Here is a 72089-nt window from a genome sequence, read left to right as displayed (position 1 = left end):
CAGGTTCTTTAATTCAGATTCTTTCTGATAATACAACACCGAAACTTCTATTTTGTGTATGGACTTTTGCAACTTTGATTTACTTCACACAACTAAAATAAGCAGCAAATTTCTTCAGCATCCCTCTTAAATAACGTGATTTCAGGCCGAGAGCTTGCAAACAGACCCAAGAAATGTAGAAGAGAGGTTAATTGTCTTGTACTGAAATGACATCTGTAAAATCCATAACATTTTAAAATTAAAGGAAAACTTACTGTAACAAATTGAACTGGTTTTACCTGCAAACTTGAAGAAAAAGATTCCCTACTCACACTGGGACTGGAGCAGGAAGCCGGTAAGCTCCCCCGGGGCTGACTCTTCCAGATGCCTGCTGAGTGAGCCCCTAGCTTGGCCGTTTAGGCCGTTTGACCCTCATCGCCTCACGAGGAAGTGCAAGTGCTCCAAATAACTGTGACGAAAGTCCTTCTCTAAGTATAGGACGAAGTGTTGTATTACTAAGAAGAGTCCATAGCCTAAAATTTAGAAAGTTTTTGTGAAAAGCTACTGTGGATAAAAAAAATTATAAGAAAGCATGATGATTTTAATTCAGAATCATTCTAGAAAAAGCATTAGTCTTCCCCCCCACCATAAATTCTTTCTAAATTACTTCTTGCCTAAAATCACCTTGTTCTGTAGTCAGTGGTTTAAAAATAATCATTCCTCTTTACAGGGCCTCTAAACATATGTTCTTTGTACCTGTGGGAGAGTCTGTAAAGAGAAGTTACATGATAATGACTCATTATTTTCCAAAGCCCCAATATATAATTTGTAATGTGTGTACACCAAACGATGAAAATGACAAGTTAGATTTCTTTTTGCTACTGATAAATTATTAAAAAGTTAAAGTTGTTCAAACAAATGTTTTATTACTGTTTTTATAATTTTCCTCCTAATGGAAAAATGGTCAAATATTAGACACATATTCAACTGGGTCAAATAGAGTTGAACTTTTTCTTTTAACCAACTGTACAGCTGGTACAGGTTGTCATTGTTGGATCCATTTTTAGATGCCCAGAAATAGATTCTTACTATGAGGGAAATCACACGGTTGGACTGGAAGTTTCCTGTTACATCTCCCAAGGAGATGCAGCGGTGGCTTTACGTGAGATACTGGGGAGGAGGAATAGAATTGACTGTGCTTGATGGTAATCTGGGCTCTTCCTCGACAGAAAAGGCACGGACGTGTGTGGTCGTGTGTAAGAAGCATATAGGCCTTCTGTGTCCGAATAAACCTGTGGGATTTCGGCTTGAGGCTTCTGTGAGGAGAAGGAGGAGTAAGTGCCTTCAAAAGTCTGAGCCCTTCCTGTGCCTTTTACATTTTTCCAGCGAAGAACTCAAACTTGGTTCTTCTCCAAGTGCATGTTTGTTGGCTCCTTCTTGTGACACATGTCCTGAGTTGAACTAAGGAAAGGATCCCTCCCTTCCATCATGGCAAGACTCCCGCCCTTTTCCACAGCATTTACCACCCACTGTAACACTCGGTCTCAACAGAGTCCGTGAATTTGGGGGATGTTTTCTGCCCTAGATGAGCCCGGCTGACGATGGTTGTCGGTTCGCACGACCCGCACGGACGCTGTGAGGCCTGCGGAGCCCCCGGCCGTGACCTCCTCGGAACGGCCCTTCGGCTTCCCTCGAGCAACAGGGACAGAGAAGCTTTTCCCTGAGTCCGAGGAACAGGTGAACCTCACGAATCCACGAAACCCGGGCACCGGGAAAGGTTTGCTCCTTATCCCGCGGCCCGTGCCCCCGCTCCCCGTCACCCCGTCCCCCCCGACAGCAGAGTCCATCGGGGCCGAAGCGCGGCCGCAGTGTGGACCTTCGGCCCCGGAGAGCAGCGACTGTCGCCGCTTGGAAGCCGACACACCCGCGCTCTGAACGAGCCTCGTAGGTCAGTGACCCGCGGTCCACGCAACACACACTGTTGTCGCCGCCGGGCAGTGCGGCGCGAGGGGCTCGCGGACACGGCCCAGGCGTTTGTCTTCCGTCCGTCGCGGATGTCGGGGACCTGGCCCGGCGGGGCTCGTGGCGGCCGGTGCCGGGGCCGCGCGGGGGATGCGGACCGGAGGCCGCGGAGCAGGTCAGATGGGGTCGGGTCCGTCCGGGGTCGGGTCCGTCCGGGGTCGGGTCCGTCCGGGGTCGGGTCCGTCCGGGGTCGGCGTCATCCGGGGTCGGGGTCCGTCCAGGGTCGGGTCCGTCCGGGGTCGGGTCCGTCCGGGGTCGGGTCCGTCCGGGGTCAGGGTCGGGGTCGTCCGGGGTCGGGTCCGTCCAGGTCGCTCCTACCGACGCGCCAGGCACGGGCGGGCGGAGCCGCTCGGAAGTCGTGACCCTCGCAGCGACCCGGGCCGAGCCGCAGTGGGCGAGGCCGGACGCAGGGACCGCGCGCCCCGCTCAGCGCGTGCAGGAACCTTCGCTCCCGTGTCCCCCTGGACTTACCCCAGACTCTTCCACTCCCCCCGGCGGATTCTAGTTTTCTTCTTCCTTCTGCTGCGCCAATGCGACCCGGACCCCGCGGCGCTTGTCCCCAGACGGAAGGCGATTGGGGACGCCGCGCTGCGAGGCCGAACTCGCCGTCCAGCCGCTTCTGCTGCGGGACTGAGTCCGTCCGGCCTAACCCACGCGCTTCAGTCCTGCCGTTGGTCTCAGCAGCCTGAGATCCGCTTTTCAGAATGAGAAACGTCCGCGGCCGTGCAACAGGAGGGCCCTTGAGGACGCGCTTCGAACACCGGCCGTGCACGCGGAGCCCAAGGCCCAGCAACCTTTCTTGACGCCACAGCTCTGCTCATGCTTCCTACTGAAGTTAGGAGAAAAAAATTTTTTAAGATTTTATTTATTTATTTGACAGACAGAGATCACAAGTAGGCAGAGAGGCAGGCAGAGAGAGAGGAGGAAGCAGGCTCCCTGCTGAGCAGAGAGCCCGATGCGGGACTCGATCCCACGACCCTGGGATCATGACCTGAGCCTAAGGCAGAGGCTTTAACCCACTGAGCCACCCAGGCGTCCCTGCAACAAAAACTTTTACTTGAATATTCATAGCAGCTTTAATTCATAATAACCCAAACCAGGAATGACTCAAACATTCATCAGCTGATGAACAGAGAAGATACATTTTGATACATTATATAGTATTTTACTATGTATAGGAATCAGATGAGTGGTTGTCAGATACTGCGGATTAGGGGACTTGCTTGGGAAAGGGCACAAGGATGGTTTTAGGATGTCGCAAATGTGTTAAGAGAAATTTCTGTTGTTGATGTACCACATCAGGACCATATCCCAATTTTCCAATGCATGGTTATTCAGTGAAATGAAGGTATAATTGAAAAAAGACAACAGCATCGTGGTCCATGTAAATTGTAGATTAAAACGTATTGGTGGGGGTGGGGGGAACCTGGGTGGCTCAGTTGGTTATGTGTCCAACTCTTGGTTTCAGCTCAGGTCATGATCTCAGGGTCCCAGGATGGAGCCCCGCATGGGGCCCTGTACTCAGCGGAGAGTCAGCTCTTCCCTTCTGCCTCCTCCCTGCTCACGTGCTCTTTCTCTCTCTTTCTCAAATACCCCCCCCCCCAAAAAAAAAAGGTTTTGGTGGTTTGGCATGGAAGCCTAACCATCATTTTCTAATCTGACAAGAACACATTTTCCTGTTGAAAAAGTCAGTTTAATACTCAACCTAATGCTTTGAAGTGAGAAACAAACAGTAACACATGTGTGTGGCAGAGAAGCTAGAGAAGGTCAGAAGAAACCCAATAGACAGAATCTGTACTGTGTGTCTGTGTTTATCCTCACAAGGATCAGGAGTGAGGACATGTATTTATGGATTAGCAGAGTTGAGCAGGATATCGTGATCCCAGACATACTTATGGGGAAAATAATAATGAGTATATTCCAAGAGAAGGTAACTGAGCAGTAATTCAGAAAAGCTGGACAAACTAATACAGGAAAGATCATTATCTAATGCTACAACGTCCAAAGGTTTGGGTTCAAATTTGAGGGGGAAAAAATCATTTTACCACCGTTAAACGATTAGCCAAAATGCCACAGGGGACTTGATATAATTCCCTGTGAGGAACCATGAACCTTGATGATCGTTTAAGGTCTCTTTCAGTTCTGCAAACTGAATCTTCTTGAAAAGATATTCTAGTTATACATCTAAGAAGATTTAATAATTACCTCTTGCTTGTCTAGAGAAAAACTACTTCAGGAAGTGAAGTCACAATGGTTAAACTATTCACCGTGGTCCTTCATTGGTGCAAAACCCAGTCCAGGCGACTGTATTCCCAGTCCAGGCTGCGGGAGCCAAGCTGGGACTGGGCCACAGCGCCCTCTGGGAACCCATCAGCCTTTGTTACAAACAGGCAATACATTCATTCTCTTAATAGGCCTTTGTTAATAGGCAATACAATACATTCTCTTACTTGTTTATGTAATTTATAGACTTCAAAAGTGCCACTCCCTCTTCAAGTTAAAGGACACTGTTCTTCATTTTAGGGAAATAAGTAACACCACACCCGAGACCTTCTCTACTACACTTAACTAACATTCCCTGGAGTTTTAATTTTTAAAACCTGACTTTCAGATATTCTGTTTTCATGTAGGAAAGAAGTTTATAGCAGAACATCTTCATATAGACAACAAAATCACTGAGTATTTTAAGATCATATATTTGGAAAAGTGAATGGATGACTATAATATTAGATGGAATCATATTGCATTTCTCTAAACCTCGTTTGACCTACAAAAATGGTTGTTTCGCATGATTTACCCTTATTTAAAAGGATAAATAAGAAACGATGAGGAGAACTCAGATCTGGGAGACGTATGAGAAGCGGAATTATTGTTTAACATATGTGATTTTAAATCCAAGGATCTTTTTACCACACTTGAAAAACTAATAAAAACAACTTCAGAGGAGAAAAGAGAAAAAAATGTGGTCATAAATTCTCCTAGACTGACTGACTTTCTCCTCTTCCCAGACTTCTCGCCATACACTTTGCCCTTCTTTGCCAGAGTTGTTTTTAAAACTATCTTTTAAGCTATTATTTTCAAACTTCTGACCACTTTTAGAAATATAATCTAAGATTATTTGCTCCAGCTCTTTGAAGAATGCCGGTGGAATTTTGATCGGAATGGCATTAAAAGTATAGATTGCTCTAGGCAGTATAGACATTTTAACAATGTTTACTCTTCCGATCCAAGAGCATGGAATGGTCTTCCATCTTTTTGTGTCTTCTTCAATTTCTTTCATGAGTGTTCTATAGTTCCTCAAGTATAGATCCTTTACCTCTTTAGTTAGGTTTATTCCCAGGTATCTTATGGTTCTTGGTGCTATAGTAAATGGAATCGATTCTCTAATTTCCCTTTCTGTATTTTCATTGTTAGTGTATAAGAAAGCCACTGATTTCTGTACATTGACTTTGTATCCTGCCATGCTGCTGAATTGCTGTATGAGTTCTAGTAGTTTGGGGGTGGAGTCTTTTGGGTTTTCCATATAAAGAATCATGTCATCTGCAAAGAGAGAGAGTTTGACTTCTTCATTACCAATTTGGATACCTTTTATTTCTCTCTGTTGTCTGATTGCTGTTGCTAGGACTTCTAATACTATGTTGAACAAGAGTGGTGAAAGTGGTGAAAGTCTTGTTCCTGATCTCAATGGGAAGGCTGCAAGCTTTTTCCCATTGAGGATGATATTTGCTGTGGGTCTTTCATAGATTTGATGAGGTTCAGGAATGTTCCCTCTATCCCTATACTTTGAAGCGTTTTAATCAGGAACGGATGTTGGATTTTGTCAAATGCTTTTTCTGCATCAATTGAGAGGACCATGTGGTTCTTCTCTCTTCTCATATTAATTTGTTGTATCACATTGATTGATTTACGAATGTTGAACCATCCTTGTAGCCCAGGGATGAATCCCACCTGATCATGGTGGATAATCTTTTTAATGTGTTGTTGGATCCTGTTGGCTAGGATCTTGTTGAGAATCTTAGCATCCATATTCATCAGTGATATTGGTCTGAAATTCTCCTTTTTGGTATGGTCCTTGCCTGGTTTGGGGATCAGGGTAATGCTGGCTTCATAGAAAGAGTCTGGAAGTTTTCCTTCTGCTTCAATTTTTTGAAACAGCTTCAGGAGAATAGGTGTTATTTCTTCTTGGAAGGTTTGGTAGAATTCCCCAGGGAATCCATCAGGTCCTGGGCTCTTGTTTTTTGGGAGACTTTTGATCACTGCTTCAATCTCGTTATTAGATATCAGTCTATTCAGGTTGTCGATTTCTTCCTGGTTCAATTTTGGTAGTTTATATTTTTCCAGGAATGCATCCATTTCATCTAGGTTGCTAAGCTTATTGGCATATAACTGTTCGTAATAACTTCTGATGATTGTTTCTACTTCCTTGGCGTTAGTTGTGATCTCTCCCTTTTCATTCATAATTTTATGAATTTGGGATTTCTCTCCTTTCTTTTGGATTAGTGTAGCCAGTGGCTTATCGATCTTATTGATTCTTTCAAAAAACCAGCTTCTAGTTTCATTGATACGTTCTACTGTATCTCTGGTTTCTCCCTCATTGATCTCAGCTCTAAGCTTGATGATTTCCCTTCTTATGTGTGGAGTTGGTTTGATTTGTTGTTGACCCTCCAGTTCTTTAAGGTGTAGAGACAGCTGGTGTGTTCTGGATTTTTCAATTTTTTTGAGCAAGGCTTGGATGGCTATATATTTTCCCCTTAGGACCGCCTTTGCTGTATCCCATAGGTTTTGGACCGAAGTGTCTTCATTCTCATTGGTTTCCATGAATTGTTTCAGTTCTTCTTTGATCTCCTGGTTGATCCAAGCATTCTTAAGCAAGGTGGTCTTTAGCTTCCAGGTGTTTGAGACCTCAACGTGAGACAGGAATCTATCAGAATCTTAGAGGAGAACATAGGCAGTAATCTCTTTGATATCAGCCACAGCAACTTCTTTCAAGATACGTCTCCAAAGGCAAAGGAAACAAAAGCGAAAATAAACTTCTGGGACTTCATCAAAATCAAAAGCTTCTGCACAGCAAAGGAAACAGTCAAAAAAACAAAGAGGCAACCCACGGAATGGGAGAAGATATTTGCAAATGACAGTACAGACAAAAGGTTGATATCCAGGATCTATAATGAACTCCTCAAACTCAACCCACACGAAACAGACAAACACATCAAAAAATGGGCAGAAGATATGAACAGACACTTCTCCAATCAAGAAATACAAATGGCTATCAGACACATGAAAAAATGCTCATCATCATTATCCCTCAGGGAGATTCAAATTAAAACCACATTGAGATATCACCTTAGACCAGTTAGAATGGCCAAAATTAACAAAACAGGAAACAACATGTGTTGGAGAGGATGTGGAGAAAGAGGAACCCTCTTCCAGTGTTGGTGGGAATGCAAGTTGGTGCAGCCTCTTTGGAGAACAGTGTGGAGATTCCTCAAGAAATTAAAAATAGAGCTTCCCTACGACCCTGCAATTGCACTCCTGGGTATTTACCCCAAAGATACAGATGTCGTGAAAAGAAGGGCCATCTGTACCCCAATGTTTATAGCAGCAATGGCCACAGTCGCCAAACTATGGAAAGAACCAAGATGCCCTTCAACGGATGAATGGATAAGGAAGATGTGGTCCATATACACTATGGAGTATTATGCCTCCATCAGAAAGGACGAATATCCAACTTTTGTAGCAACATGGATGGGACTGGAAGAGATTATGCTGAGTGGAATCAGTCAAGCAGAGAGAGTCAATTATCATATGGTTTCACTCATTTGTGGAGCATAACAAATAGCATGGAGGACAAGGGGCGTTAGAGAGGAGTAGGGAATTTGGGTAAATTGGAAGGGGAGGTGAACCATGAGAGACTATGGACTCTGAAAAACAATCTGAGGGGTTTGAAGTGGCGGGGGGGTGGGAGGTTGGGGTACCAGGTGGTGGGTATTATAGAGGGCACGGCTTGCATGGAGCACTGGGTGTGGTGAAAAAATAATGAATAATGTTTTTCTGAAAATAAATAAATTGGAAAAAAAAAGAAATATAGTCTAAGGAAATGTATCATCCGATTACATAAATATATACATGTAAGGGTTTTATTGTTTTAGGATGGTGGAAAATTTAAACAACATAGATGGGAGATCATATAAAATATCATATCATATAAAAATACCATATCATATAAAATATGATGCTGGCATCTATTAGAACACTATGTAGATACTGTTTTTAAATGTACTTTTAGTATGTTCTATAACTTTTTTTTTTCTTTCCTTGGATGGCTGGACTTGTCCTGGTACAAGGCATTGCTGTAAACAGGCCTCCAGTAATAAGGCATGTGTATGGGGGAAGCAGTTTACTGTTCTGTGATCGGGTCTGTCTTTCAGTGAGCCTGAGCTTCCAGACTGTTAATGTCACAGTGTTTCTTGGTCTTTCCCCCCCTTTGGGTGGGACAGGATGGCCAGAGTGGCCTGGCCTTGCGTATTTCCCGCCCTCCCGTGAATGACTGCTGCTGCCTTGGGTGGGGCTTCCCTGCGCCAGGGGAGTCCGGTTCTCATCCCCGTCCAGCAGAGAGGCCTGGGTTGACTAGTTTCTCCTGAGGGCAGGCCTTGTTTGGAAGAGCAGACGCCTCCAGTCTCTTTCCGAATGGATGCTTCTTCCTTCCCAGCCAGAAGCCGGAGGGGATTTCTCTCCTTACTGTAGGAACTTGCTCAAGCTCCTGCAGGTGAATTTTACAAAATTGTGAAGATCTGTTATGATGGAGTCCCCTGGGGTTCTTAAGCCTCAGATTTGGGAATCCTGAGCCTCAGGGTCTATCAGTTACAGTTCAAGTTCCCCGAGCCCGGTGACTGAGGTGAGCTTCTGCTCTGCTGAGCCACGACACTCTGTGTTTGCCGGTCAGTCTTCCCAGTCTTGGAGACAGAGACTTGCCCAGTGTTCTCTCCTCCCTTGTGAATCTGGGAAGAGCTGATGATTTTTGGTGTTTAGCTTCTTACTTGTTAGGACGCCGTGGCTACTGTCAACGTCTTTCAATGCAAAACAATAAATGCCCTGACGTGAGTTTTTAAGGAGACACGGAGTTTCTTCCTAAGGAACATTATAGGAGATGATAAGGAAAATGGAAGAGTCACTATCTAGGGCAGAAGAGAGCAGAGGAGGGCAGCTGGGGTGGGCGCGAGGTATAAGAAACGAAGGTGCAATACCAGGAGCCCATCAAAACGGTGTCGGAGAGAGCACTCCGGACAAGGGCTAGGAGCCCTGGGCCTGAGGAAAGACTGTGAGGTGCCAGGACTCAAACTGGATCAAGGCCTTGCCATCCAGAAAACCACCTAGAGTTCCTGTGAACGAGAACTTCACGTTGCCTCCACCAGGACCTGCGCCTGTCCGCCGCGGGATCTGCAGTCTGGAGAACTGTCCTCCCTCCGGACCAGGTTCTCACCAGCTGATCATGCAGCGTGACGGCGCCCAGCCCACCCACCAGCCCTGGCTTTCTCCTGTTTCTTGACATTGTCTCGAGGGCTATGGTGTGGGGGTGGCATGGGACGGAAGGGCTGACAGACTGGCTATGCCTGAGGACCCTGAGCTTGAGCAACCAGGAGTGGAGCCCCCTGTTCTGTCCGAATACATTTTTTTAAAAGTCCGAAGGGAAATATACCAAATAAGTACAGGAAATGTTGACCTCTGTCTTGGACAATTTTTTCCCAACATTGTTCTAGGAGATTGTTTTGACTTTGCTTCTAAATATCAGAACTTTAATGACCATTTGCAAGCTTGATTGTGTTTAAAAAAAAGGGAGATAACAGACCCAAGATGGAGTGATGTGTGCTGGGCCCCTGTCAGCAAACCAAGACTTGAAATCCAGCTTACTTGCAGTCCCAGCCTTTGCAGAGAATATGACCTTTAACCAGTCAAGGTGGAATTACCTGATCAGCACTAGTGGGGTCGTCGACAAAAAAGACCCCTGCCCTTCACCAAAAGGAGGGCAGCCTTGCTGGAAACAACTTATTTTTTATTAGAACCTTCCTTTTCAAAAAAAAAGGAAAAGGGAAAAAAGAAAGAAGCTTCCTTTTCTGGGGAGGTGTGTGGGTGGCTCAGTTGTTAAGTATCTGCCTTTGGCTCAGGTCATGATCTAGGGGTCCTAGGATCAAGCCCCTGCTCAGCGGGAAGTCTGCTTCTCCATCTCCCACTCGCCCTGCTTCTCTCTCCAACAAATAAATAAATAAAAATCTTGAAATAAAGAAAGAAAGAAACAAACAAACTTCCTTCTCAGCCCCCTTCTGCCTACAAAATCTTTCATTTTGTCCAGCTTTTCAGGCTCTGTTGCACCTGCTAGCTGGGTTGCTGCCCAACTCATGAATTGTTGAATAAAGCCAATTAGGTTTTCAGGTTTACTCAGTTGGCTTTGGTTTTCTAACGATTGGTTTTCAGAGTTAAAATATACTAAGTTTCCATTTTTGTTTTTATTTTACTAAAGTGGTTTATTCAGAGAACAGCCTCTATGTGTCAAGTCTGTAATGATTTTATTGATGACGCACACAGTGTGTGACCTTATTCGGGTGCGTCATTACTACTAAGTTCGGTTTGCCCAGGTCAAATGTGCACATTGAATTTTTTCAAGGAGATGGAATTCTTCCATTACTTCTCATCAAAATGTTATCGTGTACATAGTTTTGGCAATTTATTTCTCCTCAAGAAAGCCGGAGTTTTCCTGGGTTACCCGGTGCAGGTTTCCCTTCGGCCGGGGTCCTAACCGTGATAACGAAGGGTCGCGCCAGCCAGCGCCACAGAAGCAGGCAGGCGCTGAGAGGCAGGGAGGTTCGGCGGTGGGAACACGCGAGACCCTCTGTCCAGGGGCTTCTGCTTTCCCTCGCGGCCCATGAGGCAAGGGAGCAACTGCAGGGAAGGGGGAGAAGGAGGTGAGGAGGGTTTTGGGGAGCGAGTGATGGGTGAGGGCACGTCCGGAGGGGTAGGGTGCGGCTTTGGGGAGCGAGGAGAAGCCGTCCTGTCAGGCGAACGGGGTAGGCTGTGGGCCGGCGCTCAGTGCTCTTTCAGATCCGTGGTCGTGGATTCTCGGGGCCCCCCGGGGGTGCGTGTGTCCGCCACTGTGTTCGGTGGCCCGAAGTCAACAGCAGGGCCACGGGAGAGTGTCCCTTGAGCTGCCGTTGGCGAGTGCTGGCGGCCGCGGACAGAGCCTCGCTCCTGCCTTTCCGCCCCGACATCATCGGACTCTTGCTCCCTGATTATTTCCTTTGTGTGAAATCCGTGTCGGGACCCACCGTCCTTAAACAGTGGCCGTCGGCGCACACAAACGCTAGCCCAGACCTTTCCGTTCCTGCGCTCCTTTAGAGAGAGCCAAGCTGTCACCTCGCTCATCGGGTCCCTTCAGAGCCGACTTCTTCAACCACAGCCTCGGCGCCTTTTCCACTCTTCGTGTTTTCTCGACCCGGTCCGGCCCAGCCTCGACGGCGCGGCCGCCCGCGTGGCACAGCAGAGACAGGGAGGCTGCTGCTGTGTGACCTTGAGGCAGTCCTCTGGGCTCCTCTGAAAACCTCCTTCTCTAACACCTCCGCAGCACATCCCTCCTCCCCACGCCACCCCTGCTTCGCGGCGGCTCCTCCGGGATCTCTTCTGTAGAAGGTCGACATGCTGCAGGTCGTCTTGCTCGGAATCCCGATTTGTCATCCAATTTATTTCTCCGGGGGAGGCTTCTCTACTAGCAAGTACTTAAGTATTATTTATACATCGATGATCTCCCTTAACTGATTTTTGATGTTGGAAATCCTCGCATTCTGAGATCCTCCCTTGAATATGACGTTGTGTTGTTTTTCTGTACATTCATACGTGCAATTTGCCAATGCCTTTGATTTTTTTAGGAGTTTTGCCACTGTGTGTCAGTGAGATTACCTATAACTTTTTTTGCCTTTGAATTGATCTTGATTTTTCAAAATAAGCCCTATTAAAGAAGAACTATTTCCTATTCCAACTAAAATTATTTTAATAGACCTTTCCTTCCTAGAAACACTGATTAAGGCAGCAAAGTGTTGTGTAAAATGTGGTCCCGAACCAAGCTACAGTGAAAGGTAAATGTTGACTTAGATTTCGCTTCCTCTCAACAGGACACCCTCTGTTGCTCCGACTTGGAACAAGGTGAGGACAGCGCCTCAGCGACCGGGAGCCCCGTGGCCGCAAGATCAAGGCTCAGGCAGTGGCGGGGCACCTGGAAAGCTCAGTGGATTGAGCCTCTGACCTGTGGTTTTGGCCCAGGTCATGCCCCCGGGTCGTGGGATCGTGACTGCAGGCTCTGAGCTCAGCGGGCTCTGCTCCGCGCTCTCTCCCTCACTCTCTGCTCTCCCCTCTCGCTCGCTGTCTAAAATAAGCAAATAAATCAATCTTAAGAAAAACATAAAACCTCAAGCAGCTGGATATGGACACCTCTTAAGAGAATTTGGGGGACTCTAACAAAGGATCCTGGTTCTCCTTGTGATGACCTGTCCGGAGGTGGAGGGACTCCTCCCAGATGGCAGGAGGACAGACACTGGCCGGGCGCGGCGCTCCCCTGTGCTGTTCTCCCTGAGCAAAGTCTGGGACTTCTGCTCCGGGGGAGACGTTTTCTTTTTAGCTGTTCTGTGTCCAGGGAGTGCTTTGTGCAAATGGTTTGAGTGCAGACTCAAAATAAGCCCTATTAAATAAAATACTCTTGTGGGTATTTTCAGGGTTGGAGACAAGACTGTTTTTCTAACATGGCCGGGCAGAGTCCGGCTGTCAAAGGGCTCATTTCCAGCTTGTCCTACTCGCTCACCGCACATTTGTAGACCGAGCACCACAGACCTCTATTACGCCGTCATAATCACATCTAACGTCTGTCCTAACTTAGGATTCATGTTCTGTGCCCGGCAACAGTTCCTGTATTTAACATACAGCACCCACACACAAAATAACCCACCGTTACCAGGCACGTGGTCATAAAATTTTAATAATGTTCTGCCAACCAAGCAAATGTTCTAAACCATAACTGCTCATGCATCAGATTCAGTCAGAAACCCCAAGATCAAAAACATTTGCACAATATAAATAAAAGATACACACACACACACACACACACACACACACACCCCTTACAGAGCTGTACTTAGGGGGCACCCGGGTGGCTCAGTGGTTAAGCCTCTGCCTTCGGCTCAGATCATGATCTCAGGGTCCTGGGATCGAGCCCCACATTGGGCTCTCTGCTCAGCGGGGAGCCTGCTTCTCCCCCTCCCCCTCTCTGCCTACTTGTTATCTCTGTCAAATAAATAAATAAAATCTTAAAAAAAAAAAAAAAAAGAACTGTGCTTAGGGAAACTCTATTTGGTGAGTGTCGCTAAAGGCATATTTTGCTAAACTGCTACTCCAGGTACTTTTGTTTGGAAAATCTACGCCAGTCATCGGGCGCAGCTATTTATTGGATGAGGAGAAAAGAAAGAGATGCTTGTGACAACCAGGTTTTTTTTTTTTTTTTATAAGATGTTGTTTATTTATTTGACAGAGAGATAGAGATCACAAGTAGGCAGAGAGGCAGGCAGAAGGGGAGGGCAAAGCAAGCTCCCTACCGAGCAGGGAGCCCAATGCGGGGCTCGATCACAGGACCCTGAGATCATGACCTGATGAATTGTTTTCTTAGTTTCACTTTCTCCTGCTTCATTATTAGTGTGTAGGAATACAATGGATTTCTGTACATTGATTTTGTATCTTGTAAATTTATCGAATTCATTTATCAGTTCTAGTAGTTTTTTGGTGGAGTCTTTAGGGTTTTCTATATAGAGTATTATGTCATCTGCAAATAGGGGAAGTTTTACTTCTTCCTTACCAATTTAGATGTCTTTTATTTCTTTTTGTTGTCTAATTGCTGTGGCTGGGACTTCCAGTAAAGTAAAAGCGGTGAGAATAAAATAAACAGTCTTGTCTTATTCCTGACTTAGGGAGAAAAACTCTTCAGGTTTTCACCATTGAGTATCATGTTAATGGTGGCTTTTTTGCATAAGGCCTTTAATATGTTGAGGTGTATTACCTCTAAAGCTATTTTGTTGAGAGTTTTTATCATGAGTGGATGTTGTACTTTGTCAAATAACTTTTCTGTATCTACTGAAATAATCATGCAGTTTTATCCTTTCTTTTATGGATGGGACTTACCACATTGTTTTTCCAGATATCAAACCACCTTGCATCCTAGAAATGAATCCCATTTGATCGTGGGGAATGACTTTTTTTAATGTATTGTTGGATTCAGTTTGCTAGTATTTTGTTGAGGTTTTTGTATTTATGTTCATCAGAGATATTGGCCTGTAGTTCTCTCTCTCTCGTGGTGTCTTTATCCGGTTTTGGTATCAGGGTAATATTGTCCTCATAGAATAAATATGGAAGTTTTCCTTTCTTTTCTATATTTTCTAGAATAGTTTGAGAATAAGTATTAACTCTTCTTTAAATGTTTCAATTCACCTGTGAAGCCATCTGGTTCTAGACTTTTGTTTATTGGGAATTGTTGATTAGTGATTCAATTTCTTTACTGGCTACCAGTCTGTTTGAATTTTCTATTTCTTTCTGTTTCAATATTGAAAGGTTATATGTTTCTAGGAGTTTATCCATTTCTTCTAGGTTGTCCAGTTGTTGGAATATGATTTTTCATAATATTCTCTTAGAATTGTTTGTATTTCTGTGGTGTTGGTTATTATTTCTCCTCTTTGTGATTGTATTTGGGTTCCCTCTCTCTTTCTCTCTTTTCTGATGAGACTGGCTAGCTAAAGGTTTATAAATTTTGTTGATCCTTTCAAAGAACTAGGTCTGGTTTCATCAATCTCTTCTATTGTTTTGTAGTTTCTATATGATTTCTTTCTTTTTTAATCTTTATTATTTCTGTCCTTCTGTTAGTTTGGGGTTTTGTTCTTCTTTTTCTAGCTCCTTTGTGTGTAAGATTAGGTCATTGGAGATTTTCCTTGCTTCTTGAGGTAGGCCTGTATTGCTACAGACTTCCTCTTTGGAATGCTTTTGCTGTATTCCAAAGATTTTGGACCACTGTGTTTTCACTTCCATTTGTTTCCATGTAATTTTTTATTTCTTTTTTGATTTCTCAGTGGACTCATTCATTGTGTAGTAGCATATTACTTATCCTCCATGTATTTGTGCTCTTTCCAGATTTTTTCTTGTGATCAATTTATACTTTTATAGCAGTCTGGTTGGAAAAGTTGTGTGGTATGACTTCAGTGTTCTCATATTTATTGGGACTTGTTTGTGGACTAATATGTGATCTATTCCGGAGAGAATCCCAGGTGTACTTGAAAAGAACGTGTGTTCTGTTGTTTTAGGATAGAGTGTTCTGAATATACCTGATAAATTCATCTGGTGTAGTGTGTCATTCAAAGCCACTATTTCCTTGTTGAAATGTTTAGATTATCTGTCCATTGATGTAAGTGGGGTGTTAAATCCTCTACTATTATTGTTTGTCTATTGATTAGTTCCTTTGTGATTGTTATTAACACTTTTATGTATTTGGGTGCTCCCATTTTTGGTGTATAAGTATTTACAATAGCTATATCCTCTTGTTGTATTGTCGCCTTTATTATATAGGTCCTTCTGTGTCTCCTATTACAGTCTTTGTTTTAAAGTCTATTTTTGTCCCATACAAGTATGGCTGCCATAGGTTTCTTTTGACATCCATTTGCACGACTGTTTCCTCATCTCTTTACTTTCCAAGCTTCAGTGACTTTAGGTCTAAAATGAGTCTCTTGTAGGTAGCATATAGTACAGGTCTTAGTTTTTTATCCACACTGTCACTCTCTATCTTTTGATTGGAGCATTTAGTCCATTTTTAAAAAAATTTTTTAAAGATTTTATTTATTTATTTTTGACAGAGGGAGACACAACAAGAGAAGGAACACAAGCAGGAGGAGTGGGATGGAGCAGGGAGCCTGATACAGGCCTTGATCCTGGCATCATGACCTAAACTGAACACAGACACTTAATGACTGAGCCACCCAGGCAACCCCATTTTCATTCAAAGTTATTATTGATAGATACATATTTATTGCCATTTTATTACTTGTTTTATGGTTGTTTTTGTAGTTTTTCTCTGGTCCTTTCTTGTTCCCTTTCATGGTTTGTAGCATTCCTAAATGGTATACTTGGATTTTTTTCTCTCCTTTGCATATTCATTACTGGTTTTTGATTTGCGGTTGCCGTTAGGTTTGTATAGAACATATTCTGTGCATAGCCGTGTATTTGGAGTACGTTGCTGCTTAAGTTTGAATCCAGTTTTTACTCCTCTTCCCCACCCCTCCCCCACACACTTTTTAGGTCTACAACATTGTCATATTTTACATCTTTTTATTTTATTACTCCCTTGACTAATTTTTATAGATATTCTTACTTTTACTACTTTTGTGTTTTTTACTTTTCATTCTCCCACTAGTGGTCTTTCCATTCAGAGTTCTCTTTAATATTTCTTACAGGGCTGGTTTAGTGGTCATAACTGCTTTAACTTTCGTTTGTCTGAGAAACCCTTTATCTCTCCTTCTATTCTGAATTATAGCTTGGCTGGATAGAATATTATTGGCTGCAGATTTTTCCCTTTCAACACCTTGAATATATCCTGACACTTTTGGCCTGCAAAGTTTCTGTCGAAAAATCCGCTGATATCTTTATGGGGTTCCTCCCCTCCCCAAGTGGGTAACTTACTACTTTTCTCTTGCTGCTTTTAATTTTTTGTTTGTTTGTTCAGCACTACTTTTTTGTCATTTTAATTACTATGTTTCTTGGTGTGGATCTCCTTGGGTTGATTTGGGGGGGGCATCCCTGTGCCTCCTGGATCTGGATTGTTTCCTTCCCCAGATTAGGGAAGTTTTCAGCTATTTCTTCAATTAAATTTTCTGCCCCTCTTTCTCTTCTTTGGGATCCATATAATGTGAATGGTATTGTGCCTGATGAAGTCACTGAGTTCCCTGAAACTATTCTTAATTTGCATGGTCTTTTTCCTTCCACTTTTTTCAGTTTTGTTACTTTCCATTACTCTTTCAGGTTATTAATTTGTTCCCCGACTTCATCTACCCTGCTATTTAATTTTTAATTTCATGTATTGTGTTCTTCATCTCTGATTTTTTTTTTTAATATCCTTGTTAGGGTTTCACTGATGTCCTCCACTTTTTTCTCAGGTTTAGTATCTTTATGATCATTACTTTAAATTCTCTATCAAGTGTATTACTTATATCTGTTTTGCTTATGTCTTTTGCTGTGGTTTGGTCCTATTCTTTAATTTGGGTCTTATTTCTCTGTCTCCTCATTTTTTTTCTAACTCTCTGTGTTAGGAAAGTCAGATGCATCTCTGCTCTTGGAGACGATGGCCTTCTGAAGAGGAGGTCCTGGAGTGCCCTGCCGTTTGGTGCCCCCTGCTCCCTAGGGCCTGGCGCTATAGGGAGTGTTTCGTGTATGTGCTGCGCGTGCTCTGCTATTGAGTCCTGGCCTCCTTTTCCTTTAGGCCAACTGTCTGCAGAGGCTCTCTGCCTGTTGTGGGCAGTGTGAGGTTCCCAACAGGGCTGTGGCAGGCTTTAACAAGGTGTGTGCTGTTTTGCTCGTGAAATAAGAGCTTCTGTCTTCAGAACTGAGGTGTCATAAAACTCACGACTCTGAAAGGAGGTGTTGGTGGAGTTTATGCTGGCCTTTTGGGTGACGGGGCACATAGCACTGGAACCGAGGCAAGTGTGACTAGGAAAGGTGGACCCTCCCAAGCATGGGGGCCACGCTTAGTGTAAGCAAGTTAGGTAGCAAGTGTCATTGCAGTGCTGGTCCCCACAGGTGGCGTGGGATTGTGCTGGGGGAAGGAGATGGAAATTCCCCCTGCCAGCAACTTTGTGGAAGGGTTTCCCTGTGATCCTTCTCTCTCCAGGACACACTCTGAAATGAGTAAATCACTCTTTATCCAGTTTTCCCCAAGCTTTTTTCCAATTGCTGGTTCTAAACTGTGTCTACAAGGGCTGTTTGTTCTGCTGCCTCTTTAACGGAGGGGACCCTGCTTCTTAATGCCCTCCAGGATTTCCCAGAGCCGCCCACTGATTTTTATAAATCAAGGTTTTAAGTCCTGGTGGTTGTAAGAACTAACAAAATGTAGCCCCTCTCACTTTCAAAGGCAAATGTTAGGGGGATTCATTTTCCCTGTGCAGCTCCTTATAATGAGTGTTTTTACATGAGGAAATACTCAGGCAAAGCTACACTGATGCATGAATATGCTGACATAAACCTGTATTAGTCCTGGGCTGTGTGTGGTGGTGTGGTGAGAACATGAGCTCCAGAGCCAGACTGTGCGTGTTCAAATCCTGCTCCCTTATTTCTTAGTGTGTAACAAGGGGAACCTCTACGTATCTCAGTTTCCTGATATTTAAGTTGGCAAGTAATGGTGCTTATTTTCATAAAGTCGATGATGGTTCATTGATACCTGACATGAATAACCCTTAGAAGAGTACCTGGGCACGTAGCTTATTCATTTGAGAAATAACACACATACTTACATTGCACTCGATTTTGAGTTAGCGTGGAATGCCCACTGCACTATAAAGCTTGGAGACTAAGAAAAAGTCCCAGAGGGCAGGGGCTGTGTCTGTGTTCTTGATCTGCATCTTCAACACTAAGTATGGTGCCTGACATGTAGGTAGTGGATGCCCAAGTGAATGAAATCAGACAGATTTGGGTTCTGGTTCTAGCTTTGCCATTTATAAGCAGCTGCCCAAGTTACCTGACCTCTCAGCTATAAAGTGAGGGTAAATTCATAGGTTTGTTGTGAGGATAAAGTAAGCATGTAAAGTACTTAGTAGCTGTCACACGCTGCATCAGACATGTCTGCTAATAGCAGGAATTCGGATATTGACAAATTATGGAATTGATGGAATTGCACATTTGAGATGGGAAACTGTCTATGTTAGCCTGTTCAACTGTCCGTCAAAGCTGTAGCCGGAAACCCCTGCCCAGGAAAGCAGTCTGTAGCACACTGATTTCCTCACTTCCTCCTCATCCTCCTGCTAACGAACACCCTCAAAACAAGTTTCTAAGTCTTCTGATTGCGCTCGTGTGGAAGGCAATGTTGGATGACGACCCAACTGTTAGTCCTTTCCTGCTTGCTGGCTCTCAGAGCTCCAGTTTGTTTGGAATGAGGAGATAGATTAGATTTTTGTTCCCAATCCTTCATTCTCTAATAGGATTTTACATCTACACCTTCTGGTATGTGACTTTGTAGCATTTTCCACTGAAGTAGGCAGAGGACATACACGTCCTTGCCCAGTTTGTGTTGGAGTTGGCCAGGCAATTTGTTTGGCAAATGGAGTGTTACTATACATGACATGAGCAGAGACTCTAACTGCATTTGTGTGTTTTTTTCCGGCTTCCTGTGTACCTACCGTTTGCCATGAGACTATGCCAGTGGTGTCAATCGTGCCAGAATAAGAATATGCATCGGGCAGACATGAAAACACAGACAGCCCTGTATGCAAGCCCAGATGATCCCAGCCAAACCCAGGAGAATCGCAGATGGACTACGTGCCCATTAAATGAGGAACAAATGTTTGTTCTTATAAACCACTAAGATTTGGGGGTTGCTTATTATGAAACATTATCACAGTGGAAGTTGGTTAATATAGGCACTCGTCTACCCACCGCCAGAAGGAGAATCTTACTTAATATAAGCTAATCCTGTTGTTCTTTTCCATACAAGAGAATTTTCCAGATTCACTTGGAGCTGAAGGTGGCCGAATGGCCCAGTCTTGGCCAGTGAAATATATGACGATATCTACCGGGGACTTCTGGGAAAGCTTTTGCCTTCATAGTAAAAGGCATTTTGGGGGCTGAAAGTGGTCTTGCCCTCTACTTTCTTGCTTGAAATTTCAGTGGGCAATTTTGAGACCATAATTTGAAAACAAAAAGGTGAAAAACTAGCAGCTGTGGATGATGGAGCAAACAAGTAGAAAGTCCAGGCTCCTGACGGCATGGCTTAGTGCTGCCCCGTATCAACAACCACATGTCTTCACACTTCTTATTTAGTCACATTTTTTGCTTCTTGCTTTCTAAGCCATTCCTAACCCACTACAGCTGAGATAATGTCAGTTTCATCATCTTAGTCACTATTTCTGAGGTGAGTGATGAAAAAGAAAAGGGAGCTGTGTATTCACAAGTCTCCTCCCACGAACCTTGGAAACCTTGTTAGGTTATTACAGCCTGATGTGTGTGTGTAATCACTATTTGTTTTTCCTGTGTGGTCTCTTTGTTAAGTGTTTCTAATAATAATAATGAACAATTAGCTTATGGTTACTTTTAGCCAAAACCGTGGTGGGGACTGATCTGGATACAGAAAAACATATCTTGGCCAAAACTGGAGATCTCTATGTCAAACAGTGATTTCTGGAAAGGGAGCAGGGTCAACTGCAGAGTCACAATAAGAGCATCTTTTAGAGGGTTGCCAGGGAGTGAGCTGCCAAATGTATTAAGAAATGTGTGATGTGTACAATACCACCATCTTAACTTGTTCTGGGTGTATATTCAGTGTAAATTTAGAGTATGTGTGGATTCCTACCAAATGAAGGGCAAAAACTGCTGACAGGATGCTACCTACCAGAGTTTTCCTCGTCAGGATGAGTGAAGAAGAGTCAGGTACATGACTAAGGAAGTTGGTGTCTACACAGATTATTCTTGGAAAAGTTCTCTATAATGTTGGAGCCTGTTCATTTTGTAAGAGCAAAATGTGGGATAAAGGCAAGTTGTCCTTGTAAAAACAGGTAATTCAAGCTCTTCTCAAAGCCAGCCTTGGAGACATAAAGCAGATTCCTTTACTTTGAGGAAAATCTGTTCTTGAAGCTGCGCTCCTATAAACCCCCTCAGCAGGAGCCAGCAGCTGTGGGTGAGAGTGCAGCCTCCAAGCCAATGACAAACATTAAGTTGGCTTGTCCAGTCAGCACTTTTCCTATAAATTGGCCAGCAGACTTTACCAGAGAGAATGTTAACAAGGAAATCAATGACAAAAAGGGCACAAGAATACACAAAAAATCCTTGCTATACAGGCACCTGGGTAGCTCAGTGGGTTAAAGCCGCTGCCTTCGGCTCAGGTCATGATCTCAGGGTCCTGGGATGGAGCCCCGCATCGGGCTCTCTTCTCAGCGGGGAGCCTGCTTCCTCTCTCTCTCTGCTTGCCTCTCTGCCTACTTGTGATCTCTGTCTGTCAAATAAATAAAATCTTAAAAAAAAATCCTTGCTTTCTTTGGTAGAAAATAAGACTTTCTCTGATTTATGTAAGAACCTCAAAGAATGATGACACCACAACATTCTGATAATCCTCACTATTGGATGTGGGGTAATTCCTTACTGTGCTTGCAAGATCCCAACAATAAGAGGAACTGGAATGAGTTCAAGGAGTACTAGACACAAGGGTACTCAGCAATGATGTATGGAGACATCACAAATGGAACACTGAATTTTGAAACCCTGAGTCCTTTGTCAAAGAGTTTGGTGACCAGTAAGTTGATCTAGTTAATTGTGGGACTGTCTTAGTCTATTTGAGCTGCTATAACAAAATATCATACATTGTATAGATTAAAAGGCAAGCATTTATTTCTCATAGTTCTGAAGACTGAGAAGTTCAAGATCAAGATGCTGAAATATTTGGTGTCTGGTGAGGGCCACTTCTTGGATTCATAAACAACAGTATTCTTGCTGTGTTCTCATAGAACAGAGGCAAGGGAAATTTCTGGGGTCTCTTTTACACTGGTACTAATGAATTAATAAGGGCAGAGTCTAATCAACTCCAAGGACCCCACCTCAAAATATCATCACACGGGGGGATTAGAGTCAAAGAATGAATTTTGGGGAAGACACATTCATACTGTAGCAAGAACCAATGAAACTGTCACTGAAGTCACAACAGGAGAGACTTTGAAGGAGTTCCACATTTCTTGGAATGAAAAGGAATTAGCAATGTTGAAACTTAAGGACTGCCTACCAGGAAGAAATGTTAGAGATACGCTTTCCAGGTTTCATGATCTCATGGCCAACATTCCATTGCTTGAATACACAAGGTGAGATGGTGAACTGTATTTTGTCCCCAGGCTACTAAAATACTTTGGCCAGATTGAGATCTCAAGATGTATAATGTTTGTAGACTAATTACTCTGGAAGTTCAAGAATGTGGAGTAACATCTTTGCTGAGACATATCTGGTGCAGCTGATGTCATGGCTTATGTGGGAATTTCAAAAGGACAGTGTGACTGAGAAGTCCTTAAAACTGTCCAAGATGGAAATTTTCACAAACTCACAATTAAGCAATTTATTGAAGGAAAAGAGAAGCCTAGAGTCTTCTGGTACATACATACCAGATATATATGAGAAGACACAAAGAAGATTTGAACATTTCTTTTAAAGTTTTCAGAAAAGCAAGCTCAGGAAAACCCAGCAACCATGGTCTTACTAATCACATCTGGCATTTTTAAAAAGCCATACCTGACTTTGGAGGGAACTCGAATACTGTGTATTTCAAGTGCTTACAGATACTACATGTGTACATGTAGTAAATATTCACAGAGTGCGCATCCTTAACCTGTGACTTCTCACCCAGGGCAGAGCTTTTACCAACCTGTGGAAACCACTCCCTTCCCAGCCTCAGAGAAATTCCTGCAGTTATTGCACAGCTACTGATTTGGATAGTTTAGGCAAAATGCATCTATAACTATTAGGAATCACTTTGCAGTTTATTTAGTTTGAATTTTGTTTCATGCTTGTCTAAGTACCCCTTCCTCTGCCCTGTAAGATTCTGAAGAGCAATGGTGGAAATCAACAACTAATGTGGAGCTTCCATTATACTGCACTGGGCTGACATGAGGTAGAAATCAACTACTGTAAATCTCTGGGGGTTAATCTTTTTTTAAAAAAGCTTTACAGGGAGCCTTGCTGGTTTCAAATGTTAAGCATTTTGCACATTTATATAATTTTTAAAAAGCTCGCAAAATACCTTTGCTGAAATAGAAGTAATGTAACATCAAATCATGCAAGGCAAAAACTAATAGATTTGAAAGAGAAATGGGACCTTATTATCCTGATTTGAGACTTCAATAACCCTCTGTCAGAATGGACAGAGCCAGCAGGCAATATTAGTAAGGGCATAGTAGAATTCAACAACATCACCAATCAACTGGATAGAAGCAATATCCATAGGCCATTGTATCCAACAACAGCAAAACACATATTCTTTTTAAGCTCGCATGGAACATGCACATTCCAGCCATAAAACACTTAAAAAATTTAAAAGAATAGAAATCAAACAATATCTTCTCTTAGACCACAATGGAGTTAACTAGAAACCAATTACTGAAAGATAATAGGAAAATCCTCAAATAAATGGAAATTAAACAACACACTTATTTCTTAAATTTTTAAAGACTTTATTTATTTTTGGAAGAAAGACTGATTATGCAAGCACACAAGAGCAAGCATGAGCTGGGGTGTGGGTAAGGAAGGGACAGAGCAAGAAGCAGGCTCCACTTAACTGACTAGCCATCCAGGTGCCCTAAACAACACACTTTTACACAACATAGTGGTCAAAGAAGGTATCTCAAAAGAAACTAAAAAATACCTTCAGGGCTTGAGCCCTGAATCCAGCTCCCGGCTCAGCAGGGAGCCTGCTTCTCCCTCTCCTGCTCCCCCTGCTTGTGCATGCTCTCTCTCTGTCAAGTAAATAAATAAAATCTTGAAAAAAAAAACCCTTCAACTATGTGAAAATGAAAATACAAACTTATCAAAATATGTGGAATGCAATGAAAGCAGCACTTAGAGGGGAATTTATAGCATTGAATACATATGTTAGAAAAGAGGAAATTTCTGCAATCAATAATCTAAATTTTCACCTTAGGAAACTAGAAAAAGGTAGAGTAAATTAAATCCAAAGTAAGCAGAAGAAAAGAAATAAGAATTTGAGTAAGAATCCATGAAGTGAAAATCAGGAAATCAATAGAGAAAATTAATGAAGCAAAAAGGTGTTTCTTTGAAACAATGAATGAAGCTAATCTGCCTCTAGGCAGGCTAGTAAAAACAGGACACAAATTATTAATATCAAAAATGAAGGTGAAGACATCATTATAGATTCCATGGACATTAGGAGGATAATCAAGGAATAGGGTGGACAACTCTATGGCCCACTTAGATTTGATAACTTAGATTAAATGGATCAATTCCTTGGAAGACACTATCTGTTAAAAATTCACACAAAAAGAAATAGATGAAACAAATAGACCTATGTCTATTAAAAGAATTAAATCAATAATCAATAGACTTCCAAAACTTGTGAATTCTACTAAACATTTAAGGAAGAAATTATACCAATTCTCTACAATTTTTTTCAAAGGAAAGAAGCAGAGGCATACTTCCTAATTCATCCTATGAGGCCAGGATTATCCTAATACCAAAATACATTGCTAGAGAATAAAATGACAAATGACTATCTCTTATGAACATAGATGTAAAAATCTTCAACAAAATATTAACAAATCAAATCCAATGATGTATAAAAAGAATTGTATACCACCACCAAATGGGACTTATTGCAGGTATGCAAAGCTGAAAAATCAATTAATGTAATCCACCACATTAGTAGGCCAAAAGAGAACAATCTAATGATTGTATTAATAGATGCAGGAAAAGCATTTGACAAGATCTAACAGTAATTCATGACAAAAACTCAGTAAACTAGATATAGGGAAATCTTCTCCAGCTTGATAAAGAATTAAAAACAAACAAACCTTATAGCTAACATCATACTTAATGGTGAGAAACTTGAAACTTTCCCACTAGGATCGGGGACAAGGGAAGAATGACTCCCTTGACCACTCCTTTTCAACACTGTAGTGGAAGTCCTAGCAAATGCAACAAGACAGGAAAAGGAAATAAAAGATGTACAGTTGGGGAAGGAAGAAATAAAACTGTCTTGGTTCATAGATGACATGACTGTTTATGTAGAAGATCTGAAAGATTCAACAAAAAACTCCCGGAACTAGTTTTTAAGCAAGTATAGCAAGGTTGCAGGAGCTTAGGTTAATATACAAAAGTCAATCATTTTCCTATACACCAGCAATGAACAAACAGAATTTGAAATTAAATTTCAAATTTACCTAATATCATTTAGTGTCCAAAATATGAAATACTTCAGTATAAATGTGACAAAATATGCACAAGACTTACATGAAGAAAACTGCAAAATCCTGATGAACAAAACTAAAGAAGAACTGAATAGTGTATGCTCATGGACGGGAACACTCAACATTGCTGTGGTGTCCGTTCCTCTCAAGTTGATCTGTAAATGCAATGCAATCCCAATTAAAATCCCAGCTAGTTATTTTGTGATTATCAACACACTTATTCTAAAATGTATATGAGGACGGGGCGCCTGGGTGGCTCAGTGGGTTAAGCCTCTGCCTTCGGCTGAGGTCATGATCCCAGGGTCCTGGGATCAAGCCACACGTCGGGCTCTCTGCTCCACAGGGAGCCTGCTTTCTCCTCTCTCTCTCTCTGCCTGCCTCTCTGCCTACTTGTGATTTCATTCTCTCTGTCAAATAAATAAAAAATCTTAAAAAAATAAAAATAAAATGTATATGAGGAGACAAAGACCCAGAATAGCGCACACAATATTGAGGGAGAACAAAGTCGAAGGATTGACACTCCCCAACTTCTAGACTTACTATAAAGCTATATTAGTTAAGACTGTGTGGGTATTGGTTAAAGAATGGACAAAGAGAGAACAGTGGGACAGAACAGAGAGCCAAGAAATAGATAGAAAATGTCAACTGATCCTTGACAAAGGAGAGAGTCTTTTCCATAAATGGTGCTGGAACAACTGAATTTCCATAAGCAAAAAAAAAAAAAAAAAAAAAAGACACCTACCTTATACCTTTCACAAAAGTAACTCAAAATGGATCACAGGCTGAAGTGTGAAATACGAAGATCCTCCTAGAGGATCACATAAGAGAAAACCTAGTTGACCCTAGCTATAGCTATGACTATTTTAAATACAACACTGATGGCACAATCTATGAAAAATAATTGATAAATTGCATTTACTGAAATTAAAAACTCGTGCTCTGGGAAAGGCCAAGTCAAGGGAATGAGAAAGCAATAGGCTAGGAGAAAAACATTTGCAAAAGACACATCTAATAGAGGATTGTTATCCTAAATATAAAAGAACTCCTCAAAATCAACCATTAGAGGGCTCCTGGGTAGTTCAGTTAGTTAAGCATCTGCCTTCAGCTCAGGTCATGATCTCAGCATTCTAGGATTGAGCCCCGAATTGGATTCTAGGATTGAGCCCCGACTGAGCCCCGATTGGCTCAGCAGTGGCTCTGCTTCTCCCTTTGCCTCTGCCCTTCCTTCCTGCTGGTGATCCCTCTCAAATAAACAAAAACATTTAAAAAATATTTTAAAAAATCAACCATGAGAGAACAACCTGATTGAAAAAGCCAAAGATTTAAACAGATACCTCATCAATGATGCTATCCAGATTACAGGTAAGGATATGAAAATATGTTTCACATCATCAGGGAAATTCAAATTAAAACTATGAGAGACCTCTGGACACCTATGGAGTGGTCAAAATCTGGAACACTGGTAGCACCAAATGTTGGTGAGAATGTGCAATGATGGGATCTCTGATTCATGAATAGTGGAAATGCAAAACTGTAAAGCCACTTTGGAAGTCGGTTTGATGGTTTCTTACAAAGCTAAACATACTCTTACTATATAATCCAGTAATTGGACTCCCTGATATTTACTCAAAAGAGTTGAAAATTTATGTCTATCCGAAACCTGCACACAAATGTTTATACCAACTTTATTCATAACCGCCAAACTTGGAGGCAACCAAGATATCTTCAGTAGGTGAATAGATACATTACAATGGCATCGTATTCAGCACTAAAAAGAAATGAGCTATCAAGCCATGAAAAGGCACGGAAAAGCCTTAGATACATACTAGTAAGTGAAAGGAGACAATCTGAAAAGGCTACATATTGTATGATTCTAATTGCAAGATATTCTGGAAAAAGCAAGACTATGGAGGCAGTAAAAAGATCCGTGGTTGTTGGGTGCTGTGGGAGGGGGGATAAAAAATCTTATCTTAGCTTGTCACATACTCAATTAGCCCACTTGCTGCTGCCCTTTCCCAGTATTCAATTTACGTCATATGGCAACAGGTAGGACCTCAGTGCATCCTTACACATTTGTTTTCAACTGGTTTGGCTTAAGAATTTGTAACATCTTCATGTTATAGGAAGTTGAATGAAAGATACAGTAACTATTATAATAATTAACAATATATTGGCAGTATTGAGTGCTTACATAATATTACACAGAGCTTATTTGTGAAAAGAATTCTGGTTTTATAATCAAAGATCCAAATTAGAATTTGAGTTGTAGAATTTATTCATCATATGACTTTGAATAAGTCATTTAACTCCTTTTGGGCTCTAACAGCCGTTCTTCTGAGTCGTGCAGAGTTACAGAGAGCAATGAGGTATTCGATGGGCATTGTATTCGTACACTGCCAATGGGTTAGGACAGGTACATTTCTTTTAAGAGTACATATCCTCAGAACAGATATGTGGAATGACAGAGTGAGGCAGCAGTTTGGGTGTGGTTGTTCTGGGGCTGGACCTCTGGTGACAGTCTTCTCTATGTTTCACATGAAATATTCGCCTACATGTGATGATGATGGGCCTACTCCGGAACGGTTTGGTCTGACCTGTAATAAATTCACCATATGCAGCACTGTTGCAGCTTAAGGACAGAAACTGCATCTTACCTTTTCACAAAGTATAAAATTAAAACCTTGTTGAATGAAATGAATTTGGGGCACCAGAAATTTTCAGGCATTTCTTGATATGATGAGAACATTGTGGGTCTTTTCAGGGAAATAAAGCTTCCCTGGATTTCCTTGTGCTCCAGTGGAAAGCCCTGGGTCCCAAGACTCTTCACATACCGTAAGAATTAGATCTGTATCTACTTGTCTGGTTAATTGCTCTCATCTGAAATGATTATGTAATTTCTTTTTTTTTTGGCTTATAATTACAATTTTAAATTAAAAAAATTATTTTGTTGGTTACCACACAGTACATTGTTTTTGATATAGTGTTCCATGACTCATTGTTTGCGCGTAACACCCAGTGCTCCATGCAATACGTCCCCTCCTTAGTACCCACCACCAGGCTCAAACATCCCTTCACCCCCCTTTCCTCCAGATCCCTCAGTTTGTTTCTGAGTCCACAGTCTCTCATGGTTTGTCTCCCCCTCCAATTTCCCTCTTCCTTCTCCTCATGCCCTCCATGCTATTCCTTATGTTCCACAAATAAGTGTAACCACATGATAATTATCTTTCTCTGCTTGACTTATTTCACTTAGCGTAATCTCCTCCAGAATTTCTTTTATATTCCTGAGAGAGCCAACTGGCTACAGAACAGACTATGTCCCTAGGTTAAGACACAGTGTGCAGGTCAACCGATGGCAGTGCTATCTCTATATGGACATGTGGTATGAAGCCCAGACCTTGACACCACCTCTAAGTCATAAAAGCTGAGACACATGGGGCTATATGGTCCTTGGAGATATTTTACTCACATAAGGAATAAGGACCCAGACTCGTTATGTTTCTAAGAAGACTATTTCATTAGGGCAGGGGATAGCTGCCTTCTTCAATTTTCATTGTCACTCATCTATAGTGTGCAGATGTTTGTGCAGGATCTGTGACCTTGCTCTCATTTTGATACCCTCAGGGGTGGAGGGGGAAGGGCCTAGTGTACTCATTATTCATGTTAACTGTAAGGTAATTAACACGAGCTCTGTCTCTGATCCACAATACCTCACGTGCATATTCAGGATAAAATGATAGATATTTAAAACAATGGTTTTGGTGTGATTATAAAATAATAGTGAATTTCTAGCCAAGAGTACTGATGGCCAAGATGGGGCCCGAATTCTAGATCCCTCACCCAGCCCCTTTTTAAAAAAAATCCACACTTAGTTTAGGGAAAACAAACAAATATCCGAGTATGGGGCAGGACACAGGCAGAGCATGTAGTGAGGGAGAAGTGAAAGGGCAGGAGATTATAGCATAGCTGGGACCTGGGAAGGGCCAGGAGTCTCCACTCCCAGAAGGCACATGGTAACAATTTAAAGGGGATACAGCAGCCAGGGGTCACAAGACTCGTAGGTGAGGGTTCCTTGGTAAACTTATCTGCGGCTCTTCTAGGAGTCATGCCCCTGGGTCGGGACAGAGGTGCTCCAGAGGCCTGAGGGACATGCGGATGTGCATCCCTTCCTGGCTATGCTGGCTCCTCCCCAGCAGTGACAGTCCTCTGGAGAACTATCCCATCAAGAAGAGCCAGGCCACAGCAGAAGGATGCCCAGGATCTGCAGAGCAGCTGAATCCATGGCCAGGTTGAGAAGAAAGACAAGGAGATCAGAGGGCCTCCAGAGGGTGGGAGGGGGCAAAGTTGGCGATTAATTGGCCACAGCACCGCTGGCAGGGAGAGGCAGAGTACGGACCCAGTGTTGTTGGAGGGAGGATGGCCCAGAGGCGCTGCTGCGTTACTGGCTATGGAGACTGCCCCAGATGAGACAGTGGGTCCCTTTGGCTCTAGGAGCCCCAAATGTATCTCAAACCTCCATGCTGCTACTTACTAGTGCTGTGACCCTGGGCAAGTCACCTAACCTTCCTGGGCCTCAGCCCTACCCGCAAAATAGGGAAAATAAGACTGCATTTTAATGTGTAACTACATCCTAAGGTGAGGACTGGCACATGGTGAGCCCTAAATAAATGACAGGAATTCTCATTGTTCAGTCATTATGATCATGGGGCCCTTAAGGAGGTTGAAACTATTTCTGCAATGAGTTGTTTCATGTCTGACTCTCCCTCCACCCTCTAGCCCTAAACATGCAGACACATGTGGACTAAGAGAGAAGGACCAGGGCCAGTGTCATTGTGCCATGGGCAGAGGTAGTTGTCAAATCATGCTTCTTTTAATTGTATAAGGAATTCTGCACACTGTAGTAGGCTTCCCTAGTCTATTAACATATTCAGTAATGAATTACTGCTATAAAAATATTGCCATCTCTTAAAAAAATCTGTGCTTTACTGAAGTTGAAATTGCCCTTAAAGAAAGGGCGAGAGTGGGGGCACCTGGATAGCTCTGTCAGTTAAGCATCTGCCTTTGGCTCAGGTCATGGTTTGGGGGTCCTGGAATCATGCCCCGCCTCAGGCTCCCTGATCAGTGGGAAGACTTCTTTTCCCTCTCCTCCTGATTTGTGCGCTCTGTCACTCTCTCTGTCTCTAAAGGAAGGAAAGGATAGGACAGGGAAGGGAGGGGAGGGAAGGAAGGAAAGGAAGAAAGAAAAAGAAAGAGTAGGATTATCCCAGGGTCACACAGCAAGTGAGGCATGGACTCCAGCCAAGGGCCTCTGTCTCCACAGTCTGCTCTTCTAAACATTACATTACATGGCTATACAAATAGATTAAAGGTAAAATTTTTTCCTCTGTAAAATAATACAATTTAGACCAGATATAATATCCAGAAATCTAATCTTGGTCAAAATCAAAATCTATCACGAGTAAACACCTTTTAAAATTATTATTACCATCTTAATTGCAAAAGATATTATGTAGTCCTCTTGCAGTCAAGAACTATGTGAGCTGGAAGTCACTTTAGAGAGGACGGTCTCCTTCTATTTTACTGATGAGAAAATGGAAGCCAGGGAAATTTAAGTGATTTTTCCAAGCAGTTCAGCAGTGACTGAGTCAGGGATTGAGCTATACTTTCTTTGCCCTCTTAAGAGTGCCCTGGGAGGAGATACCACAACATCCTAAATAGGGACCTTATAGTGACTGGCATACAGATTGCTCCTGCTAGAGATCTTTCAAAAATGTAGAGATATTCAGGGTGACTTAATTTCTCATTAAAAGAGGACTTTGAAAGTGTTAGGAGACAAAGGGAAAATATAGAATAGTAATTATTCTTGGCTCAAGGCACTCCCAATTATGGGACATACCAATTAAAGGTGTACTTTCAGTGTAGTTTGGTTTCAGTAGTTAACCACACATCTGAACATATTGGTATGTTTTGTAGGGTTCAGTGTTTTATTTAGGTTGTCTTGAATAGTCAATAGGATATTTTCTACCAAGGTTATGGACTGGAGGGATGAGAGGAGTGTTACATATTGGATACACGAGAGGGTAGAGTGGAATGAATTTGGATGCATTCAGTCAACAAGAATCTCAAAAATCTGCCAAATTATGGGGGAGACAGGGCAGAAAGGCAGAACAGATTTTATCACATAGTGAGAAAAATCTGAGTGGGAGTGCTCAGTGCCCTGAATTGCAGGGGACATGAAAATGGCAAAGATCTTAAAACTCTACCTGGAGGTTGCAAACTGGTTCAAATGCAGCAGAAGAGCAAGAAAAATGCAAAGGAGGACAAAGGAGAAGAGAGTAAGGGATAAGCAGAGTTGTGTTATCGAAACTAAGTACAGATAAATTGCTTAAGAGGAAACTGTAGCTGGGAAAGTTGAGGGTAGCAATAGTTGAGGAGGAAAGAAGGAAGTCATCAGGAGGCGTATCAGTGAGGGATCTGAGCAGTTCTGATGACAAACTAAAGATAGCTAGACTGGTTGCAAGCACTGGATCCTGCAAAGACAGAGACAGCAGAAGTCGAATTTTTATATAGTTTTTGAAATTTATACTTTTATTTTGAAAATTTTCCACCTGTAGAAAATTTGCAAGAAGAGAACATTAAATATCCATATGCCCTTTACCTATATTTACCAGTGGTTAACATTTTGCTAGAATTGCTCCTATCTCATAAGCATCTTTATGTAATGAAACACTTATATTATCTGTGAATTTTAAATAGCTTGTGTCACACTTAACACCTAAATATTTATTTATCATTATTTTCCAAGAACAAAGGCATGATGACATGACTACAATTTCTTACCACCTTCAGGAAATTTAACATTGATTTAGTCTTATATCTAAAATTTGTATATATGCAAATTTTCCCAGGTGTCCCAAAAATGTCCCCCAAATTTATAGCATTTTTCTCCCCTCCAATCCAGTATCCAAACAAGGATCACACATTGTATTTAGTTGTTGTATCTCTTGTGGTCTCATTCAATCTATAATAGTTCCCCATCTTTATTTTCTTTCAAGACTGCCGTTATTTTGAGTCCAGATCAATTGTTTTGCAGAATGTCCCTCAGTTTCGTCTTGTCTGTTTTCTCTTGGTTGAATTTAGGTTAAACATTTTTTTTGTGGCTGTACCATACAAACGGTATTGTAGACAATAAGCTTTACAGTTAGTCACAGAGCACCAAAATCCTACAATCCTGCTGCTGATTGATTCTGCTAGTCATCTTGAATACATGTGTTGTGAAGAACATATGGGATGTGCTGAAAGCTGATCTGGACCTCCACGTTATAAATGGGATTCATCTCAAAATTCTACTTCCCTCTGTGCTACACGTTGCTCAGGAATCAGAGCTACTGATTCCTTTACTGATAATCAAATCCTTTTCATATTAGAGTTTATATTTTGTACTTTCTTTTGTCTTAAAGGAACTGACTTATAAATATAATATAAATACCAAGAATATATATACCAAGAATTAACCTCAAGATAGGTTTTAGTCTTCACCGCAATTCATCGTCAAGTGAAAGTGAAATCCTTTCACAACACATTTTAGTCTGAGTGGTTGAATTTGCCAACTGCTTTGCTTAACTTCATGCAAAAATGTGTATTTTTTTTGAAAAGCTTTATTATACATGATTGTATTTAATGCTCAGGATGATCCTGTGAGGCCGTGAGATGACTGGGGACTCAGAGAGGAGATTGGTTGGTCCTGATTTCCAGTGAGACTCACATCTTGGCTTGTTGGGGCTACTATACAGCCATGCATACACTACCTTCCCATATGCCTGATGGTTTTTGTTTCAGAATTGGTTACTGGAAGGATCAGGTTAATTAAAATTTGAATCTCCACAATTTTTGTAGAAAAATGGCCAGTTCTAAAACAAAAATCTCATTTTAATATGTTGTTTTAATTGCATGGTACCCAATAAATCATGACATCTATTTGCTCATTGAGTTTTCAAACTTTCATTTGGAATTCACTTTACTAGATCTAGGTTGACAAGTTGGATATGATACCTGTTAGGGTACGTGAATATTTGCATGCTCTTATATTCAAGTTTGTGTCCAAAGAGATTTAAGATTGCTTACAGAAATATGTGTGATCTAACAAAAAACAGTAAGAGGAAAAATAAGTAAATGTAGTGGGGGTCAAAGAAAAAGGACATCAACCATGAGATTCATATGCGACACTGTTGGCTGTGGGATTGTTTTAAAAGTTGAAGATATTTGAGTGTAAGCATGTTCCTATGCCAAGGGGAAAGGAGAAAGTGAAAATTAGAGATAGACAAGTCAGGGGTGATGACTGCTGGAGCGAAAACCAAGCGGGCAGGAGCGAGAATTAGTGACTCATCAACACAAAGGGTGTGCTTCTGGATGACACACAGGGATGAAGCAGCAATGGTTCTTGTCAGCGTGGAACAGAAAGTAAGGCAGCGTCCTCTCCCGATGCTGAAGCATGTGGGCAGTGATGTGGGCAGTGGACAGCAGCTTCAAATTTCCGGAGAAGCACTGTATTCTAAGTTTGGAAAAACCGGTCTGTATTCAGTTTTCTTTAGCTACCCAGTTGACTACTAAAACTCATGGACTGTGTTGCCTATGTTGCAGAACATGGAAGTCCTCCTCGGTTTCTGGGAGTACTTGGGGTCTGGGAAATACAGTTTGGATAGGGCAAAAGTTGTTCACTTAACTCACCAACTTTAGTCTGCAGATTTCCTTCATTCAACAAATGTAAGTGCCTCCCGTGTGTCATCCCCACTGCTCCCTCATTCCAGCTTTTGCTTTTGCTCATCGCTTCTGAGGAAATTACCAATGAGGAGAGCTCTCATTCTAATCTGTTCTCTTGGGTCAGTCTGCAGAGATTCAGGTCAAGTGCATCTCAAAAGCCCAAGTAGGCACAGGATCATCTTTCCTATTCAGAAATAAAATCTTTTAAGCTGCTTCTTTGCTCTTGTCTCCAGCGCCAAAGGAGGCTCTAATTAAGCAGGAAAGCCACACGCATTTCTTTGAGTAGGGCTGATGGATTTCTGGGCATGCTGGGGAACCACAAATTGAGAGGCCAAACAAAACAAAAGAAAAAAAGCCTTAGAGGACCATCTAACAAGGCACATCCCTCTTATTTTAGAGGTAAAAAATTATGTCTTCAAATAAACTTAATACAAGCATACACCTAGAAAGAGGGCGAGCTGGAGCTGTGAGTCTTCTGACTCCTAGACCAACGGTCATTCTGGCACACAATATGGCTCCCCAAATAAATCTTGACTAGTGAACTTAAATTTCACAACTGCAAACAGGCATTTTTGAGGGAACAAGTTTAATTTTACCTCCCTATGTGAGCTAGAATATATCAATATTTGCATTTAAAGTGATTGTTTTCAGAGCACTTATGTTTGTCCTTCCGTTAAAGCAGGCAACAGCCGAGCAGCAAGGATTATCAAAACTCTACGCAACAATGGGAGGAACTGGTGCACTTTCATGTCTGATTATTTCATTTTGTGAACCAAGTGCTCTGATCTCCCAAGGAGTTTCCAAGCTAGAGGTATGTTATGCTTGAAGATAGGAAACTAAGATAGCTATATCTCTACATATTTATATACAGATACTCCAAATTTAGTACTTGCAAGAACAGATTCTTGGCATTTGGGGGCATGCGGAGGGAGCAGTACTGTAATATACCACTCTGGCATCTTAGTTTTGTGGTCACGGACTATCAGAGCTAGAAGAGGTTATTTTACTTCTGCAGTTTAGAGGAAGGAACTGTGATTCAGAGAATTTAAGTGGTTTGTTCATGGTTTTTGAAAAGCAAACCCAACTGGACAGTTCAGTCACTGACTGCATCTCTCTGGTTGATTCTATTCTACTCACATTTACCCCTCTGTGGTATATTACCATCAAATCCCAGTTACTTCATTGTTATTTCTCTCTAATCCCAATGATAAGTAATCTACCTGGGATCCTAAATCCTTTTTGGGTCTTAGCTTTTACATTTCATTTAGGATTGTGTGGTGTTACAGAATCTTGACTTTGTTGTCGTAAGACAATTTTGCCATTTTCGTGGCTTTCAAAAAATAGAGCTAACAGAAGCAAGCTCAATTTTCAGAAGCTGTAGTTCAGATAAAACAGCCTCATAGAAAAATCAATGCCATTTATAAGACTTAGTTTTTAACCCAACTATTATGTTTAACTTAGATTTCTATTAACAGTGAGCTTACACTAATTAATATGTAGGTATTCAGTTGGCTTACTTTTCATTAAAAATTTGCATATAACCAACCATATAACTCAAATAATATCTAAATGTTATATACTTTTCCTGTATTTGGAACATGATAGTACTAATCAGATAATCAAACCATTTGCATAAGGAAGGAGTGCTTCATTTTATGGAAGTGGGGGCTAAAGTCCAGTGGCTTGAAGGCCTTCAGCCAGGTCTCAGAGCTAGCTACTATTTGTCTGTGGTTGGGACTGTCTAAACCTGGGCTCTCTATTCTGCTTGTTTCTTAGCATGATTCCTCCCCAGTTATAGATGACTTTCTAATGCTAAGTAGCTGTCTTAAGTGCCTGGGAGACCATATGCTAGTCTAGAAAGAGCATAGGATTTAGAATTTGATGGAGAAGAGTGCTTAACTCCACTTTTTTTTTTTTTTTTTTTTTAAGATTTGTCAGAGAGAGAGAGAGAGAATGAGAAAGAGCACAAGGGTGGGGGAATGGCAGGCAGAGGGAGAAGCAGGCTTCCTGCTGAGCAAGGAGCCCGATGTGGCACTTGATCCCAGGACCCTAGGGTCACGACTTGAGTGGAAGGCAACTGCTCAACCGACTGAGCCACCCACGCATCCCTTAACCCCACTTCTGGAGGCCAGTGATCTAGATACAATTTACCTGCCCTTTCTGGAGCCAGTTTCCTCGTTTGTCAAATGGGGGTGACTACACGACATACGGAGTTGTTGTGGAGAAAGTGTGATGCATGTGAAAATGTGTGGCACATGGTGAGTGGTTACCCTGTGGCGCATCCATCCCCTAAGAGGCTGACGCTGGACACTTCCTGAAGTACGGGCTGCCCCCGTGAAAGCACCACGTAATGGGTTCATGCTGGACAGACAGATTAGATAAATGAGGAAGGGGACAAGGGAATCATCTTTATTAGTTCACTTATTATGATAAAACTAGTTCTTTGTGGGGGCAGGGGGAGGAGTCTGAAGGGCCAGAATGGCAAATCTGGTGGACAGGTCCAGATTTTAACAACCAGAGTTGTCATTTTCCTTTTATTTTTATAGTTGTCTTTGGAAAAAGAAACAGTATATACACATTTTTAATGTTGGAGGAATAATTAGAATAATTTTTTCCGAGTGTTGTCATGTCTTAGTGTTAGACTGATCAACTTTTTAGAAAAAGTAATTCAATCCACACAAAGCAACTATTCAGATTGTATAATAATCATTATTTTAAAAAGATATGTTTCAAATGATTTGATTGAAACTGTGGAATCTTTCATATATAGCTGCAAAAAATAAGTATTTCTTAAACTTGGAAGTACCATGTCAGCATCTGAATATGACAAAATAATAATGAAATTTATTTGTAATTATGTCAATATGTCCTACTTCCTCGGCTGAGAGCAGGCTGAGAATACCGGAGTTCTGGTCATCCTTCCCCTAGCGTGCTTAGGGCAGAGGATCCATGAGGAGGGACAAGCACAATTGAGGCTGTTGTCTCTCCCAGCTTGTAAAGCAGGGTGTCCCTAAGAGAAGGTGCCATTGTGCCTACCCCTAGTTCTGGAGCTGTGACTGACAGATTTTGTCCAGGGGCAGTCTGTAAGAATAGAGAACATTAATTGAAATAAACATTAACATTATTTGAAATATAGTTCAAGACTAAAGATGTCCCTGAAAACAATGGAGATTTTGATGGTAAGTAATTAAGGGGAGGTTTGTAAGTAGCTCCATCAGTGCAATAAACTAACCCATAAACCAGCTAGTTTACCAGAAAGATACAGGAAGAGACAGCTAAAAAGAATCCTCCTGGAATCAGAAAAAAACCCTCAAAAACTAACCCTGCAAAAGGACCTAAATTTAATTGACCAGATTACGGAACAATGAATGCTCCACATAATGTAAATAATGTAAAATTCTGGGACTGATTTGTAAGTCTCATGATTCTTCAAAAAGTTAAACACAGACTTACCAAGTAACTTGGTAATTCCACTCAGGTGTATTACCCAGGAGAAATGAAAATTAAAAAGAATGATGTACTGCTTCATAGTATGGCATGAATGCCAAGGGAAAGAAACCAGCCAAAAAAGATCACATATATGCTAGGATTCCATTTACACGAAGTGTCCATATAAACAAACCTATAAAGACACAAGTATTATGTTTGCCTAGGGTGTGGGGTGGGGTAAGTTGGGAGAAATGGGTAGTGATAGCTAACGCAGTTTTGACATGAGGAAAAAAATCTGAAATTGATTGTGGTGATGGTATATGACTGTGAATATTCTAAAAAACGAAATTGTACAGTTTAAATGAGTGAATTGTATAGTGTGTGAGTTCCTATCTCAATCTTGCTATTATTTAAAAAAATTATATAGGCCTGACTTGGATACTGACTTAAACATACTGAAAAACTATTTATGGCAATTTCATTAACATGTGTTGAGATGTGCTCTTATGATTTGTATACTTTACTGTTTTGTTTTTAATTGAAGTATGGTTGACACACAATGTTACATTCGTTTCAGGTGTACGACATTACCATATGCTCACCAGAAGCAATCATCTGTCACCGTGCAACACTGCTACATCACTGATTATATTCCCTATGTGGTAACTGTTATCCTCTTGACTAATTCGTAAGTGGAAACCTGTATCTTCCATTCCTCTTCACCCATTCTGACCATCCTCCTACCTTCTTCCCTCTGACTACCATCAATTTATTCTGTTATCGGTCTGTTTCTGTTTGTTCATTTATGTTGTTTTGTAGATTCCACATGTAAGTAAAATCATATGGTATTTATCTTTTGGTCTGATTTATTTCACTTAGTATAATACCCTCTAGCTCCATTCATATGACAAATGCAAGATCTTGTTCTTTATGCCCGAGTAATATTCCATTATTCCACAGATGCACACACGCCTGCACACACACACATCCCCTATACCTTCTTTATCCGTTCACCTGTCAATGGGTATTTAGGCTGCTCCCATATCTTGGCTATTGTAAATAAAGCTACAGTAAACAAAGGGGTATATATATATCTTTTCAAACTAGTGTTTTCGTTTTGTTTGGATAATTAGCCAGTAGTGGAATTACTGGATCATTTGGTGTTTCTACTTTCTAATGTTTTTAAGGAAACTCTATACTGTTTTCCACAGTGCCTGTACCAATTTACTTTCCGTCACTCACAATGCATGAGGGTTCCTTTCTCTCAACATCCCAGCCAGTACCTATTTTCCTGTCTTTAATTTTACCTGCTCAAATAGTTAATATCTCATTGTGGTTTTGATTTGCATTTCTCTGTTGATTAGTGAGTGATGTTAAGGATCTTTTCATGTGTCTGTCATCTGTAGTCTTCTTTGGAAAAATGTCTATTCAGGTCCTCTGACCATTTTTTAATTGGATTGTTATGCTATTAGTTGTAGTTCTTTATATTTTGGATATTAAGCCCTAATCAGAGATATTAGCAAATCTTTCTCCCATTCAGCAGGCTGCCTTTTTGTTAGTGGTTTCCTTTGCTGTGCAGAAGTTCTGTGTTTTGGTGGAGTCCCAATAGTTTATTTTTGCTTTTGTTTTCCTTGCTTCAGGAGACCGATCTAGAAAAATGTTGCTATTGCCGATGTTAGAGAAATTGCTGCATTTTTCTTTTAGATGTTTTATGGTTTCAAGTCTTACATTCAAGTTTCAAGTCTTACATTTATGTCTTTAATCTATTCTGATTTTTGTGTATGGTGTAACTTGTTCAGTTTCATTCATTGCATGTAGCTGTCCAGTTTCCCCAGCACCATTTATTAAAGAGACCATCTTTTCCCCATTGTATATTCTTACCTCCTTTGTTGTAGATTAGTTGGCCATATAAGCATGGGTTTATTTCTGGGCTCTCTACTCTGTCCCATTGATCTATGTGTCTTTGTGTCAGTTCCATACTGTTTTGATTATTATAGATTTGTAGTATATCCCAGAAATCTGAGAATGTGATACCTCCATTTGTTCTTCTTTCTCAAGATTGCTGGCTATTCAGTCTTTAAAATTCCATATGAATTTTATTATTTGTTCTAATTATGTGAAAAATGCTGTTGCTATCTTTTAGGGATTGCTTTGAATCTAGAGATTGCTTTGGGTAGCATGGACATTTTAGTATTAATTCTTCCAATCCATGAGCACGGAATATCTTTCCATTTGTTTGCATTTTCTTCAATCTCTTTCATAAGAGTGTGTTATAGTTTTGAGAGCACAGGTCTTTCACTTTCATGGTTATGTTTGTCAGTATTTTGTTATTTTTGATGCAATTGTAAATGGGATTATTTTTTCAAAAATTTGTATTATACACTATTTACATAGTGTATAAAATCACAACTGATTTATGCATAGTTAGTTTGTATCCTACAATGTTATTAAATTCACTTATTATTTCTAATACTTTTGTATTGGAATCGTTAGGTCCTATGTATAATACTTTATGTCATCTGCATATAGTGACAGTTTAACTTCTTCCTGACCAATTTGAATACCTTTTTTCTTTTCTGGTTGCTGTGGCTAGGACTTCTAATACTAGCTTGAATAAAAGTAACAGGTGGTCTCCCTTGCCTTATTCTTGGTCTTAGAAAAAAGCTGTGTCTTTATTGGAGTATGTTAGCTGTTCCTCGTATAGCCTTATTTATGTGTAGGTACACCCACTTGTTGAGTTTTATCATGAATGGATGTTGAATTTAGTCAAATGCTCTTCAACTAATGAGTTCTGATTTTTATCCTTTAATTTGATAATGTATTATCATGCTCATTTGTGAATATTGAAGCTTCTTTGCATCTGACAAACCCACTTGATTGTCGCAGATGAAACTTTCAATGTATTGCTGAATACAGTTTAATATTTTGTTGAGGATTTTTGCATCTATGTTCATCAGGATTATTGGCCTGTAGTTTTCCTTTCTGTATTGTCTTTGTCTGGTATTGGTATCAGGGTCACACTGGCCTTGTAGAATTTATGTGTAATCTTTCCTTCCTTTTCTATTTTTTGGAATAGTTTTAGAATAGGTATTATCTCTTCTTTAAATGTCTGGTAAAACTCAGTGAATCCATCTGGTCCTCCACTTTTATTTTTAGGGATTATTTTTTCTTAAATTTTATTTATTTATTTGAGAGAGAGAGAGATCACAATAGGCAGAGAGGCAGGCGGGGGGGGGAGCAGGTTCCCCGCTGAGCAGAGAGCCCAATGTGGGGCTCAATCCCAGGACCCTGAGATCATGACCAGAGCCAAAGGCAGAGGCTTAACCCACTGAGCCACCCAGGCGCCCCTTAGGGAGTCTTTTGATTACAAATTTAGTTTTGGAATTAGTAATTTTTTTCAGATTTTTCTATTCCTGATTCAGTTTTGGAAGATTATGTTTCTAGGTATTCATTTCCTCTAGGTTGTCAGATTTGTTGGCATGTGACTTTCTGTAGTAGTCTCCTAAAATCCTTGTATTTTTGTGGTGTTTGTGGCTATGTCTCTTTTATTTCTGATTTTGTGTCTTTTTTTTCTTGATGTGTGGCTGAAGTTTCATCAATTTTATCTTTTGAGAGAAACAGGTCTTGGCTTGGTATTTTATACTTTGTATTTCATTTATTTCTGTTCTGATCTTTATTTCCTGCCTACTATCTTGAGCTTTATTATTATTTTTTTGTTCCTTTAGGGGTAAGGTTAGATTTTTGTTTGAGGTAGGACTGGATTGTTATAAATTACAACTGTTCCCACTGTGTCCCTAGGATTTTGGACAGTTATTTTCATTTTTCTCCGTTTCCCATTTCTTCATTAATCCATTGGTTGTTTAGCAGCATGGCGTTTAGCTTCCGTGGTTTTTTTTCCTCCCCCTTGTGATTTTTAAGTTTCTTACCATAGTGGTTAGAATAGATGTGTTATGAATTCAGTCTTAAATTTAGTAAGACTTGTTTTGTGGCCTAACATGTGATCTATCCTGGAGAATGTCCCATGTGCACTTGAAAATGTGTTTTTTTTTTGGATGGTATATTCTACATATCTGTTAAGTTCATTTGGTCTAATGTATTGTTTAAAGACCGTTTCCTTATCGATATTCTGCCTGGGTGATCTATCCATTGATGTAAGTGGGGTGTTAAAATTCCTTACTATTCTTTTATTATTATCAATTTCTCCGTTTATGTCTGTTAATAGTTGTTTTCTGAATTTAGATGCTCTAACATTGGGTGCACAGAGCTTTATAATTATTTTAAGTTTTTGTTGGCTTGATCCTTATATCATTATGTAATGCCCTTGTTTCATATTATAGTTTTTGTTTTAAAGTTTATTTTGTCTAATATAAACATTGTTGCTCTTTTTCTTTCACTTCCATTTGCATCAAGTATTTTCTACCCTGATTCATTTTTGGTCTGTGTGTATCTTTAGGTATGAAGTCTCTTATAGGCAGCATACATATGTACCTTTCTTTCCTCGACCGCTCTACCTCTTTGGATTGAAGCATTTAGACCATTTGAAGTAGTTGTTAGTAAGTATGTACTTATTGCCATTGTCATTTTCTGGTTTTCTTAGTAGTTCTCTGTTTCTTTCTTCTCTTGCTTGCTTTCCTTGTGATTGATGCTTTTCTTTAATGTTACGCTTGGCTTTTTATTTTTTGTGTACCTATTAAAGGTTTTTGTGTAGCTATTACAGGTTTTGAGTTTGTGGTTATCATGAGGTTTAATGTAACATTCTAAGTATACAGTAGTCTATAGTAAGTTGATAATCACTTAAGTTTGAACACATTCTAAAATTCTAAAAACTTTTTTACTCCCTCCATATTTTATGTATAAGCATTTTCTATCTTTATTCATAGTTTTCCTATTCCTAATTATGCTTTTTTTCTTTTTCACTTAAAGAATTTCCTTTACTTCTATTTATCTGGGAAGCTTATTTCTCCTTCAATTTTGAATGATAACCTTGCTAGGCAGAGTATCCTTGGCTGTAGTTTTTTTCCCTTTAGTACTTCCAGCAGATCATGACACTCCCTTCTGACCTACAGTTTCTGCTGAAAAATCAGCTGATAGTCTTGTGGAGTTTCCCTTGTAGATGACTATTTGCTTCTCTCGCTACTTTTAAAATTCTCCTTTCTTTAATCTTTGACATTCTCATTATGTGTCTTGGTTATGGACCTTCTTGGGTTTATTTTGTTTGGAACTTTGTGCTTCCTGAAATTGGGTGTCTTCCTTCTTTAGGTTAGGGAAGTTTTCAGCTGTTCTCTCTTCAAATAAGAAACATTTATATGCATGTTTGTTGGCTTGACGTTGTCCAGCATATTCCTTACCCTATCCTCATTTTGTAATTTTATTTTATTTTTTGCTACTCAGCTTGGGTGTTTTCCATTAGCCTGTTTTCCAGATCGCTGATCTATTCTCCATTCTCTAATCTGTTGATTTCCTCTAGTTTATTTTTCCTTTGTTACTGGATTCAACAGCATTCAGTCAGCCTTCAGTTCTAGAGGATGTGCTCCAGAAACAGAGATGTGATGTGTCTGTGGAGGAGGTGAGTTCAGGGCCTTCCTATGGAACTATCTTAGACCATGAAGTTGTGTGTACTTTACTGTTTTGTGTTAACTTTTAATGTCAATTTAATAAGAGTTGAATAGGAAAACTCCAAATGCTAAACGGTTAAAAAGTAGTCACCTCAGTACTTAAATGTAATACAGAGAATTGGATTCTCTTCTACTAGCAATGAGACTTTGGTTAAAAAGTAGTGGTTCTTTGACTCAGTATACACAGCCATAACATTGACAAAATAATATCAGCTCCTCTTCTATCTTCCAAGGCTTTCCTAAAAATTTATATTTACAAGTAGACCACGCTACTTGTGGTAAGCCCTTTCAGATAAGTCCTTATATGAAAGGCTTGGGGACAAATGATTTGAATTTAGAATTTTTCAGATTTTAGGCAGCCCATATTATTAAATGCCCTCCATGGGATCTGTGGAACACTGTATAATCAAATTATTTCTCTAAATTTCTCTTTGAGAAATAAACACACTAAAAAGGTATAAAGCAGGACTACAGAAAATATCACATCTGTTCAGGTCCTATTGGTCACCAAATAAATTTTGCTTGCTAAACATAACAATATCATCAAAAAAAGTTCTGATTTTCAAAACTTTTTATATCTCCAAATTGTAGCAAAGGGGATGTAATGCTGTAATAACTTGTAAAGAAAATATCTAGTTATTTCTAAGGCTGACATAACTCAAAATAAAAATGAGATAGTGTGTGTATGAATGCACCTAGCAACTCTAAAGCATGATGCAAACACAGCTTTGTATTACCAATTACTTAAGAAGTAAAGCCTGTTCACATTTAGTATTTTAAGGAGAGAAATAACATTAAAGTAGATGTTTTTGGAGTATCAATATATAATAAAAGAAATACAAAGTGCAAGAACCTTCCATCTCCCAGGCTCAAAGAACAGTTATCCAGCTGTAGTCTACTTTCCTGAATTTTCTTAGTTCTTTTTCTTCAGATTTTGACAACTGATGTATAATGTCTTCTCCCAAATCTGTGTCATTTGCATCCTGGGTATTTTCAGTAAAATCATGTTCTTCATCTGAATCATCACCACTTTCTTTTTCTTCTTCCATATCTACATCTTCAAGGATTTCTTCTCCACTTTAATAATAACAAAATAAAATAAAAACAATTACTATTAAAAAATTTTCTAGATAACTTTCTAATTCAAGACACCTATATAGAATTGTAACCATACAGAAAAAGTAAATTAAATATCTTGTTATTGAGTACACATCAAAAAGGGGTTATTATAGAAGAATAGGTGAATTTACAAAGTGTAATTTTTAGTTGTATAACAAATCCTTAAACTATACACACAGGAAATCCAGTAATTTTCAATGTATTTTATTCACTTGGCTTAACAGTCCTATATCCTTTAACTGCATATTAAGGCTAAAATAAAAAGAAATACAGTTGACCTTTTAACAAACATGGATTTGGACTGTACTGATTCACTTATACATGGTTTTTTTTTGGATACAATATCATAAATATATTTTCTCTTCTGTATGACTAATTTCTCTAGTTTTAAGAATACAGTATATAGAGACACCTGGGTGGCTCAGTTGGTTAAGCAGCTGCCTTCGGCTCAGGTCATGATCCCAGCATCCTGGGATGGAGTCCTGCATCGGGCTCCTTGCTCGGCACGGAGCCTGCTTCTCCCTCTGCCTCTGCCTGCCATTCTGTCTGCCTGTGCTCGCTCGCTCTCCCTCTCTCTTTCTGACAAATAAATAAATAAAATCTTAAAAAAAAAAAAAAAAAGAATACAGTATATAATACACAAAACATACAAAATGTGTGTGAATTGAGTGTTTATGTTATTAAGACTTTCAAGCACCATCAGGCATTAGCAGTTAAGTTTTATGGAAGTCAAAAGTTATGTGTGGATTTGACTATGCAGGGGGTCAGTGCCTCTACCCCACACATTGTTGAAGAGTTACAGTGAAAGAATATTCTAGGAAAAGGTAACAAACATTTTAAAAACTGCTTTACCTCTTTGTCTCCTTAGACAGCAGCAATGAATTTACAAACTTGGAGCACAGGAAAGAAGCAGATGGTAGTACATGGGCTGGAGTATGAAGAAGCTAGAATAAAAAACAAAACCAAAAACAACATTAAAATAGGGCTTCATTTAAAAAGACTTAATGCCACCAGCGGAATCCAATAGGGTTTGTTTCCAGTAATCTGGAATCATAAATTTATGTTATTTGTATACTGTGCAGTTCTAATACCCAAACCAAGTAATTATTCAAAAGTTATCTGTTACAGGCATGCTTGGGTGGCTCAGTCTTAAGCATCTGACTTGATTTTGGCTCAGGTCCTGATCTTAGGCAAGTGAGATGGAGCCCCGTGTCTGGCTGCTAAAGATTTTCTCTATCCTCCTCTGCCCCTCCCCACATACACACACTCTCTCTCTCAAATAAATCTTAAAAAAGAAAAAAAGGTTGTTACAAATTGTATAAACTCTAACTTAAGGCGCTTTAAATCTGTTTCATGTTATGAATTACTTACCTCACTAATTGCAGGTATGTTTTCTGTTAAGGGTAGTTGTACTAATTCACTCTCCAAAGCCTCGTTTATTTTTTTATCCTGCTGTTGCCTGTGTTTTCCCAATATGAAATAAAATGGTGTTGTTGGAAGACTTTCTTCTGCTAGTAGCTGTAAGGATTTAAGACAAAGGGAAATTTCTACAATAAAAAGGAGGAACTGACTTTGATTCAATAAAAAGTATTGGCAGTCATAAAATGTCAGGGGTGAAAGGAGCTTTAAAAATGATCTAATATGATTCTCTTTACAAGTAAAGCAACTGAGGCCTAGCAGCCCACTTATTGGGGAAAAGCTAACAGGGGACATTTAGATAACAGAACAAAATACACACTACTGCTTCTCCCCCATTGACAAATGATAGCAAATGGGTTTTCAAAAGGACATAAACCCACAGTGAGAAAGAAAATGGGTAAGTAAGATGTTGGAAGGTTTTGGAAAGCAAGTTCAAGGTAGTAGGTAACTTAGTAGACCTGAGAAAGAATTCTAAGCTGGCTGGGGGGAAAGTCAAGAAACACCCAAATTTATATTGCTGAATCCTACAAATACTCAGGAATTGGTACAATTGCAACAGTACCTCAGAAAAAGGCTAACAATAACTGGGTGTCCTGGTTTAAAGTCCATTTAGAGAGCAAGCAGATTCCTAGATTTCCTTCTGAGCCCCAAGAGAGGGCTGGAAGTACATTCCTTGGAGGGGTGGAACAGAAGTATGTCTTTAAACTGAACTGCCTGGTGGGGCTGGTGGCAGTGTCTTCACAGCTGAAGGCCGCTGTACCTCAGAGGGGGCTTTTAGGTTGCTATCCTCCAGTAAAGAATTTAGAAGAATTTTATCGGGGAAATATAACCAGTCTAAGACAAAAGACCTACAAACAATGACTTTGGAGACTTTCTCAAAAATAGCCAGGTGGCAGAGACCCGCAGACAAACTCCTTCTCAGCGGAACCTTCCAGATGGCTTTGTTGATCATTTTTAAAAGACAGCCAAGAATGATCAGACTGTGATGAAAACCTATGAAAGAGACCAAAATAGATGGAAAACAAATGATGGCAATGGGGCCATGCAAACCAGAAAAAAGCAGATTAGATGATAAAGATGAAACAATCTCTCAGGAAACAGAAGATGGTCCAGCACTAAATAAATAACAAGAGTCCCAGAAAAAGAACAGAGAAAATGAAGGCAAAGAAGTAATTTCCTCAGTCATTTCTAGGTTAAAAGTGTACTTTGCCTGGCCTACATAAAATGGCAAGCTGCACCCCACACCGCTTTTCCTCTATTCCTCCACCCATAATTCTTACTACTTCTAAAGTACTACGTATTTCACTTATTTAACGCTTGTTGTATCTTCCTGCTAGACTATAAACGTTTTAAGTTGAGAGAACTGACCGTTTTGTATTCCAAGTGTCTAGAACTGACCCTAGTCTATTGATGTTCAACAAAAAAATTGTTGAACAAATTCAATTGAGTTTTCAGAGGAAAATAAAGCTAGTTTACAGATAAAAGAACGGGAATAAGAATGGTATTAGACTTCCAGTAACACCCAAAGCTATAAAATAGGACAATATTCTCTAAGAGAATGATTTTCAACCTATACCTTTGCAACGCGAACAACCAGACAAGTGGGTGAGAACAGAAGGATTTCCAAACACACGAGGTCTTAAATTTGCATCGCACACACTAACAGAAATGTGCTTCACTGAAGCAAGGGGAAAGCTAGAGGAGGAATGAATGCCCAGACGATGGCAAACGGAGATCCCATGACTCCTGTGCAGCAGGTATTCACAGAGTAGCCGGTCCAGACTGAAGCAGGACAGAGGGTCTTGGAAATACTCCTTCAAGACTTGAAAGAGTACCTCATGTGTCTGAAATACTGAGAGAAGACTCATACCACTTGAGTTTGGGGGTGAGTTGGATGAGAAGTAAATGGAGAACTATGCAAAGAAGAAGATGGCAATCCTTAACTCTGGAGAAAACAGCTGCAAATAAAAGGAAAACAATCTGTCTGGTTACGACATGACTCAGCTATGAATTGTGTTTACAGCGTTCTAACGAGTACTGACCTGATTTATCTACACTGAGAAACCCGGGGAACAGGAAAGGGGTTTGTGTTATGTGCATGGGGGAAGTGGTGGTGTGAAAAAGAGTAACACCTTGAATAGATCAGTAAATAGACAATAACTGAAAAATGCAGAATTAGCAATAGAAACACGTTTCTTAGAGATAGGAAGGCAAATAAAAACTAGCTAAAAGAGTTGAAAGTGATTATCTTTGTGGGTAATGGCACAGTGGTGTTGGGAAGTTTTCCTGAAAGTCTTGTATAATTACTTGACTCTTTAAATCACAAGCATGTATTTTTGATATTACAAATTAAAGCTATACTTTAGAAGAGTAAATATAACCTCAAAGAGGCAAGTAGCTTTTAAGTTTATGCTTAATACCATGTTTGGGCGGGTGGAACACTTTCCTCATAGCTGAACTCAGATAAGGTTATCTCTGGAGGGAGGCAATGCAGTCTGCACCACAAGCGGCTGAAACATACCTGTTGGCTGGTTGGTGTGAGTTTCTCTTCTGGAGACTTCGTACTGAATGTCAGTAAACTCTGAAAAGAGAGATTAATGAAGCAAAATCTAAATAAAAATGAGGTCAATTTTTCATCTTTATATATATATGCCCAAAGGAAAGTAATAGAAGATTTATAACATATTTAATAACTGCTGTGACAATTAGAAGATTGTCCTGAGAAAAGTTATTGAAGAATTGGCAATGAAACAGATTCAACTCTTGGTTGGATCAAACTAAAGCCAGTTTTTATTATGGCAAAGCAAATACTAAAACTAAAGTCTATCCACCACACTAATAAGTCCCATTTAAAGTATTTTAGTTTAGTTTTTTTTGTTTTGTTTTTGTGTGTGTCATGGAGATAATGCAAACAATACCCAAAGAGACTCAAAGGTGTGGGGTAAAGTTGTGCTAATACACTTAATACTAGTAATACTGTTCTACTGAGCATATTAGATTTCCTTCTTTTGGGAAGTAATCCTTTAATACCCCTGGTCCAGCTGTTATGGGCTAGTACTTTCAAATACTAAGCAACTGAAAATTACATATACAAAGTGGTTGCCTTTTTGAGGTGGGATGGTCACCTGTGACTTTGTTAGGAAGTAAAACTGGGATCTGTTCAGCCACTGGTAAGCTTCTGAGGTGAATGATTCAGGCACATCTCGTGGAACAAACACTCCCCACTGGACTTCCTCTCGGGAGATATTCTTTTGAATATACAATGGTCTTGGTTCACTAGGTTTAAATACAAACACTAGAGGGGAAAAAACAAACAGACCATAGTATTTTGCCTGCGAAGGTTAGTTCCAGCCTCAGGATGACAGACCACATTAATCTGGGACTTACCCCACTGAGTAAAATGTTCAAGTCATGATTATTTTGGGCTTTGATTCAACAAATATCTACTGGATGCCTGCTATGTGCCAAGCAGGTTAGGAATGAGGGCTATGAAGATGAAAAGGAGGAAGAAGAATCCATGCTCCAGAGACCAGGTTGGCCTCCTGTAGCAGGCACCAAAATGTGATTGCGGGATTTTGTCTTACATACTGGAACAGGGATCTGTAGACAGTGTACAGAGGAAGAATGATTAAAGCTTCTTAAAATGCTTCAGAGGGGAAAAGTCTCTCTTGGGATGTTCTGAATGTCGAGTGGGACTGGCCTGGTAAAAAATGAGGGATGTACTGGAAATCTCCTAGAAGCCAGTTATGAATGCATACGGAACAAGATGTCAGAGTAGGAACTCGAGAGAGGACAGCACTTCAGGTAGAGTGGCCTAAAATAAATACTTGATTTAAAGGCAGCTTGACTCACGCTCTATTAAAGTTGTCAAAAAGAAAATTTAGCTAATTGATCTCCTCTTATTATCAAACTATGGTCTGTACTTACAGTCTGAACCCGCTGAAGACTGAGAGACTGCAGCAATATTCTCCGAACAAGGATCGGGTTCCATAACTCTAATGGTTAACTTTGCGCTCCATTCCACTGGGGAGAAAAGAGCAATGCACTTCTAGAGAAAGAGTCACCAAAAGCTTTTTTACTAAGCCTGTTATTTAAAGTGGGTACTCAGTTTTTACTGGGACAATCAACTCTATTAATTCTCAGGAAGAGGGATATTACACTTCCAAATAACACATGGAGACAAACTGAAAACGTCTGTGGAAGCTGCGCTAAAATGAGGGGTGGGAAGCAGAAAACCCAAGTACCATGAAATGGTTATTATTTCAGTGCAACTACTTTCCGGTACTTTTCCGCAGCTGCTGAACATGGGCATAATGTTAACCAGAACCACTGTAGAGAAGACATACAGAGTTTCACACATGGTCATTACTAAGCAACCACCATGCCTTCCAAACATACTCAAATGCATAAAACACCAATAAGTAAAATGAGTAAAACCAAAGTCCACATTTGTTATTGAGGCTTGTGAAAGGAGACGTCCAAAGCTAAAGCAGCCATGGATTCTGCATGTTAGTGCAGGTTACAGATTCGCAGAAACATTCCTCGGGTTGTTTATGAGATTATGGAACACAGAAGGCAACAGAAAGTTATACACAGTAGGGAAAGGCAAAGCTCATGGAAGTCAATTTATGGTCAAGTAGACAGATTACAAATAATGTGCATTTCTTACAGGCTCAGCACTCCAAAGTTTGCTGGTATAATGTGACATGTGAAAAATTATATGTACTCTTCGGATAGAAACATGAAGATAGGATCCAGAAGTCCTAAAATGCCAAAGCTTACTGGCCACTTATCAGATGCTTTGCCACTTTATAGTAAAGTAAGTATCTTACGTGCACAACTGAGCAGATTCCAACAGCAAAGAATGCCATTTTCAGTAGCGCCGAGAAGATACTTTGAACAAGTCAATCTCCCAAAGCAAAGGTGCCTATATTAAAAAACCACAAGAAGTTAACCATCAGTTCCAGCACGCTGAGTTCCAGCATGCAGATTTCTAGGACAGTTTTACGCAATGCAGATTTTTAGAAAGACACATTTTTGCTCTCAATTATCCTGCAGAAAAATGGGACTAAGAAAAGCAAAAGATTTATTAAGCTATTTTCTTTACAAAAAATAGGTTTGATGACCAATTCTTTTCTTTAATATGCTATACAGTATAGTTTATTGAAACATACCATAAACATGTATGTGAAATATACAGTCATTTAACAAAACCCTTTTTTATGTTCATTTAACTTAGAAGAAAATTTGCAATATAAATTCTGAAGAATTTTTACAAAGCAATTTCAGAATCAGGTATGTTGGGAATTAAAAACTATTGTTAGCTTTTTTTTTTTTTTTTAAGATTTTATTTATTTATTTGATGGACAGAGATTACAAAGGCAGAGAGGCTAGCAGAGAGAGTGAGAGTGGGAAGCAAGCTCCCTACTGAGCAGAGAGCCAGATGCGGGGCTCTTTCCCAGGACCTGAGCTGAGGTCCTGAGCCAGCCAGGCGCCCTCTTGTTAGCCTTCTGCCATTCCTTCCTCAAATGGCAGTTGCCTGAAGTGCCAGATGTTGCTGTTTTTTCTTTTGCCTTTTTTAACACAACAAGGTTTGAGCATGACATTGTTTTTTATAGGAAAACAAAAGAAAAGCATTGTCTGGATCCACTGACCCTTATTAGCGTTTATTTTTAGTAGCACAACCATGAAAAATATTGATTTTGAGGAAAAAAGAAATCTGTAGGTCAAGAGTTAAATGTGAACTCTCATTTCAGAAATGGGTCAAACCACAGCAAATGGTTCACATACCCCCAATTTTTATCTTCCTACCATTTTGGTTTGGTCCTGACTCCCACTGACCCACAGACTACCATTAGCAGAAGCATAAAGTTTATGTGGAAAAACTCATTTAAATAAAAAACAAACCAGTATGACATACTTTCCAAATTATTTACCTTATATTCCCAGCTCGCTGACAAAATGTACATTTAAGCTCCCATGTCTCTGAATCCCATATTGTAACTATTTCCTCGAAACTAACTGCTAGCAGAGAGCCATCTTCAGAGAAACAACAGTTAGTCGCTTGGTATTTGTGGTAACTACCCACAAAGTCACAGGTCCAGCCAACAGCTTTTTCTGTGGAAACATAGAGCATATAGTGCAGAATGGTATAAATGCTAGATAATATTTTAACGGTAGTTATAAGCAGTATGGATTACAGAAGAAGCAACAAAAAACCCTGCTCCTTGAAACCTGAGTTAGAAATGCTCCAAAGCACTGACTGGCTTAAAATATATGTCCCGTCCTGGAAATCTTGACCTCCCTCTAGTGGAACAGTGAAGGAACAGTGAAAGAACCCCCCCGCCCCGCCCCCGCCTTAAACACAGTACCGTCACTGAAATAATCAGCACATGACTGATCAAAAAAGTTATGAAAATGTACAGATTTTGGGGAAAAGGATGTAAAATGTAATCTCTTAAATATTTTAAAATTAGGCAATAACCCACAAAAGTTAAATAAGGCAGAAAATCTCCTCCCAGAACGGAGACCATTATTAAAGAGGTTAATTCTTAAAATTATACACTTTTTAGACATATCATATTTAATTAACTTACTGTATATATCAGAATCATCTGTTAATATCCACACTTTGAAGTGACCATCTTTACTAGCTGTAACCAAGGTGGGGTTTTCAAATTTTTCTGCATTACAGAAACAGAGAGCTGTGATGTGGTCTTCATGTGGCATGTTGATCTTTGTATTGAGAACAAACCTGAGAAAGAGGCAAGCATCAATTCATTCTTACCTCAGAACAATATGATATACTGTCATGTAAGAACTTTTTACTGTACATTTTACAATAGCATCTTTAAGAATGGGCAAGATACATTGTCATCTAGAATGACAAACAACTGGGTGCTCTATCCCGAATGGCCACAGAATACAAAGAGGTCAACACATGACCTCTTTGTGTTAATTCATGCAATAGAGAGATTATGTATACTGTCAACCTACATAAAATAGGAGTCATCACAGACCGATACAGGGAAGCCTATCAGGCTAAACTCTGTAAGAAAACTATACAGAACTCAGATGGCTATCTACTTTCAAAAATCAGCCCCAAAGCCCCTACCTGTGGCAAGAAAATACAGCAAACGACCTCTTCAAACCATCCTGGTGAGCATCTACTATTGAGCCATCCAAACTACCTCTCAAAGCTTGTTTCTAGCTTGAAAGGTGCTGCCATGAACGCATGATGGCCTAGCATGGTGCTCTTAAAAGAACAGTGGGGCAAGACTCTGCTGTGATTTTTTTTTTAGGAGTCCATACTATAAGAAAAGTGACTAGCAATCATCTATTAATCCCTCTGGGTCTGTTTCCTCAACCTTAAAATGTGGAAAAAAGTTTATCTTACAGTGTTTCTGTGAAGACTGGTTCTAGACAAGCCACGGGGACTTGATAGATGGCTACTCTAATCAAGTCTGAGAAACTAGCGAACTCCCTACCTAATCAAACATACATGTTACACTACAACATACCTCTGCTGCCTACCAGTGCATTTTCCCGAAAGTCATATAATTGTGAATAGAGCAAAGGAACTAAGAAATTTGGATTCTAACTCCGGCTTTGCTTGCTATTATGTCTGATGTTCTTGGGGATGGAGGTGGGGTCACTTTCCCATGTTTCCTCATTCATACATGGAGAGGATATTACAACTTGGGGGTACACCAATGCTTACTCAGAGCAGAAAGCTGAAAGGCTATTTATTAGTACAGTAACACCTCCCTCATTCCTCTAATTCTAAAATTCAGCAATATAAAACATTTTAAAGACTGACAAATGAAACCATAAAATACAAAGTCCCATATTTTCTACTCTGAAATTAAGTAGTCATATAGGTAGTATTACCCTTGTGTTTTCTTATTATACATCCACAGTTTCATTTGCAATTCAAGCTCTGTTTCCTTTTCTTGACGTTGTTCCACTGTTGCAAGCCAGTTACCATAGCAGCCAAATGCAGCCTTTGTTAGCTCGATTTGGATCAGACCATAATCATTGATATATTCTTGCTGTATTATATCTAACTGATGGGTTAAAAATATCCAAAAAGTTAATTAATGTAAATACATAAATGTTAAAGTTTTCAAAGAAATGGTAACTACAAAGATAATTTCTAGAATCTGCAGTATTAAGTTCTCAGATAAAGGAAAAAACTGAACTATTAGTTATGGATATCAAAACTGCCATTAAAAAAGCACATTATAAGCACCAGTTCAGTGGCATTCTTCTTTAATGACCTTTTAGGGATGACTGACCTGTGTACATGATACAACAGAACCTTTAATTGACAGTAATGCTTTTCTCCCTTGTTTCTATGAACAAAGAGCTTGATATTAAATCTCATGGTTAAATTCCACATCACTAAAAACTAGAGCAAAAATAAAATCTACAATTTTGACATGGTAAAGATAGCAATGTTTTAAGTAGACTATTTTGCTTCTTTTATCCCATTCCCTTGTCTAGTTACTAAACATATATTGAGTAAGTATTATTTCCAGGCTCTGTACTGGAAATGTATGAAGAACTAAGTTTCCTTTCTTCGGGGGTTTAAAAGCAAGGGGAAGAAAGAGATCAAGTGCAGAGCTGCTCTGACAGAAATTAATAAAGGGTCCTATGGGGCATAAAGAAATAGCAAGTCTGGATGAATAAGCAGCATCCCTCTTTATACTGAAAATTTTATCATTGCTATGTACATATGACAACACTTTACCACAAAGCAGAAACATATTTGTATTTACAATCCTTATTTTCTTATCTCCCTACTCTTGTAATCCAAAGGCACAGATATTTGAGAGCGAAAACATAATTACACGGAGAGCCGGCACCCGAGTGCCAACTGCTACTAAGTGGGGCACCTGGGTGGCTTAGTCCGTTAGAAGCTACTAAGTAAGTTACTTAACTCTAGTGGTGTTGTTGGAAACCTCCATTAGTTTTAAGGCTAGTTAATGGAGGGCAATCTTACATTGTATAACTGCTTATCATGCTGTAGAGAATAAAACTGCAAATGGCCAGGTTTTCCATTCAAAACCAAAGCTTTAGTTCTGGGATCAATCATCAAACCAGTAAAGATATTGCTGTCTGCAAAAGAAGTGACAAACAATAGTTAAGATCATACAAATATTCACTTTTAAATTGTGCATGATTATAAATCCACTGGGTTTTGTAATACCTTTCACTAGGCCTTGAATTACTGCGGATGCCTCAAGGTTTCGGTGAATTATTATTATCTCTGTGGGTTAAAAAACAAAAAACAAAAAAATCTATAAATCAGTCAGAGCTTCAAGGTAAAAAAAAAAAATCAGTTGAATTTATATCATTCTAAAATACAACAGAATACAAAACAACTTAGTAAGTTCAGTTTACTCAGTATTATTAGAAAATCAGGAATTAAAAAAAGACATCAGGAGTATATTTTGGGATTTAGCTAAAAAATTGAGGCTGGGAAGGAGGGGTTTTTTTGTTTTTGTTATTGGAAATTTTAAGTTTTATCAGTTGTACCTATGAATATATTTTAAGTGTTAATTCAGAAACTTACATACCCCAAGAGACTGTTTACTTTGAATTGAGTAATTGCACTAATGGATTGCTCACGGTTATTTTTTTAAAAAGGTATTTATTTATTTGACAGAGACACAGCAAGAGAGGGAACACAAGCAGGGGTAGTGGGAGAGGGAGGAGCAGGCTTCCCGCTGAGTAGGGAGCCTGACATGGGGCTCGATCCCAGCACCCTGAGATCATGACCTGAGCTGAAGGCAGAAGCTTAATGACTGAGCCACCACCCAGGTGCCCCCAGTTATGTTTTTTTTTTTTTTGAAGGGAAAGGACGCAGTGGGCTCTGAGATCTACATTTAGGCTGAAAAACAAAAGAATGAGCAAAAAGATCTGGAGGTATACAAGACTGCCTCTCATCTTGTCAGCACCCACAGGATCCCCCTGGTGAGAGTACGGTACATCCCTCGTTCTTTTGAAAATATCACTGCCTTTTGTGAAGGCACAAAAGCCCACTTCAAAAACCTTCCATTATCTCCACATCCCACATGTAAAGGTTTTGAAATGGAGATGGCACAATGAGAACCAAATACACTTAGCCCTACATTTTTATAAAAACTATCCTGAAAATGTGGATTCTGGTGGCCTCTAGAGTCAAAAAAAGGAGATGGAGAAAAGAGGAAGAATGGAAGAAAAAAATGCTTATTAAATCTTAACGCTCCTCTTAGGTTTAGGTCTCTCATTTTCCATTCCCCAGCTGTACAATTCTATCTCTTCACAACAAAGTCAGTTAGACTTACTGTTATCAGAATGAGAAGTACAGAACAAATCCCCTGCTGGCGAGACTGAGATATGTTCAATAGTTGCTCCCAAACGGGGGAGGAACTCCTTATTCTTCTCTGTTGCATCGCGCCACTCGACAAGGACAGATTCACGACCACCACTCAGCAGACTGGTGCCTTCTCATCCATCCACGGAAATGAAAAGGACGGTATTTGGGGGAAAAGTAGAAAAATATAATTAATACTTAAATTTTTCCTACCATGTTAGAGATATAAACTATTTTGTAAAATATGCAAACAAGTATCTTCCTATCTTTTAATAAACTTGACAAAAAAAAATTTTTTTAACAAATAACGTATTTTTTGTTACATACAAATAATACAGGCCTGTATACAGGAATACGGGTCTGTAATTCATCAGTCTTACACAACTCATAGCACTTACCACAATACGTGCCCTCCCCAGTGTCCATCATTCAGCCACCTCAACCCCCCACTCCCCTACCCTCCAGCAACCCTCAGTTTGTTTTCTGAGATTAAGAGTCAACAGACTTAACAATCACTGATTCTGGGATTTTCCTTTCCAACAATATCTAACTAGTTTGTTCTGACCAACTCTTCTGCCAATAACAGAAAAACTAAATGAAACAAACATCCTGTAGGACCAGATGGCTTCAACGACAAATTTTTCCAAACACTTAAGAAATGAACCTATTTTATACTCTTCCAAGCAACATAAAAACCACAAACAAATCAAAAAACAAAGAACACTTCCCAACCTGTTTAAAAGAACAGCATAATCCTTTACCAACCCAATAAATTATAAGAAAGTTCTAAGCCAATTTCATGATCGATGAAAATTCCCAAAGTATTAGCAAGCTGAATCCAAGGATATATTAAGAGGATAACATATTGCATAGCTGAGTTTATTGTAAAACTGTGACGTTATCCTAACACTTGAAAAATAAGTGTAATTAACTCCATTTACATAACAAAGAGAATGATCATGAGTATCTTAAAAAATGTAGAAAGAGCAAAAGAATTCTACACCCATGATAAAAATTCTCAGTAACTCAGCATTAACTCAAGGTCCTAATACACTGACATGAGACAAGAAGGGATTAAGGACTGGAAAGAACTAATTAATTCAGTGTTCACACGGTGTGACTGGGTTAAGGACTGGAAAGAACTAATTAATTCAGTGTTCACACGGTGTGACTGGGTGCAAAGCATAGCCAAAACAGTTTAAACTGTTCATATTTGCTTGAACTTATAACTAGTTCTCAAAGCAACTATAATTTGTAGCTCAGTTACAAAGACAACTAATTTTCCTCCTCCATTCTCTTACACTGATACAGGATTAATGTTGACATTTTACTGACAACCTTGTACTAGATATACCACAAACAGTATATATATGTGTACCTATTTTTTAAAATGTTATTATTTGAGAGCACATACAAACAAGAGTGGGTGAAGAACAGAGGGAGACAGAATCTCAAGCATACTCTCATGCAGCTTAAACAAAACACAAGTTCTAAATTTAAAATTATAAATGCAAATGAGGTAATCTAACAGTTAAAAACACATTTCTGAATTAGACTTAGGTCCAAATCCTACTTAACAACTGTGCGGCCTTAGGCACAGTTCTCAACTACAAATCTCATGTCATCGGCAAAACGACATCTATTTCATAGCTTCAAGAACTCAATGAGGTAGTAGACATAAAGCATAGCATAATCATTTGTACCAGATAAACTACAGCTACTCTTACGGACAACAAGCACTTAGCCATGTGCTAATTATAATTACATTTTTAAAAACTAACGTAATTTAAATAGGTTCTTTATTATTAACAAGGATTTTATCACCTATAATGTATCGTACTGTGCTGAAGAAAGCTCAAACCACAGGAGTTATATACAAGTGTCTACAATTCCTTTGGTCCATGCAATTCTAAATCTTTCAAAGTATAAATGCAGTGAATATTAATCCAGGTATTTCAAAAGTTCATTTTAATTATTAAACTTCACTTACCTGTCACTGAAAAAGCCAAATCCATAACCATGTCATGGTGCCAATGTAAACATGTGTACGTGTATTTCTTATCATCATCAAAATTCCTCCTATTGGAGAAGACCAAAATTGTTAATTTGACCAAAGGCATTAAGTTAGGAAAGTAAGGGCAAAAAGTAATGAAAAGTTCTCCTCAATAAAACAATTTTAGGCAACATGGAAATTTTAACTCCTCTCTCAACCCCAAGGTTAGAAATTCAAAAATAATAGTCTATGAAATGAAGAACATAGAAAGACAAGAAACAAAGAATGTCAGCAAAGCCTCATCTCTATTACCAGTACCATTCTTCATCCTGAACCAAAGACAGCTCTGTTCTGCAGGACTAATGCAAATGATATGTAAAGGATCACCATGCTCTCCATAAGTGAACTGACCAAAGACGAATTTTGCCATCCTTGTGTCCAGTTGCTATGCAGTCTTCCTTTGGGTGACATGCTACACATGTAAAATTGTTCTTAGCATGCTTCTTATTTTTTGATGATGATAAAGTAAACCTAGAAGAAAAAATTGTCAATTATTAAAGTCACTTGGTAAGTGGTGATAAAAAGTAGAAGGGAGTTCATGCCCTTATCAACCAAATTGGAGAGCATTGAAAATTCACTGAATATAAATGCATGACTTTAAAAAAAAACTCGTGACTAAGAATCAAGAATATTTTTTTTGCAAACGCTTACTAATATACAATATAAACTCCATTTGACCAACATTCTACCATGATAACTTGTCTACAGAGGTCACTGACATCAAAGTCAAGCCCAGACAGTACTTCTAGTGGCTTTTGCTTGAGCCAAGCTTGTTCAAATTTCTTGTCAACTGAAGCTAAATTTTAATATTAGGTACGAACAAACCTAATAAATTATATCTAAGACAACTAACTGATATGTCCAAAGACATCAGGATCCTTATTTCACTGCAAAGAAAAACATGTTAATCTTGACAGGGTAAAAGGGAAGAGGGGACTGTGTCACTTGAAGAGTCACTACTCGTGCCTGGCACAAGTCTCCTTAAAATATGTTATTTCATTCATCCTTACAATTCTATTAGGTAGATATTACCCCCCCCTTTAAATATATATTAATTTGAGTTACACCGAGCTTCAAGAAAGAGACTAAATTTGACTCATTTTAAACCCAGGTATTCTGAAGCCTACACTCACTCCTATAGTCAAAAAAAAAAAAAAAGGCAGTAAGGACCACGTGGGCTAGCCTTTTCAAACTAGATCTAATTTTGACATATATGCACACAAGAATCTAAGTGGACAAGGGGTTTTGTTTGGACAAAGCTCTCTAGGTTTTTGTGACTAATGATTCCTTTAACCCTATCCATTGTGGGTTAAAAACTACCTCTATATGTAGCAATTTAATAATCACTTGCAACACGAAACTAGAAACAGCTCTGAATCATAGGTATGAAGTTGAAATAAAATTACAACAAACTCAAGTAAGTAAGGTGATCAAAAAGAAATTCTTACCTCGATGTTGTTTTCTTTTTGAAAAAATAGACAGATAAGTAAAAGTCCCGTACTGCAGCAACATATTCTCCCTAGTATTTTAAAGAGATGACATTCACTAAGATAGGCAACACTTTTTGAGAAGTGGTTCTCATCACAAAAGTTAACATAGTAACAATTCCCCCCCCCCCACTAAGCACAATAGAAAATGCTATAGTTAGCTGTGGATAGAATAATCCTTTTAAAATTAAGAGAACTTAGGTCCTATATTTGAATTTTTTCCATTAAGGCATAATTTACATACAAAATAATGCAATGTTTGACATTTACATTCATGTAACAACCAACACAGGATTTAGAACATTTTCTTCACCTGTAAGTGTTTCCTTGTCCCCTTTTCTAGTCATTCCCAATGTCCCTACCCCTGCCGGCAGCCACTGATTTCTATTACTTCTCTGGTCTAGAACATCACACAGAAATCTGGCGCAATGTACAGTTTTGCTTCTGGACTCCAGCTCATCCTCATCCTTCCGAGATTCGTTCATGCTCTTATCTGTATCATTAGTTTCTATTATTATGAAGCAGCACTCCAATACGTGAATACATACGACAAATTACTTATTCTCTTGTTAATGTACATTTAGGTTATTTCCACTTTGGAGCTCCTATGAATACTAATCATTTTGGTACATGTCATTTTATGGTCATATCCTCATTTCTCTACCTAGGAGGAGAACTTATGGCTCATGGAAAGGACAGATGTTTACCTTTGCTCTGTATCTTGCTAATGTTCAATACTGTCAGTCTTTACTATTAAAGTGTTTTCTCTACTATAAGAAATCAACCTTTTTTTAGAACAAAGCCAAAAGAATGCTACCAACTTAGACTATAGAAACACGCCACCACAGTGTGTCATCTAGGGACTTTTGGTGGTGCTGGACTTGAAAATAACAAAGTGATTATTAATAAGGAAAGGCTAAATCAAGGTAGAAACATCACAGAGTTATTATTTCTGATGAATATTTAAATATACACTCATGTTGCAATATTAAGTGAAGACAAAGGTAAAAAGCCTTCAGATCCTAATTCAATTTGGGAAAAGTTATTTTATATATGCTTAGGAAAAAGTCCAGAAAGAGATTCTTCAAATATCAGCAGTAAGGTTTAATTTCTTCACTTTAAACTTCTCAATTTTCTATAATGGGCACACTGATTATGGACAGGAAGGTCATATTTTCTAAAGACACATAGTCTAAAATGAAAGGATCTGAGTGGCTTTTACATGGAGCAGGCTAAGAAAGAGTTCCAGTGCTGAAGTATTGGTATTTTTTGAACAATTAGAAGGTTTACAAGAATAACAGACATATACAAAATTAAGAATCCTAAAAAATCCACACCACAAATACAAGCTGAAGTAATAGAGCAAACTTCTTAGCTCTTAACAAAAATACTATAACTCAAGGCAATACTCACTGACTATAACATAAAATGCTCAGAGGAAACACTGCTGCCAAGAGGTATTATATACAAAATAGAAAACCAAAACAAATTTTACCTCATTTCCAAAGGCAATGCACTTGGGTGACTGGTTTATATAATCCAAAACAAAGGAGAGCTCCTTAGCTTCTATTTCCTGGCTCGATGATTTTGGCAGTTTCACTGAAACCAGCTGAAATACATCTAGCCAAAGGAAGCTATATTAATATAAAGCTTCTCTAAAAAAATGAACATGTACACGTATTTATATGGAACTGTTAATTAGTATTCTAGAATTCATTTGATGGCAATAATTCTAGGCCACCTTGAACAAAATGAGTCTTCAAGTTGGACTACTCATTTGAATTTTCAAGTTTGAAACGGAAGTCTAATTTTACATCTCCTAAACATACATGCTCTATATGTGTTAAAACAGAAAATAGTTGATCTTACTAGTGTAATCTGTATTCCAAGGTATTAAGCTGACCTTTACAATGGAGATGGAATATGGTGTATTGGTGAACTTAGCAGTCAAAGGCAACAGCCCATCTGAGAGCTTTCAGAAATGCTATGTGCTTGCCACATACTCACAAGATAGATCTCCTCTTATATAATACTGACATGGGTTAGCTGTAATTTATTATGCTATTTCCTTATTCTCTCAGATATTATAATGACTACAAACTTCTGTAACACATCAATTTACCATTTTCCCATTTCCAGTCCACTTATTATTTGCTCTGAACTCCTGGTTCTTCTGCCTTCTGAGTCATCTCAAACTTCACAAGCCCAAATGCTGAACTCTTGACTTTCCTTTTTTTTTTTCTTTTTTTTTTTTTTTTAAAGATTTTATTTATTCACCTGAGAGAGAGAAATCACAAGTAGACGGAGAGGCAGGCAGAGAGAGAGAGAGAGAGGGAAGCAGACTCCCTGCTGAGCAGAGAGCCCGATGCGGGACTCGATCCCAGGACCCTGAGATCATGACCTGAGCCGAAGGCACCGGCTTAACCCACTGAGCCACCCAGGCGCCCCTTGACTTTCCTTTTTAAATTTAGTCTTCCCCAATTCTGCCCACTGCAAGGAATGGTACCACCATTCACCCAGTTGCTTAGACGAAATCCTTGTGTTATCCTGGACTTCTAGTTCATATCTCACATCAAACTATTAGCAAACCCTGTTGGCTCTACCTTCCAAGAACACTCAGAACACAATTTCTCATCGCCTAAGCAATGACCTTTTTTTTTTTTTAAAAAAAAAAAAAAAAGGTTTTTATTTATTTATTTGAGAGAGAGAGACACAGAGGGAGAGGAAACAAGCAGGAGGAGTGGGAGAGGGAGAAGCAGGCTTCCCATCGAGCAGGGAGCCCGATGCGGGGCTCGATCCCAGGACCCCCGGAACATGAGCTGAGCCAAAGGCAGACGCGTAACGATTGAGCGACCCACGTGCCCCAAGCAATGATCTCTTAACTGGACTCTGTAATTCTATCCTTGTCCGCATTTACTCTATTCTCATCAAGCCAGATAATCTAGTACAATTAAGTCAGATCATTTTACTCTTCTGCTCAAAACTCTTCAATGGCTTTTTTAACAACTCAGAGTAAAAACTGAAGTCCATTCAATGGCCTTTATGGCTATATATGATCTATTCTCCCCTGGATCAAATTCGACCTCCCTGCTATTCCTCAAACATGCTAGATATCCTACAGCACATGCTTCTCCAATACTGCTGCCTTCTTCTCAGAACATTCCCTGACCACTTATTTAAATACATATTTCTCCAATGCTGCCTATTCCCCTCCTGCTGTATTTTTCTCTAGAGCATCTTTCAGCTTATTATATCTGATGACTGATATAGTGCTTATTGTTGGGATCATCTGTTTTGTTCTCTGCAGCCAGAATAGTATCCAGCACATAGTACGTTTTCAGTTAGATATTAAATGAATAAATAACATACAGTTAAAAAAAAAAAAGATACCATAAAAGATGAAAAGTAAATAAAAAATGTTTTTAAAACGGCAAAGCACACTTCAACATGATTTATACAATTTTTAATCAGAGACTGGTTTTGGATTGTGGAACAAAGAGGAAACAAACGAAGGATATATATTTAGATCTATTCTATGAAATGCTATTTTAAGCTTAATTCACATTTTCATGTTTACATTTATTCTCATATGCTGAGGGTTCATGTGTTAAGTACTGGAGAGTAATACTAATCCCACCATAAATAGAATTCAGACTACATTACAGCATTTGGTTAACTCCAAGAGGTGAAGGCCAAGGTCTTTACTTTAGAGATCAATAGTTTTCTATCCTGGCTTGCATGTTGGACTCAACTATGGTATATTTAAGTAAACAGGCCCCCACACAGGACATCTGAACATTTTGTGTTAGTTGAGTGATTCTTATGTGCAGCCAGTGGTAAGAATCACCAATCTCGCTAACATGGATAAAAAGTTTTGCTACAACTATTAGCAACTATCACTGCCACTGAGAAATCGTGGTGTTAGTACACAGACTGGTTACCAACTGTGAAGGATGAGCTTAATCATCTGGGGAAGTAAAAAAATTCAGATTCCTAGACTAAATTTCAAAACTAATGAATCAATTGTCAGGGAGATTAGGAATCTAAATTATTAGTATGTGGACAGACATTAAGAATCTATACACTTACACATAAAAAGTACTTAAATACTGAAAAGTGTTACCTAAAACAGTCAACTAGGAAGGAGACTTAATTAAGAAATGTTGCCATTTTCAGAACGTTTTTTTGGAAAGTCATTGAGAGGTGGTTTATGGGCTACATAAGAAAACTGAACTTACTACTGCTTTTATGATTTTGTATCACATTTTTGATTAATAAAATACTCATTAATAAACTTCATCAAGTGATTTTTAGCTAGAAAATGTACTTTTTCCAGTTTTAACTATTCTCAGGTAATTTAAAAGTCCATGATATAAAACAATCTGCAAATTTGTTCCAGCCAAAAACACACAAACACTGACACACACACACGAAAATACCTCTCCTCCCTCCAACTGAATCCAGACAATAAACAAAAAAACACCATGGAAAGGATTCATTTAGCTAGTGAGCCATAAGTCAGTCTAGCAGACTTCTCAGTAACCATCTTAAAGCTGCTTTCATCTTTGACTTTTTTTTTCAAGTTTTTTTAATTTATTTGACAGAGAGACAGAGATCACAAGCAGGCAGAGGCAGGCAGAGATAGAGGGGGAAGCAGGCTCCCTGCTGAGCAGAGAACCCAATGCGGGGCTCAATCCCAGGATGACCTGAGCCGAAGGCAAAGGCTTTAACCCGCTGAGCCACCCGGGCGCCCCTCATCTTTGACTTCTAAAGATAGCTATATTTTATACAGAATACCATAGGATGCAGTAGCCTTACTGAATTCCAGTTTTAGAAAAATTCTTTGGATATATCCTTCATGTCAGTGTTCTGATGTATCAAATTCTCTGCTAAAGGGCAATTTTTCTTACCACTGAAGATATTCCAGGAATTCATAAAATGCTCTGAAACATGGCAATTTCAATGAAATCATGTTCCAATGATAATGAACATGTAATCAGTAACTCAGAACCACTACTAGCTCTTAGTATCAAACTGTTTTCTACACTATTTCTGACAGATCAACAAAAGGGGTGTTCAATAATGGATAAAAGGACAGTGAGGCTTAAGAATGACCAATTAAGGTTAGGAGAAAGACAAACTCTAGCCCACCTCTGCAAAACAGCTTTGAAATTTGAGCTCTGCCATCTATTTTTACAACTATATAATAAGTAATCATTCACACACTGTGTATTTCAGAACTAGAGGGAAGCATCCTCAAAATGAATGCTGGAACAGAAGGAATTTAAATGCTTTAACATTTAAATTTAAATGTTAACTTCAAACTAAAACCAAACTCTCAAATTTTGAGAAATTATGGAAAGAGTAACCCAATGCTATATAAAACAAACTTAATTATACTATACCTGGTTTTTCTTTATTTATTATAACAAAGACAGAATCCTCAGCACAGGCTAAAGTAAACAGGGCATGAAGTTTATGTCCCACTGTGAAAGTCTGAAAGATAAAAAAAAAGTACCATATTGTTTATCGTCTGTCTACCCCCAACCCTCAAACATAAGTTCCATAAAGGGTAAGGACTTTTCTTTAATCCATTTTGTTCACTGCTGTATCCCAAAATCAGAATACCTGGTATACAGAAGACACTCAATATATATTTGTTGAATAAACTTTCAAATTAATACATATAGATCCACCTGCTTCTTTTTAATGGTTACATGGTATTCTACTGAATATATGAAACTTTAACGGACATCAAGGTTATATTAATTTTTTTTCGTACCATAAACAATGCTGTTTGTAATGGCTACACACACATCATTATTTCAACAAGAGAGTCCTAAAAGTGAGATCGCTAGAGCAAAAGTTATTTTTTCATTTTCATTTGTACTCTAGTTGATTATGTACAAAAATCAAAGTATCTGTTTCTCTATACTTTACCTATCACTAAATTGTTTTTGCAGTTTGCAATTTGGCTAAACTGACAGGGGAAAATGCTGTGCCATTTCTTTATTACTGAGATTAAACACCTTTTCATGTTTACTGGCTATTATTTTTTTCCATGAATTACATATTCTTACCCTGTGCCAATTTTTTCCTACTAGGTTATTAGTTTTCCCTTACTGGTTTTCTGTATATTTTCTGTGTATTAGGGATAGTAACTTATAAATATTTTCTTTTGATTTTATTGCTCATCTTTTTGTTATAAGTTTAACATTTTCAAATAGTCAACTTTCTTTTCTTTTATGATGTATGAGTTTCATAATTTGTTTAGAAAGGCTATCTAAAGATTAAGCCTTATAACATCGTATCTGTCATTAAATTATGTTGCCATCCCTTTAAATAAGAAAACTAGAAAATCAAAACACATACCTTTATTAAAATGCCATCTATATAATCCCACAGTTTAATCGTGCCATCAAAGGAACAAGAATACAACTAAAAGGGTAAAAATCGTACAAAATTTATTACAAAATGGAACTTCATTAAGATATCAAACAAATAATTAAGTGATATAGATGACATGTTTTTGTTTATTCAATTAGTAGCCCTAAACAGGTAGAGTCATATTGTTAGGAACTTCAAGTTTTAATTAAAATGAGGGAGCACAAAAGTCAGCCCTCTATCTTCAAGAGGGAGATGGTAAGTCACTAAGCTATGGAAGCACTTCAGAGCCTGCTGGTATTTCTCACGGTGCCCAGTGCTTTTTTATTAGCAGAACTGTTATCATCTTACATGGGTATTACAAGAATGCTTCTCAAATGATAAGACTGTCCTGTTTAAAAAAAAAAAAATTGTCCAACACATCCAAGGGACCATACTTTTATAAAGTACAACAGTAGTTATTGTGCACTTGGGTGCTGTGGCAATGGCGGGTGCTCTAAAGTTCTGGCCACTCAATTTCTACACTATCCTCACTGCAGTTGTAACCAAACATTTGTGGCACTGGTTTGTGCACAACACTTTGGTAGCACCAGAAGGCCTTAATAACATGTATTTTTTGTCCCAATGGACTTGATTTTACTAAGGTCACAGTGGATTCCTTGGTTGCTGTTACTGTGAAAAATACTTCGCTTATAACGTTTATAAAGAATTTAAAGTTTTCTGAAAGTGGCAGTTTTAAGATTTCTGCCAAAGTGGACATAGAATCAGAGAACAGAAAATTATGACTACTATCTATTCAAGTAAAAGAATTACAGTGAAAAGAAACATGCATTGCAAGTACTACACATTAAGGAAAAATCATGAACATGATCAGTAAAATCAAGTAAGGCAACCACAAAATCACTGTCGAAACAATGCTTAGCACACAAATCCCAAGACTCTGAAGTCCAGAGAATCTGCATTCCCTATCACCTCCACCAACCCTGTCAGTAAAATTCTCCTCCTCTAATTTTGTTAACTTTCAGTCATCTGAAATAGATCTTTTATGCATTGTATATGTTGTTGTTTTTTTTTTTGTTTGTTTTGGTATAAAATTTAGTAATACAGACTTCACAAATACCAATTTTAACAAACGGTTATTTCTGCTATGAAAAACATTCCAATGCAACAAGTAACAACACTTTTGTCAAATCCTCATAGGACAGTAAAGAAACAAATATGCATTTGCACGGTGAAGAAAAGCTACTTAACTTTGATTTTCATAGTAGCTTATTTAATTCTGGAAAGAAAAGATCACTGTCTCTTTATGCCCTACTTCCTCTGTGATAATAAAGTGAATGGCAATGCAAATTTATTCTTGTATCAAGCAATAACTTCCAAATTGGCTAATCCAGAAAAATGGAACTTGACAGAAAAACAAGAGCAAGAGTAAAATGTTTGAGATCTCTTTAGTAGCTGCTAGAATGTAAGGATAGAATTAAAATGACATTTCATTATTTTTGAATTCTGAGAAGAGCTGCTTTTGTGGGGTGAGTAGGAGGGTTGCATTAAACTGGACTCCGAGGTTCATCCTGAAATTATCTGGTCCATCCACTGACTGAAGAATCCCTTCTTGTCCAGCACTGGCTTTAAGATTAGGTGAGATCTGCACCAGCACTGGAGTCTCATCTCTAATGGAACATGTCTCTAACAGCAACCCCTTTTAGCCAGCATTTTCAAAAATGTGTTCCAGAAACCAAAGAGCTCAAGGGCATAAAAACTGGAGAAACGAAATGGTATACACCCCTTCCTGATATTCACAACGCTTATAAAAGGACTTGAGAGGCTCTACAACCAAAAAACTCACCTAACTCTGCGCAGCCCTGAATTTCAGAAACTCATATAGCCAAGAATGTCTTCTTTTAAGCAACACCTATCAGCATCCCTTGGAACAAATGGTTTACACAATACAGTATGGGGGGCAATGTAGTTCTAGGCTGTGAACCTATTTTAATAACTAAAAATATGTGGAAAAATAACCTGAATCAGAAAATCTGATCTGTAAGTATCCTTTGGAAACCTTTTGCAGTGGAAATGGTATAAAACAAAAGTAACTGCCATTAATTCATATGGAAAAATTTTCCAAGACCCCAAAAATAACCTCTCTTACTCTTTTCTGACACCTTAGGACTCATCTTGCTGATGGATGTATGACATACATTGAGATAAAGCACAGATGATCCCAGACTGTTTAAAGGTACACAGGTAGCCCCTGGCCACTGGTGGTGCCACTCTCGCTGGAAGGGTGCATGCTGCCTCTGTAACACCTTGTTGCAAAATAAATACTGAAGACTACTTTTGCTTTTCTTTTTTCTTTGTAAAAATGAAGTGGCATAATACAAACTTTGGAAAAGCAAGGGCTATCTGTATTTTTCTAATTATAACCTGGAAAGTCTCCCAGCCAAAATCAATTCATAATCTCCTGGGAACAACAAAGGCAATACTAAAATATCAATTATAAATCATTTGACACCTGTAGATGATTCTTGGGGTTGAGCTGGATTCCGGTCACCAGATTTCTGTGTCCTTGCAATATGTGTACACATTCTTCTGTAGCTGTGCTATGAACTTTAACAAAGTCTCCAGAGACACAGAAGATATACCTGCAAATAAGAAAAAACTAAGTTTCATATATTCTGTAGAGAACATAATCTTATTTTATAGCCCATGAGAAAATTTTTAACTTGCAACAGAGGTTTCTTTTAAAACAATAGTTTCAAGAACTCTGTATTAAAAATTGTGTGGCATGTATTAACTCCACACCACCACTCTGACAGCGTCGTACCAGGTCCCTCACTCTCCCCGATCACTGGGGACACCACCTCATGAACGCTAAGTCGGAGCTCTCTCTAGTTGGCAAGGCCTCTTTTACAGCAGAGTACAAAGACTTTGGGACAGTTCTTTTTTTTTTTTTTTTTTAAAAGATTTTATTTATTTATTTGACAGAGAGAAATCACAAGTAGATGGAGAGGCAGGCAGAGAGAGAGAGGGAAGCAGGCTCCCCGCCAAACAGAGAGCCCGACGCGGGACTCGATCCCAGGACCCCGAGATCATGACCCGAGCCGAAGGCAGCGGCCTAAGCCACTGAGCCACCCAGGGACTGTTGGTTTTGCTTTTTGGATTTGCGGCAGAGGTTACTAAATTACTAAAAGTAGTTAAGGGGGGGGCAATGTTTACATGACAGTTTTCATTATGGATATAGCTTCAGAACAAAGCTCAGAGGTACACATCTTCTAGTTTCCACAAAGAAAAAAGATGTTTGTTCTGTGCCCATTTCTACTCAACACTGTACCTGCCTGACAGGGTGTTCTTCCATGCACCGTGGAAGGTACAAACCACAGAATTCCTGGGCTACATCTCTACTCTGTGCTCCCCAAATGCCCTGTACATGACTTGGCCCTAGTACTTTCCGCGTTGTGCTGAAATTCCTTCTTTTCATATATATACAGACATCTGCACGTATGCACCTGCCGCCTGACCTGGCCGTAAGTTCTAACAGGGCAAAGGCCTTCATTGATCTCTGATTCCCAATGTCCAATCTAGTTTGTTGAACAGAACTCACCCGATCCTCAAAGGCTTAGTAAACTAGGTGGATAAGCCAATAAAAAGGCATTACAAGAGAAGGAAAGGGTGAATCTCGTATTGCTGTGCAGGGTCCCCATCGTCCCATTTCATCAGCTCCAAGACACCTGCTTTTTCCCACGTTCACCCGGAACCAGGCCGCGGTCTGTGGCAGCCGCAGGCAGGAGACCCAACAGATTAAGAAGTTCAAGCAACAGGACATCCGAAGTATCTGGTTTCCCCTTGAGCTGGAGCCGCCTCTTCGCTTCCCTGAGGACCTTAATCCCGGCTCAGCATCCGCAGCCCGGACCGCCCTAGGCTCCCGGTGCGGCCCCCGCAGTCACGCAGGTTGGTCTCGCCAGTCGGACCGCACCACCTCCTCCGAGGCGAGCTTAGGACAGTTTGTCAGGGTCTCCCCCGCCCTTGGGATATGGTCTACACTTTAGACTTTGGGCGCTTTGGGCCGGTCGGCCCGGGGAGGCCGCTGCAGTCCCGCGAGCCCCTCCTCGAAACGGACGCGGTTCGGGAGCCGCCGCCGCGCAGCCTCCCGCTGCGGATCAGCACCGCGTTCCGGAGTCGCTCAGGGCGGCGCGGGGCCGAGCGAGGACACGTGCGGAGGCGTCTCCCGGCGCGCAACGCGGGGCGAGGACCCGGGGGCGGCGCACGGGCCGCCGCGGGCACCGTTTCCGCGTCTCGGGCGCTTCCCGCCGGACAAACGCCGCTCCGCGCGCGCTCCGAGGCCGCCTTGCCCTTTCCGTTCGGCTCCAGCGCGGCGACGCCAACCCCGCACGCACCGCTCGGCGACTCTCGCCCAGCCCTGAGCACCGCGCCGTGCGGGGCACGAGGCTCCCCAGCGGCCGCCCGCACTCCTCCGGGGTGGAAGGCGTCTCCACCGACGGCCCCTCCGGCGGAAACGCGCGGGATCCCCTCCTCCCCCGCGGCCCGCCAGACGCCGCCGGCCGGGACCGCGGGGACCCGGAGGCTGTACGGCCCCGCCCCGATCCCAGCGGCGCGTCCCCTCAGCGGCCCCGCGACACACGACAGAACGCGGCTCCCGCACACAGCGGGGGCAACCGAGGAGCGAGGCGCCGCGCGGGGAACGCAGCGAGCGCCCGGCACCGGGGGCGGGTCCCCGCCGCCGCGGGACCTGAGCTCCGGGCCCACGCGGGGCCGCGTCAGACAAGCCGGGCGCGGGCGAGACGCGAATCTGAGCCCCCGCAACTCGAGGTCCGGCTCTTCCCGACGGGGGACACTCCTCGGGACCCGCAGGGGCAGCGGCGGGCGGAGCCTGCGCACGGGCTTCCGCGCCGGGTTGGGACACGCGGGCCCGCCCGGCCCTCGCTCCGCCGCCGAAGCCGCGGCCACGGGAGCAGCGCGCCCAGCCGGACGCCGCCGCACCGGGAGCGACCCTCGGCGCCGCCCCCTCCCGCGGCCCCGGGGCTCCCGCACGCGCGCACTTCCCGGAGCCCACAGCGCGCGTCTGCGAGCCCGGACCGGCCGGACAGTCCCCCCAGCCCCCGCCCCGCCCCGGCGACTCACGCCCCCCAGCCCGGTCCCGACGCGCCGCGGCCGCGTACTTAGAATCCGCAGAAAACACCGCCCGCCTGAAGTTCAGCTCGCTGCCGCCACAGCGCACCACGCGCACACTCTCCGCCGCCACCATCTTCGCGCAGACGCAGGGCCTCCGGCTCGCGGGCCCGCCCCGAACGGCCTCCGGGGCGCGAGTCTCCGCCCACAGAGCCCGAGCGGGGACTCCTCTAGGCTTCCGTCTCCGTGGTAAGACCCAGCGCCTGGGCCGCCATGTTTTGTGTGGGCGGCGTTAACGTGGGACGCGTGTGGAAAAGGTGGAAGCGAAACGGAGACACAGAGACGCTCCGTTTATGTTAGACGCTGCTGAGCGCTTTAGTACAAGGCAGCTTCTCCTTGGCTCTGTCGATTTGCTTCTGTAACTTCTTCCGCCAGGAGTGAAGGGCGGCCTCGGGCTACCACGTGACCGCCAGCCGGCCCTCCCCGCCCAGCCAGGGGCTGCTCCCGCGCTGTGATTCGGCGCCGCGGGCTGACGCGAGCGTTCGGCCGTACTCGGGGGCGCCGCCGCGCTCCTGGGGTGAAGGGCCGCTGCCCGCTGCCCGCGCGCTTGCTCGTCCCGCCGCCTCCTCGCGTGCCGCCGAGCGCGGCGCCGGTGCCCGTGGCCTCCACAGCTCCGAGGGTGGGCGCCGGCCGCCTGCCCCGGGACTCGGGCGCCGTTGAGGGATTCAGCGGAGCCGCTCGGACCGACCCGCCGCTCCCTCCGACCTTTTCGTCCTTCGACCCTTTCGTCCGGCTCCTCGGCGCCGGCTGCGTGGGCTTCGGCTTCCCCGTCGGTCGGCGGGCGGGGACCTCGCGGGTCCGTCGTCGCTCCTTTCCGGGCGGCCGCGTCCGGGCTTCGGTTCCCCGCAGGCCGGGCAGCCTGTGGTCCCCGCTCGTCCGGCCACCGCGCACCGGCCCCGACCGGGCCTCTGCGTCCCGCGACGGCTGTGGACGCGGGCGGCTCGGCGGTGGGGGAGCGGGTGCGCCCTGCGCGCGGCACTTCCCGCTGTGTGACGCGTGCGCGGTCCCCCGCGGGTTCCCGGAGAGCAGCGACGGTCCTCCGTGGTGACCGGGCGC

The 72089-nt window shown here is 40.6% G+C and overlaps 1 protein-coding gene across 1 annotated transcript; it reads right to left on the bottom strand.

Annotated features, from left to right (window-relative positions):
* Positions 1–43042: 43042 nt before the first annotated feature.
* WDR75 (WD repeat domain 75) lies at positions 43043–71136 on the bottom strand. Its single transcript, XM_044241139.1, has 21 exons — positions 71024–71136; positions 68359–68488; positions 65835–65900; positions 64868–64958; positions 60958–61082; positions 59424–59494; positions 58327–58446; positions 57913–58001; positions 55894–56052; positions 54774–54833; positions 54567–54682; positions 53453–53628; positions 52159–52316; positions 51499–51679; positions 50395–50489; positions 49490–49585; positions 48688–48857; positions 48084–48143; positions 45515–45661; positions 44996–45087; positions 43043–44101 (listed from the first exon to the last, which is right to left on the bottom strand). Exons 1-21 carry the CDS (start codon positions 71107–71109, stop codon positions 43894–43896), a joined length of 2496 nt encoding a protein of 831 aa, XP_044097074.1. The 5' UTR covers positions 71110–71136; the 3' UTR covers positions 43043–43893.
* Between the last annotated feature and the right edge of the window lie 953 nt (positions 71137–72089).

Source organism: Neovison vison, chromosome 3 (genome assembly GCF_020171115.1).
Source record: "Neovison vison isolate M4711 chromosome 3, ASM_NN_V1, whole genome shotgun sequence".
In the NCBI taxonomy this organism is placed as follows: Eukaryota; Metazoa; Chordata; class Mammalia; order Carnivora; family Mustelidae; genus Neogale; species Neogale vison.
Note: the sequence above shows the minus strand (reverse complement) of the source record. Positions and strands in the feature narration are given on the sequence as shown.

Excerpts from the sequence above, each read along its gene's own strand:
- WDR75 (XM_044241139.1), bottom strand. The coding sequence starts at position 71,109 with ATGGTGGCGGCGGAGAGTGTGCGCGTGGTGCGCTGTGGCGGCAGCGAG. Across the intron at positions 56,053-57,912 it reads TTTGGCTTTTTCAGTGACAG|GCACCAGTCTGCTGAGTGGT; the intron begins GTAAGTGAAGTT and ends ATGGATGAGAAG. Across the intron at positions 49,586-50,394 it reads GAATCTGCTCAGTTGTGCAC|TGGAATGGAGCGCAAAGTTA; the intron begins GTAAGATACTTA and ends TTTTCTCCCCAG.